Source organism: Ambystoma mexicanum, chromosome 3p (genome assembly GCF_040938575.1).
Source record: "Ambystoma mexicanum isolate Mex_15411 chromosome 3p, UKY_AmexF1_1, whole genome shotgun sequence".
Lineage (NCBI taxonomy): Eukaryota > Metazoa > Chordata > Amphibia > Caudata > Ambystomatidae > Ambystoma > Ambystoma mexicanum.
In genome coordinates this window covers 661,457,959-661,530,047 of record NC_090925.1, presented here as the reverse complement: position 1 = coordinate 661,530,047, position 72,089 = coordinate 661,457,959, and positions in this window count along the sequence as shown.

The window sequence follows — 72,089 nt, the reverse complement described above, 5'->3', positions numbered from 1 at the left end:
CGCAGCAACATCAGCTGTGGCAGGGTCATTGACCGCAACGGTCCTGGTTGGCAGACTCACAGCCGGGGTGCTGTTGGGTGCATCTGCCCCTGCACTTGCCAACACCCGGCTGTTCGGGGCAGCAGATGACATGACTGCCCCAGGGACACGTGTCTTGGTCTGAGCAGCCCGGCCTGCCCCTATGGTTTCCCCCCTGGCCTGTTGGAGATCTACCAAGGGCTCTTCAAGTGCCAACGCAGCCTGCGCTGACAGACCCTGAGCCTGGGTGGCGGTGTCCACAGCTGCACCTGCAGCTACCACTACCCTTCGGCCCGTGTCAGTCGATGGAACGGACTGCCGGATCACACGGGTGCCAGTGCCAGATGCAGAAGCTGCATCCCCCGGAACCACAGGGGGTGGTGGCATGACTGCACCGACACATGGCACAACATTGTGCTCAAGTGGTGCACCCCTGCCTCTTCCCCTCTGTGGCCTCCCTGAACACCCTGGAGTCCATCTACTCCCTGGTCACCACGGCCACGTCCCCGACCATGCCCGCCACGAGGAGGACACCCAGCTGATGCGCCCCTCACCTTTGGTGGCCTCCCAACCATGGCACAGATGTAGTAGTGCCGGCACAGATGGAGTGGTGCCAATGGGAGGTGTACACCACAATTGACCTGGGCAATTGGGGTGAAGGGGGTGGAAAGCAAGATGTTAACAGCCCCCCTGCACCTGCAAGGCTGTATGTGACCCCGGTGATGTAGTGACGGGTCACGCAACGCTCAGGCACCCCAAAACTGCAGTAAAACCGTGCACGCAACCCTGCAGCCTACGTGCGTGAATTCAACCTCCCGCAGTACGCGGTGGTACCCAGTAACATGAATAAGGCGTACGCGTGGGACACGCAGGCTACTATGACATCGAAAATGGGTGCGATACACAGGGGCACCCTCAGTGGGAAAAAGAGCATGTGCGACTCACCGTCAGACTAGCGCGATGCAGAAAAACACGCGTAGCCAATACCCCCGCCAAAAGAAGAGATACGTCCTTGATAGCTGTGAAGTTGTGATGGCGCGTGAAACAACAGGAAGCAGCAACACACGTCGGTCTCCACGAAAGGCACGTACAGCGAACTGCTGGGCCCGTTCACCTTTAACCCGTGCTGAGGGAAATGCATGCGCGTGTCACGTCACTTACGCGCATGGGCCCTTTCCTCGTATTACACGCGGACGTGCAGTTTTTCACGCGCGCTGAAATGCCCATGCGCGCCTGTGCGCGTCACATCACAGGGGCGCTTGCGCTTGAGGGGCCTTCTGTCCAATGAAATTGCATATGCGTGCAGACGCGCTTACGCGCTAAGGGCCTTTCCTCGAATTACACGCTGACGTGCCGAATTTTCACGTGCCAAATCACTCCGTATCAAGCTGGCCACGCGTAAGCACACGGAAGAACAGGCTCCTGCCCAGAAGGCGGAACTACTGCCCCCCAGAGCCCCGAGCACGCTCCCACCTGCCATCTGCTGCTGCCTGACTGCCTGCTGCCCACGTGCCCTGCCATTTGCTGCCTGCACATCAGCCAGGGGTGCTGTTGCTGTGACCACCCCTGCTGGAACTGAAGACTCCCGACTGGGATTCCATCGCTCCACAGCCCAGCCCCAGGACCCAGTTGCCCACCCACTCCTGCCTCTGGGGTTGTCATGTCGGGCACTGCAACATCTGGCACCACTGACAACCCCCGGCCGGAGAGGCAGAGGGGCACCAGCTTCAGTGCCACGGAAGTTGTTGTCCTGGTGGAACAAGTCCTGGGGCAATATGATGCCCTCTTCGGAAGTTCCCGCGCCGACAAGGAAGGATGGACTCGGATCTGGACTGACATCGTGACTGCCATCAACGCGGAGGGGGTGGCAGTCTGCGACTTCCAACAAGTCAAGAAGCGCTGGGAGGACTTCATGTCCAGGATCCTGAACAAGGCCCGGCACCTCTTGAAGGCAGCGGATGCCAAGGGGCGGCGGGGCCACTTGTCGGAAGATGAGGGTCCTGGAACGCATATCCCCAGCGCTCCACGTCCAGGTCCTTGAGAGGCAGACCCGTCTGGAGTCGAGCGGTAAGTGTACATGCATCCTGATTGTGAGCTGTGCATGTGGTGATGTTTCAGTAGTGTGCAGGTTGCACATCTGTTTGTATGGGGTCGAGTATGGGTGGGGGTGTACCGGGCCGTGAGGCTAACACATGCGAGGGCTGTAATGTGGGAGACATGGATGGTGCTTGTGTGTGTAGGCTTGCATGCCAAATGCAGTTGTGTGGGCACACATGTTTGGATGAATGTGTATGTAAGTAGACATGTTCGTGATGTCACGCATGTATGTTGTTTTCAGCTGCATGTATCAGCACTGTGTACATGTGTATTTGTGTGTATTTGACAAGGGTGCAACAGTGATGCAACATGGATGCATGTGACAGCGGGATGTGGAAGCCTGATTGGCAGATGTGACATGGATGCCCATCTGAACACTGCGACACTTGGCAGAGGTGTACACATGCATGCAAGTGTGGTGGTGTGTGTACATGTGTGGTGCACTTCCTGTGTTGCATGTGATGTCTGGCTCAGCTTTGCCTGCTCATGCTGTTGTATGTGTATGGATGGTGCTGGCAGTTGCAATATGGCTGTGGTATGGCTCATGTGTGCGAGTTGAAATGACATGTGTGTTGGGGATTGTGATGGCAATGCCACTCATGTATAACTGTCATGTGTGTATGTGTCCATTGTACAGTGCCCTGATGCCTGTGTTTTATTTCTCCCTGTCTGCAGCGTCAACTGATGAAGAGGGCGGAGAAGGTGCTATGGAGCACAGCGGCGGGGATCCCACCGCCAGCCGGAGACGCAAGGCCCGGCTCCCCTCCAAAGTTGTCATCTCGTCGGGGAGTGAGGAGTCCGGTGCCGCATCCCAGGCCGCAGCTGCCGGGGGGAGGTCCAAGAGGCAGAGGTTGGAGTTGGACTCCTCGGCAGCAGAAGGGGCAGCTGGGACCCCACAGGGCCCAACAGGGGAAGATGGCACGGAGTCATCCAGGTTGGTGGGGGGTTTGGTGGAGGAGGAGGCCGTGCAAGCAACAGAGACGGGGTCTGGAGGTGGAGATGCAGTGCAGGACCAGGGACAGGACCACTGGTGCTAGAGGTGCAGTGCAGGACCAGGGACAGGAGGCAGCACAGGCCGCTGCGGAGGTGCCTGTGTGCAATCCTGTCCCAGATCCTGTCCCTGAATCATCTTGCACCAGCAGGGATGCCTACGTCCAGCCCCGTTTTCAGGCAGGGGATGAGCGAACGACAACTGGCCTTCCTCTGCCTGCGGACGTGGCTATCCGGGTCCGGGTTGAGCCTGTCCTGACTGGTGTGGCGTTGCGTCAACAGGCCATGCGAGGTGACCTGCAGTCTTTTCATGAGGAGACTGCACGTCATCTCGAATGGCTCGTTGACCACGTCAGCCTACTGGGACAGGTCACCCAGTCCGGATTCCTCCGTTTGATGGGGCTTGCTACGACCCCCTCCTCAACTGAACCCCCTACGCGCCAGTCGTCCTCCGTGCCATCTTCCCACCCATCAATCACCTGGGTGCCCTGTGGAGCTGCCTCTGACGGTGCGGCCAGGCTGGTGGAGGAGGCATCCCTGCCACAGTCGGGAGTCGGACATCCAGCAGGGGTGGCCACATCAACGACTGCACCCCAGCCGGCGGAGGATGTGCAGGCAGCAGGAGGCAGTGCACTGGCAGAGGCACATCAGCAGCAGCAACGTGGTGGGAGCCATGAAGGCTCGGGGCCTTCAACATCGGAGGGGCAGGCATTGGCCGGAGGGCAGGAGGACCCAGGACAGAGAGTGTCTTCCGTGTGGCAGCAGTTGGGCCACACCATAGATGCGGAGCGGCAGCGGGCGGAAGAGGCACGGCTCACAGCGGGCAGGGCGGAGAACTCCATGTGGAGGGCCCTCGAGGCAATCCGCAGGGGGTGGGAGGTGGACACGTCGACGGCCCTGCGGACTCTCGGGGCCATGGAGGAGGACCGCCTCTGGGATATTGAGCAGGAGTTTGATGATGCCCTGGCCCGGGACATCCAAAAGTGAGCAGTCAGACTAGTCCGCTGCCCTTGTACATAGTTATGTAGTTAGTGTTAGGTTTCCTTTGTTTTTTTATTTATTTTGGACCTTTTGGACATTGGCCACATTTTTGTATATAGTTTATTTTATTAGTTAGTGTTGTTAGATAGGTTTCATTTCTTTTGTTGGGATAATGGACCCTGGCTTGTTCGTCTGTACATAGTGCACTGTTGGTTTTTATTTTTCTTTCACAATTTACCCATGGAGCAATGGCTTTCAATTATTATTTCCCATTGGATTTTCTTTTGTGGACTGTGACTTTGGACACCATTCCTTTGGATTATGATTTTTGGTTTTGCTTTTTTTCACGGACATGCTTCTTTTCATTTTTGTACATTTCCATTTCTGTTTCCTTATTTTTGAATCTATTTATGTTTCCTTTAATACAAATTTTTGGATCGAACTTCAATGTGTAGTATCATCTTATTGGTTTCATGCATATCATGATATGGGTTTTGAGATTCACTGACACCCATTGGGTGTATGTGAGGGACATGTGTTTGTTTCGAAACTTGCAATTGGTGTTCTGTCATGTAATTGCCATTTCTGAGTGGGTGGATGCAATACTCGGGTGGGTGTTTTGCATTTGGAGGCTGACCATAGGGACCAGGGATCTAGATTGTGATGACATGTTGGCTGGGGAACATGAGTTGGGGCCTGCTGGCAGATGCCCCACAGTGCTGTGGGGTGGGGGTGGTGGGGAACATGAGTTGGAAATGGGTGGGGGCCTGGTGGAGGCTGCCCCTGCACTGCTGGGGGGTGGGGGTGGTGGGAGACATGGGTGGGGGCCTGGTGGAGGCTGTTTCTGCACTGCTGGGGGGTGGGGGTGGTGGGAGACATGGGTGGGGGCCTGGTGGAGGGTGCCCCTGCACTGCTGGGGCGTGGGGGTGGTGGGAGACATAGGTGGGGACCTGGTGGAGGGTGCCCCACAGTCCTGGGGGGTGGGGGTGGTGGGGAACATGAGTTGGACATGGGTGGGGGCCTGGTGGAGGCTGTTCCTGCACTGCTGGGGGGTGGGGGTGGTGGGAGACATGGGTGGGGGCCTGGTGGAGGGTGCCCCTGCACTGCTGGGGGGTGGGGGTGGTGGGAGACATGGGTGGGGGCCTGGTGGAGGGTGCCCCTGCACTGCTGGGGGTGGGGGTGGTGGGGACATGAGTTGGACATGGGTGGGGGCTTGGTGGAGGCTGCCCCTGGACTGCTGGGGGGTGGGGGTGGTAGGAGACATGGGTGGGGACCTCGTGGAGGCTGCTCCTGCACTGGTGGGGGGTGGGGGCGGTGGGAGACATGGGTGGGGGCCTGGTGGAGGGTGCCCCACAGTGCTGGTGGGTGGGGGTGGTGGGGAACATGAGTTGGACATGGGTGGGGGCCTGGTGGAGGCTGCTCCTGCACTGCTGGGGGGTGGGGGGGGGGTGGGGAACATGGGTGGGGGCCTGGTGGAGGCTGCCCCTGCACTGCTGGGGGGGTGGGGGTGGTGGGAGACATGGGTGGGGGCCTGGTGGATGGTGCCCCTGCACTGCTGGGGGGTGACAGTGGTGGGAGACATGGGTGGGGGCCTGGTGGAGAGTGCCCCACAGTGCTGGGGGGTGGGGGTGGTGGGGAACATGAGTTGGACATGGGTCGGGGCCTGGTGGAGGCTGTTCCTGCACTGCTGGGGGGGTGGGGTTGGTGGGAGACATGGGTGGGGGCCTGGTGGAGGGTGCCCCTGCACTGCTGGGGGGTGGGGGTGGTGGGGACATGAGTTGGACATGGGTGGGGGCTTGGTGGAGGCTGCCCCTGCACTGCTGGGGGGTGGGGGTGGTGGGAGACATGGGTGGGGGCCTGGTGGAGGCTGCTCCTGCACTGCTGGGGGGTGGGGGCGGTGGGAGACATGGGTGGGGGCCTGTTGGAGGGTGCCCCACAGTGCTGGTGGGTGGGGGTGGTGGGGAACATGAGTTCGACATGGGTGGGGGCCTGGTGGAGGCTGCTCCTGCACTGCTGGGGGGTGGGGGTGGTGGGGAACATGGGTGGGGGCCTGGTGGAGGCTGCCCCTGCACTGCTGTGGGGTGGGGGTGGTGGGAGACATGGGTGGGGGCCTGGTGGAGGCTGCTCCTGCACTGCTGGGGGGTGGGGGTGGTGGGAGACATGGGTGGGGACCTGGTGGAGGCTGCCCCTGCACTGCTGGGGGGTGGGGTGGTGGGAGACATGGGTGGGGGCCTGGTGGAGGGTGCCCCTGCACTGTTGGGGGGTGGGGGTGGTGGTGAACATGAGTTGGACATGGGTGGGGGCCTGCTGGCAGGTGCCCCACAGTGCTGGGGAGTGGGGGTGGTAGGGACATGAGTTGGACATGGGTGGCGGCCTGGTGGAGGCTGCCCCTGCACTGCTGGGGGGGTGGGGCTGATGGGAGACATGGGTGGGGGCCTGGTGGAGGCTGCTCCTGCACTGCTGGGGGGTGGGGGTGGTAGGAGACATGGATGGGGGCCTGGTGGAGGGTGCCCCTGCACTGCTGGGGGGTGGGGGTGGTGGGGAACATGAGTTGGACATGGGTGGGGGCCTGCTGGCATGTGCCCCACAGTGCTGGGGGGTGGGGGTGGTGGGGAACATGAGTTGGACATGGGTGGGGGCCTGCTGGCAGGTGCCCCACAGTGCTGGGGGGTGGGGGTGGTGGGGACATGAGTTGGACATGGGTGTGGGCATGGTGGAGGCTGCTCCTGCACTGCTGGGGGGTGGGGGTGGTGGGAGACATGGGTGGGGCCTGGTGGAGGCTGCCCCTGAACTGCTGGGGGGTGGGGGTGGTGGGAGACATGGGTGGGGGCCTGGTGGAGGCTGCTCCTGCACTGCTGGGGGGTGAGGGTGGTGGGAGACATGGGTGGGGGCCTGGTGGAGGGTGCCCCTGCACTGCTGGGGGGTGGGGGTGGTGGGGAACATGAGTTGGACATGGGTGGGGGCCTGCTGGCAGGTGCCCCACAGTGCTGGGGGGTGGGGGTGGGGGAGACATGAGTTGGAAATGGGTGGGGGCCTGGTGGAGGCTGCCCCTGCACTGCTGGGGGGTGGGGGTGATGGGAGACATGGGTCGGGGCCTGGTGGAGGCTGCTCCTGCACTGCTGGGGGGTGGGGGTGGTGGGAGACATGGGTGGGGGCCTGGTGGAGGGTGCCCCTGCACTGCTGGGGGGTGGGGGGGTGGGGAACATGAGTTGGACATGGGTGGGGGCCTGCTGGCATGTGCCCCACAGTGCTGGGGGGTGGGGGTGGTGGAGAACATGAGTTGGGCATAGGTGGGGGCCTGCTGGCAGGTGCCCCACAGTGCTGGGGGGTGGGGGTGGTGGGGAACATGAGTTGGACATGGGTGGGGGCCTGCTGGCAGGTGCCCCACAGTGCTGGGGGGTGGTGGTGGTGGGGACCTGAGTTGGACATGGGTGGGGGCCTGGTGGAGGCTGCCCCTACACTGCTGGGGGGTGGGGGTGATGGGAGACATGGGTGGGGGCCTGGTGGAGGCTGCTCCTGCACTGCTGGGGGGTGGGGGTGGTGGGAGACATGGGTGGGGGCCTGGTGGAGGGTGCCCCTGCACTGCTGGGGGGTGGGGGGGTGGGGAACATGAGTTGGACATGGGTGGGGGCCTACTTGCAGGTGCCCCACAGTGCTGGGGGGTGGGGGTGGTCGGGACATGAGTTGGACATGGGTGGGGGCCTGCTGGCAGGTACCTCACAGTGCTGGGGGGTGGGGGTGTTGGGAACATGAGTTGGACATGGGTGGGGGCCTGCTGGCAGGTGCCCCACAGTGCTGGGGGGTGGGGGTGGTGGGGACATGAGTTGGACATGGGTGGGGGCCTGCTGGCAGGTGCCCCACAGTGCTGGGGGGTGGGGGTGGTGGGGACATGAGTTGGACGTGGGTGGGGGCCTGGTGGAGGCTGCCTCTGCACTGCTGGGGGGTGGGGGTGGTGGGAGACATGGGTGGGGGCCTGGTGGAGGCTGCTCCTGCACTGCTGGGGGGTGGGGGTGGTGGGAGACATGGGTGGGGGCCTGGTGGTGGGAGCCCCACAGTGCTGGGGGCTGGGGGTGGTGGGGAACATGAGTTGGACATGGGTGGGGGCCTGGTGGAGGCTGCCCCTGCACTGCTGGGGGGCGGGGGTGGTGGGAGACATGGGTGGTGGCCTGGTGGAGTCTGCCCCTGCACTGTGGGGGGGTGGGGGTGGTGAGAGACATGGGTGGGGGCCTGGTGGAGGCAGCTCCTGCACTGCTGGGGGGTGGGGGTGGTGGGAGACATGGGTGGGGGTCTGGTGGAGGGTGCCCCTGCACTGCTGGGGGGTGGGGGTGGTGGGAGACATAGGTGGGGGCCTGGTGGAGGGTGCCCCTGCACTGCTGGGGGGTGGGGGTGGTCGGGAACATGAGTTGGACATGGGTGGGGGCCTGCTGGCAGGTGCCCCACAGTGCTGGGGGGTGGGGGTGGTGGGGAACATGAGTTGGACATGGGTGGGAGCCTGCTGGCAGGTGCCCCACAGTGCTGGGGGGTGGGGGTGGTGGGGAACATGAGTTGCACATGGGTGGGGGCCTGCTGGCAGGTGCCCCACAGTGCTGGGGGGTGGGGGTGGTGGGGACATGAGTTGGACATGGGTGGGGGCCTGGTGGAGGCTGCCCCTGCACTGCTGGGGGGTGGGGGTGGTGGGAGACATGAGTGGGGGCCTGGTGGAGGCTGCCCCTGCACTGCTGGGGTGTGGGGGTGGTGGGGAACATGAGTTGGACATGGGTCGGGGCCTGCTGGCAGGTGCCCCACAGTGCTGGGGGGTGGGGGTGGTGGGGACATGAGTTGGACATGGGTGGGGGCCTGGTGGAGGCTGCCCCTGCACTGCTGGGGCATGGGGGTGGTGGGAGACATGGGTGGGGGCCTGGTGGAGGGTGCCCCTGCACTGCTGGGGGTGGGGGTGGTGGGAGACATGGGTGGGGGCCTGGTGGAGGCTGCCCCTGCACTGCTGGGGGGTGGGGGTGTTGGGAGACATGGGTGGGGGCCTGGTGGAGGCTGCTCCTGCACTGCTGGGGGTGGGGGTGGTGGGAGACATGGGTGGGGGCCTGGTGGAGGGTGCCCCTGCACTGCTGGGGGGTGGGGCGGTGGGGAACATGAGTTGGACATGGGTGGGGGCCTACTGGCAGGTGCCCCACAGTGCTGGGGGGTGGGGGTGGTCGGGACATGAGTTGGACATGGGTGGGGGCCTGCTGGCAGGTGCCCCACAGTGCTGGGGGGTGGGGGTGGTGGGGAACATGAGTTGGACATGGGTGGGGGCCTGCTGGCAGGTACCTCACAGTGCTGCGGGGTGGGGGTGTTGGGGACATGAGTTGGACATGGGTGGGGGCCTGCTGGCAGGTGCCCCACAGTGCTGGGGGGTGGGGGTGGTGGGAACATGAGTTGGACATGGGTGGGGGCCTGCTGGCAGGTGCCCCACAGTGCTGGGGGGTGGGGGTGGTGGGGACATGAGTTGGACATGGGTGGGGGCCTGGTGGAGGCTGCCCCTGCACTGCTGGGTCGTGGGGGTGGTGAGAGACATGGGTGGGGGCCTGGTGGAGGCTGCTCCTGCACTGCTGGGGGGTGGGGGTGGTGGGAGACATGGGTGGGGGCCTGGTGGTGGGAGCCCCACAGTGCTGGGGGGTGGGGGTGGTGGGGAACATGAGTTGGACATGGGTGGGGGCCTGGTGGAGGCTGCCCCTGCACTGCTCGGGGGCTGGGGTGGTGGGAGACATGGGTGGTGGCCTGGTGGAGTCTCCCCCGGCACTGCTGGGGGGTGGGGGTGGTGGGAGACATGGGTGGGGGCCTGATGGAGGCGGCTCCTGCACTGCTGGGGGGTGGGGGTGGTGGGAGACATGGGTGGGGGTCTGGTGGAGGGTGCACCTGCACTGCTGGGTGGTGGGGGTGGTGGGAGACATGGGTGGGGGCCTGGTGGTGGGAGCCCCACAGTGCTGGGGGGTGGGGGTGGTGGGGAACATGAGTTGGACATGGGTGGGGGCCTGGTGGAGGCTGCCCCTGCACTGCTCGGGGGCTGGGGTGGTGGGAGACATGGGTGGTGGCCTGGTGGAGTCTCCCCCGGCACTGCTGGGGGGTGGGGGTGGTGGGAGACATGGGTGGGGGCCTGATGGAGGCGGCTCCTGCACTGCTGGGGGGTGGGGGCGGTGGGAGACATGGGTGGGGGTCTGGTGGAGGGTGCCCCTGCACTGCTGGGGGGTGGGGGTGGTGGGAGACATAGGTGGGGGCCTGGTGGAGGGTGCCCCTGCACTGCTGGGGGGTGGGGGTGGTGGGGAACATGAGTTGGACATGGGTGGGGGCCTGCTGGCAGGTGCCCCACAGTGCTGGGGGGTGGGGGTGGCGGGGAACATGAGTTGGACATGGGTGGGGGCCTGCTGGCAGGTGCCCCACAGTGCTGGGGGGTGGGGGTGGTGGGGAACATGAGTTGGACATGGGTGGGGGCCTGCTGGCAGGTGCCCCACAGTGCTGGGGGGTGGGGGTGGTGGGGACATGAGTTGGACATGGGTGGGGGCCTGGTGGAGGCTGCCCCTGCACTGCTGGGGGGTGGGGGTGGTGGGAGACATGGGTGGGGGCCTGGTGGAGGCTGCCCCTGCACTGCTGGGGTGTGGGGGTGGTGGGGAGCATGAGTTGGACATGGGTCGGGGCCTGCTGGCAGGTGCCCCACAGTGCTGGGGGGTGGGGGTGGTGGGGACATGAGTTGGACATGGGTGGGGGCCTGGTGGAGGCTGCCCCTGCACTGCTGGGGTGTGGGGGTGGTGGGAGACATGGGTGGGGGCCTGGTGGAAGGTGCCCCTGCACTGCTGGGGGGTGGGGGTGGTGGGAGACATGGGTGGGGGCCTGGTGGAGGCTGCCCCTGCACTGCTGGTTGGTGGGGGTGGTGGGAGACATGGGTGGGGGCCTGGTGGAGGCTGCTCCTGCACTGCTGGGGGGTGGTGGGAGACATGGGTGGGGCCTGGTGGAGGGTGCCCCTGCACTGCTGCGGGGTGGGGGTGGTGGGAGACATGGGTGGGGGCCTGGTGGAGGGAGCCCCTGCACTGCTGGGGGGTGGGGGTGGTGGGGAACATGAGTTGGACATGGGTGGGGGCCTGCTGGCAGGTGCCCCACAGTGCTGGGGGTGGGGGTGGTGGGGACATGAGTTGGACATGGGTGTGGGCCTGGTGGAGGCTGCCCATGCACTGCTGGGGGGTGGGGGTGATGGGAGACATGGGTGGGGGCCTGTTGGACGCTGCTCCTGCACTGCTGTGGGGTGGGGGTGGTGGGAGACATGGGTGGGGGCCTGGTGGTGGGTGCCCCTGCACTGCTGGGGGGTGGAGGTGGTGGGGAACATGAGTTGGACATGGGTGGGGGCCTGCTGGCAGGTGCCCCACAGTGCTGGGGGTGGTGGGGAACATGAGTTGGACATGGGTGGGGGCCTGCTGGCAGGTGCCCCACAGTGCTGGGGGGTGGGGGTGGTGGGGACATGGGTTGGACATGGGTGGGGGCCTGGTGGAGGCTGCCCCTGCACTGCTGGGGGGTGGGGTGATGGGAGACATGGGTGGGGGCCTGGTGGAGGCTGCTCCTGCACTGCTGGGGGGTGGGAGGGTGTGAGACATGGGTCGGGGCCTGGTGGAGGGTGCCCCTGCACTGCTGGGGGTGGGGGTGGTGGGGAACATGAGTTGGACATGGGTGGGGGCCTGCTGGCAGGTACCCCACAGTGCTGGGGGTGGGGGTGGTGGGGACATGAGTTGGACATGGGTGGGGTCCTGCTGGCAGGTGCCCCACAGTGCTGGGGGGTGGGGGTGGTGGGGACATGAGTTGGACATGGGTGGGGGCCTGGTGGAGGCTGCCCCTGCACTGCTGGGGGGTGGGGGTGGTGGGAGACATGGGTGGGGGCCTGGTGGAGGCTGCCCCTGCGCTGCTGGGGGGTGGGGGTGGTGGGAGACATGGGTGGGGGCCTGGTGGAGGGTGCCCCTGCACTGCTGGGGGGTGGGGGTGGTGGGAGACATCGGTGGGGGCCTGGTGGAGGCTGCCCCTGCACTGCTGGGGGGTGGGGGTGGTGGGAGACATGGGTGGGGGCCTGGTGGAGGCTGCTCCTGCACTGCTGGGGGGTGGGGGTGGTGGGAGACATGGGTGGGGGCCTGGTGGAGGGTGCCCCTGCACTGCTGGGGGGTGGGGGTGGTGGGGAACATGAGTTGGACATGGGTGGGGGCCTGCTGGCAGGTGCCCCACAGTGCTGGGGGTGGGGGTGGTGGCGACATGAGTTGGACATGGGTGGGGGCCTGGTGGAGGCTGCCCCTGCACTGCTGGGGGGTGGGGGTGATGGGAGACATGGGTGGGGGCCTGGTGGAGGCTGCTCCTGCACTGCTGGGGGGTGGGGGTGGTGGGAGACATGGGTGGGGGCCTGGTGGAGGGTGCCCCTGCACTGCTGGGGGGTGGGGGGGAACATGAGTTGGACATGGGTGGGGGCCTGCTGGCAGTTGCCCCACAGTGCTGGGGGGTGGGGGTGGTGGGCAACATGAGTTGGACATGGGTGGGGGCATGCTGGCAGGTGCCCCACAGTGCTGGGGGGTGGGGGTGGTGGGGACATGAGTTGGACATGGGTGGGGGCCTGGTGGAGGCTGCCTCTGCACTGCTGGGTGGTGGGGGTAATGGGAGACATGGGTGGGGGCCTGGTGGAGGCTGCTCCTGCACTGCTGGGGGGTAGGGAGGTGGGAGACATGGGTCGGGGCCTGGTGGAGGGTGCCCCTGCACTGCTGGGGGGTGGGGGTGGTGGGGAACATGAGTTGGACATGGGTGGGGGCCTGCTGGCAGGTGCCCCACAGTGCTGGGGGGTGGGGGTGGTGGGGACATGAGTTGGACATGGGTGGGGGCCTGGTGGAGGCTGCTCCTGCACTGCTGGGGGTGGGGGTGGTTGGAGACATGGGTGGGGGCCTGGTGGAGGCTGCCCCTGGTGGCTGGGGGTGCAGGGGGACATGCGTTGGTGGGCTGTAGTGCAAGTTGACATGTGGGTTGGCTGGGGGGCATGGCCATGGTGGATGGGGTGCCTGCAGGACATGTGTAGGGTAGGCCCCTGTGGTGTGAGCCACCTGCAGGGGCCATGGAGGGTGTAGAGGGAACACCTGGGAGAACCCACACGTGCAATTCACGTGTGGTGCTCCCCGCGCACCCCTGTAATACACGTACCCTGATGGAAACGCGTGTGAAACTTCCCGCGCACCCCGAAATACACGTAGCCAGGACATTCGCGTGTGGAACTTGCCGCGCACCCCTGATATACATGTACCCTGCTGACTTTGCGTTTGAAACTTCCCACGCACCCCAAGATACATGTAGCCAGGAGATTTGCGTGTGTAACTTCCCGCGCGCCCCTGATATACATGTACCCTGCTGACTTCGCGTGTGAATCTTCCCACGCACCCCAAGATACACGTAGCCAGGAGATTCGCGTGTGTAATTTCCCGCGCACCCCGAAATACACATAGCCAGGAGATTCGCGTGTGGAACTTCCCGCGCACCCCGAAATACACGTAGCCAGGACATTCACGTGTGGAACTTCCCGCGCACCCCTGGAATACACGTACCCTGCTGATATCACGTGTGAAACTTCCCGCGCACCCCGAAATACAAGTAGCCTGGACATTCACGTGTGGAACTTCCCGCGCACCCCTGGAATACACGTACCCTGCTGATATCGCGTGTGAAACTTCCCGCGCACCCCGAAATACACGTAGCCAGGACATTCGCGTGTGGAACTTCCCACGCACCCCTGATATACACGTACCCTGCTGAATTCACGTGTGAAAATTCCCGCGCACCCCTGATGTACACGTACCCTGATGGAATCGCGTGTGGAACTTCAAGCGCACCCCTATAATACACGTACCCTGCTGAAATCGTGTGTGGAACTTCCTGCGCACCCCTGAAATACACGTACCCTGCTGAAATCGCGTGTGGAACTTCCCGCGCACCCCTGAAATACACGTACCCTGATGGAATCGGGTGTGAAACTTCCTGCGCACCCCTGAAATGCACGTACCCAGCTGAAATGACGTGAGTACTTCCCGCGCACCCCAGTGATACACGTAGCCCGCTTGCCATGCTGGTACAGGGTTAGCGCAGCCCTTTGTGCTGGATTGGGGATTTTGATGGCTTTTCCCTGCGCAAGAGGCGTTCTTGGGGGCGTAACTGGCGCTGCTGCAGGGTCGCTGCGCCACTGTGCGCCACGGCTGGTTTTGGTAGCTGGAATCCATGAATACGCTGTGCTCGGAAATGGGTTTTGGCGCACGCGGCTGGCGCAGGGATTCGCACGCGCACACTGTGCGCCAGCCGCGTGCGCCACTTGTGCGCTGAATTCTATGAATTACCCCCTGATAGCCTTGCATTCATTATTTTACTGCCCAATATTACCAGATTAAAAATACTGCATTTCTGTGGTGCATGCTACACCCATTGCCTATGTGTATGTATTATTAGGTTATTTTTTTTAATTGTTTTTAGTTTGTAAAACAAACGTTTACAATATGAATTCTATCTTTAAACCTTTCTTAGAAAACAGAGAGCATACGAAACAAAATATTTCACACATCTTAATACAATGAAACATAACAAGCAGTAATAGATAGTACCAGTATAAACAATTAAAAGCAATGTCATGAGACATTACTTAAAATTACTCAAAGCAATGCTTGACTTGGTCACACGGGTTCAGGCTTTTGTGCAAAAAATGCAAATTGTGCAAATCATCATGAAATACAACTAATAAAAGCCTTAGATCATCCGTTTTCCATTGTGTGCCCATAATATTAAAAGCAACTACGAGACAGATGCATTTCATTGTTACCTAAGATTTTTCAATAAACATAATGACAAAGCTCTAATCAGTAGAAAAATACCAACTTGTGGATCTAACATACAAAATCTATTCAACATAAATTTATAATATTATGTATATAAACTTACATGACAGAAGAATAAAAATTGTTACAGTGCAAGATAAAATATTCAATTTTGTGGTTAGTTCATCATTGATAATGCACAAAAGTCGAGGTAGAGCAAGAATTGAGGAGTTGTTGTTTCCCCACATACAACTGGCCCACAGCAATCTCGAGCCAAGGTAGTTAGTTTCTCCCAAATTTACTGTACCTAGAATCAACACTCTGGTTGCCTCAAAAAAAGCAGTAGATTACTAGATCTTTCAGTGTTTCACTTGATGATTGTTTGTACAGTAACGACAAGTGTGTGACAGAAGGCCATCTTTATTACCTTTCCAATGTTTACTTTTCTCGTGAGTTGGAAATTGGTTTAATTTCAATCTTAGAAACAAATTGTAAGCATTATCACAAGGAAAGAGCTTTAAGTATGAAAATCGTGAAGTTCTTTTTGAAAGAAAGAGAGCATATTCCTTGTAACTGTTGTATGTACCTATCATTTCAACAGTACTGCGCCTGTCATATTCATACAACTTTTTTTTTACATTTGCGGGACGCATACATAAATCATCAGTGTTGGCATCAATTGTTTGCAATAGAGATTTCATTTAACCATCAAATGTTAGCATTGATGCAGGATGCTCATATTTTAACGTAGTGGAAAGATCTTCATACAACAAGTTGTGAGGAGGCCATTTCATGTTTGAGTAATTGCAGAGTAGTCTCCAAGAATATTCAGATGAAAAGGATGAAATACCTAGTTCATGTCTTAATATTGAGCTTGGCAGGGAGCTGACTAGTTTTAAGGTCTACTTCCAAATTCGGCCTTGTACTTGGTCAAGCATTGTTTCAATGATCAATAAACACGTGTCCAAACCATACATGTATTAATAGGTTGAGTTATTAAAAAGAACACTCCAATGTAACATTTTGTTTAAATTAGTACATTTTTTAATACATTAAGTACTTCATGAGAGAACTCCCGATCACCCCTAATATGTTGCTACCAACATTGTGAACACGACCACTTGTATAGACTTTTCATTAGAATTAATTTGATATGTGATGTCATCAATGATGCCATTAATGACATTTGTGATGTAATATTTGATGTCCTGGATGTTAGTCTTAGCAGTGCGCTGTGATGGTGCAAGTTATGGTTGCTTATCTTACCATAACTGTCAAATTTCTTTTTTTTTCTCGGTTTTACTTGTAACCATAATGTCCCTTTAACAACATGTTTTCACTGAATTGCATAGGTTTTTATTAGTGCAACTAAACTATTACGTTGCTTTAACAACATTTTTTCACTAAATTTCATAGGTTTTTATCAGTGCACCCTAATTTGCTACAATTTCCTAACATCATAAACACCCCCAATATAGCAGCATTTTCGGCCAATCTAGGACGTTTCAAGTGAAAATGTTGCCATTCCCCGCCGTCTTGCAACATTCTTAATATTTCTATCAACTTTCTCCATTTGTGGACACTGTTTTTTTGTTCACCGACGTCCGCAAACATCTGATGTCACAACACGTGACTCCACACACGTGCCGTGTTGATGTGTTCGTGAACTGGTCTGTGCTTCGCTGACACTTTGAAACTGTATTTTCACAGAATTTCATAGTTTTTTATTAGTGAAACCTAACCATAACGTCCCTTTAACAAAATGTTTTCACTGAATTTCATACGTTTTAGCAGTGAACCCTAATTTACTACAACTTCCTAATATCATACTCAACCGCAATATGGCATCATTTTCGACCAATCTAGGAAGTTTCAAGGGAAAACTGTGCCATTCCCCACCTTCTACCAACATTCTTAACACTTCACTCAACTGTCTACAACTTTTTACACTGTTTTTTTGTTCATTGACATTTGCAAACATCTGACGTCATTGCAGACTTTCCAAACAGTGTTGGCTCCGTGCATTGCAGACATTTCTAAACTGCAATGTCAGCCGATCTAGGAAGTTTCAAGCTGAAAGTTTACCCTCAGACAGCTCCTAGACCTATTCTACTAATTTTTCATCTGAAATCCTCCTACTTCGAAGCGTATTAGCACACCTGCTATTTAACTTAAAAAATGGCATCAGCAATGGCCATCCCTTCTCCCCATGAGCCACAAACACCAACACCACCACCACCAGATGGAGAGCCTGGACAAGAGAAAAGGCACAATGATCCAGAGGAGGATCAAGAAGACCAGGAAGATGAGATAGTGGAAATGCCTACCACCAGCACTCAGAGAGAATCATGGGTGTAGCAGATCTTTAAAACCATACGAGGGGTACCAAAGGCCCGGATACCCACATTGAATGCCCTGAGGTGGAATCATACTCAGTTATGGACAACACGTGCAGTACTCTTTTGGTACCATGTCCATGCGCCACCACGCATGATCATACCACCCAGGTGCTCTGAGAAAGGCTGTTCCTTTGTCAGGAAGTAGTAGGCTGTCTTCCTTTACCTCATCTTCCTCTTCCGCTACTGCCACCACAATGGCTTCTCTTTTGGGGCAGAAGATCCCACCAGCTACATTGCAAACCATAAAAAAGGCTGTTGATCCATATTATTCCAAGACAACAGTACTCTGTATATACTACAACACACCACTCTACAGGGGGGAGCAGTATCAAAGTGTTTTCGAGGATCTAATCAAAGAGCATGAGAAACACTGCCCCCTACATTAGATATAAAGCATGCCCAACATTTTCCCCTGTCCACCTGCCCCTCCATATCAGTGGTTGGTAGCTCTTCCCTCATTTCCCTCCCCCAGCCTACTTCCTGGCCTCTCCTACACACAAAAAACAAACAAAAAAATACAAAATGAAAGAAACACCAAAAAAGGTTCATTTTAGACCCACAATCCCCAGTTAAAAAATAGAAAGAAAAAAAATGCATCTTATAGATTCCATCTGCTTTAAATATTTCATTAAAATTGTTACACTCAATAAGATTCTGCAATATTTCAATGAGCATTTTGTACAATGCTAATATAAGTAATGGACAGTTGTATACAGAAAAAAGAAAAAAAGGACAGAAACAATGTTCTGTCTCAAATATGTTTCTCCAGCATACAATATGGACCATAAGGACCATAATCCATGGACCTTAATGACTATCTGTGGTCTCTGCAGTCCCCTTTATAGGCCAGGCATCATTAAAAGACTTGGATGGCGCGGGCACACCATTGCACAGGACAGCCCTTCTACCCCGTTTACATTTATGTCTGTAACAATCCCTCATTGCTTTCTTTCAAACAGTCATACATCCATCCACCAATCACTTCCAAGAACTCTACATGTAACCCTATCAACATATTGAACTTCCACACTTCAACTGCCACTTAACAATGTTCTAGAAATCTTTTGTATCTGCATTTCCCTTACTTATTCAAAATTGTACATAGTGCTACTATAAATACACGTATGCATTGTGCAGTGCGAGAAGTGCATAAATGGAAGGGGAGTAGGAACGGGCAAGTGCTAATGGGAGTCTATGAAGGAAGTGCCAAGGGATGCCAAGGTGTGAGGCCACTGGCTAAGTGCTGGGGTGGAAGAGTCCCAAGGGCTGGGCGCACAGCCACCAGGCGGTAAGCCCCAAGGCCAGTGCTGAAGGGAGGGGGACTGGTGTCGACTAGGTATAGGGCATGGCACCTGTGAAATTCATGATGGACCAGGCCACCAGTCTCAGTGGAACTGGTATGAGTTAGCAGGGAAGGGGCAGAGGAAAAGAGGAAGAAAAAAAGCAGAGTTTTGAGAAACTTTGGGAACTTAACAATGTCTGGCTCAAGTCTGAGAGGGTAAGGGAGGCTGTTCCAAAGAGAGCCACCAGCCGAAGAAAGAAACCTGTCTCCCACTCTCTGATTGGAGAAGTGTTTTGCAAGCAGCATATTGGAGTTAGTGGAGCGGAGGGCTCTAGCAAGGGAGTATATTTGGAGAGAAACTTGGATATATAATAGTGCCACACCCCAGAAAGCTTTGTCTATGATACAGTGGGTATCCTTGCAGCCACCAGGAGCCAGTGTACAGATTTTAGGGCTCCAGAGATATGATCCCTGGGCTTCAGGGCATGGATAAGAGCTAGAGGGGATGTAGGGAACAAAGGGAGGGGTTGAGGAAGAGACTATTATAGTAGTCCAGCCTATACAGGACTAGCGCTCTACAGACATTGAGCTTCTGATGGAAGATGAGGAAAGCTAGAATGCCTATAAGGAGGTGAAGCTAAAAGTGGGCCTTCTTGACAAGACCCAGTATGCAAGGAGTGAAGGCGAAAGAGGAGTCAAAGATGACCCCAGGGTATTTGGCCTCACAGGATGGTGAGGGTAGAGGGCCCAAGGAGGGAGGCAAGAGGGTAGGAGAGAAACAGGGCACAGGCATCACAATACGAAAAATCTCCATCTTATTGGCATTGAGACAGAGATCGTTAGCCACACACAATGCCTGGATGGCGGTCATACAATCATGGATAAAACACTTGGAGCAGAAAATAGTACATGTACGTTTCAAGGAAAGCTCTATGGCATCAGCATAACACTGGAACTGAGGAGTGAAGGAGGAGATCATATGAGCAAGAGGGAAAAGATAGATATTGAAAATCCACCGCAATAGGATAATACCCTGGGGGACACTCCAAGTAGAGAGTGAGGTGGTGGAGGAAAAAATGGCACAGTTTTGCTGGGAAGGGCGGTTAGTTAGGAAACAGGTAAGCCAGTCCATTGCCCGGTCCGTGATGCTGAAGGTATCATGTAGCCATTTGATGGGGATAGAATGGTTGACTGTGTCAAAGGCGAAGAAGACTATCCTCAATTGTATTACGATCATAAATACCATATACACTTCAATTATATCATTCACTATATTACAAATACAATATACTCCCTCTACAGTACCTAAAATAACTATACACAAATACCTATACAGTATGTGGCCAGTGGGCAATAATCTGGCCACAACCACCACAATAGAATTAAACTATATAGCAAGTATGTACAATACACCGTCAAATAACAAGACTCACCGAGACCCCCCCCCCCCCCTCTCCTCCAATCCCAATAATGCCCACGGACAGAAAAATTAACAGCAGACACAGCAGCATCCACACATATTGTGTTACCTATACAAACAGCTCTATAACAACTTTCTTCCACTCCCCTACCCTTTCCAAGCCCGTGTTTATCCACAAAATAACCCCAAACATATTTTCCAGACTTCTTTTCCTTACCACGTTGTCCACGGACATAGGCTGTGATCTGCCCATCCAATATGGCAACCGTTTCAAAAATGATGCACACATGTTCAAGCATCCAATCAGCATACACCTTTCTACAAAGTTTGATGATCATTCATTGAACGGAGACAAAGTTACAAGCTGCCCAAAAACTACTCTTTCTATACGTTAAGCAACATGTCCAATGATATTATTACCATTCATTATATAAACATTTCTCATAAACAAATATCACAATTTCTAGAAGAAAACTGTCCCAAAAGAGAAATTTCTTCTTTTCTTAAGTACATACTTCACTTGAAGAAACGAAACCACAGATTAATTATGCAGGATCCCAACAATCCGAAATACAGTCCCAAACCCCAAATTTAGAGAACAAAATAATGATCTTGGGCCTCATTAGGAGGTCAGCGGTAACACAGCAGTGCAACCGGCAGGTTGCCCCCGACCCCGATACACTGAATCCACTGCCTGCCTTCCCGGTGCCACCAGGACATTACCAGTCCAGGCGGAGGGGAAGTCTGGCGTCAGATTCGGTAACTCCTCTGTCCCGGGGAGACCCATAGAACTCAATGGGAGTGATGAGACGGAAGCACTGGCACCGTTGCTAATGGTGCCGGTGCTTCCGTGACGACTCTGCCTACTGGGGCCGATGCACCAGGGTAGGTGAGACCTACAGGGCACTACAGCCCCTGCAGGCAGACTCGTAGTGTGGCGGTCCAGTAAGCAAATACGCTTTCATAAAACTCCTCCCCCCCCACTCCCCAGATGATGACTTTGTTAAAATTCCAAACTCTCCCATTTATGTTTTCCATTCTAATACCCCATCCCTTTCATAAATAAATGTATGTTTTCTACTACAAATAGCTTGTATATTATTGTGAAATACATTTGTATTGTTTTATTTAAAATCCCAATTAATAGTCTGCACACATCACAACTGTTCAGATGGTCTGTTTATGCAATGATGCATCCGCGGACACCACACACTGTCTGCATATGTCTGGTCTCTCATGATGCACTTTTAATTACTCTGCAGAGACCACGCCCATTTGCGGGCATCCATGCTCATGCCCCTGTGTCTCCCACTCAGTAGGGTCCACATTTGTGGTGTCATCTTTGTTGTTCTGGGTATTAGTCTTACCAGTGCACGGTGGTGGTCTGAGTTATGGTTGCTTAGCTTACCATAACTGGCACATTTCTGAGTTTTTTACTTGTAACCATTATGTCCCGTAAACAATGTGTTTTCATTGAATTTCATAGGTTTTTGTTAGTGCAACTTAACCATAATGTCCCTTTAACAAAGTTTTTTCATTGATTTTCATAGTTTTTATCAGTTGATGCTAATGTCCTACAACTTACTAATATCATACTTACCACAATATTGCAACATTTCTGTCCAATTTACAAAGTTTCACCTTAAAACTCTGCCATTTCCCATTTTCTAGCATTATTTTAACACTTCTATACACTTCTTACAACTATTTACACTGTTTTTGTGTCTGTTGATGTTTGTGAACGTCATCATCGCAGAACTTCCTGACAGTGTCACGTGACCACGCGCTCACTCACAGAATGATGATGTGTTTGCAAACGTGTCCGCGCATTTCAAATGGGTTCATGCTTCATGGACAGTTTGGGACTGCATTTTCTACTGATCTAGACGCTCAATATGTTCCGCTTGCACAGCTCATACACCTATTCTTGCTCATCATCCATTGACAATCTAGTACACAACACATACTTGAAAGAATATTAGCAAAACTTCTATTTATTTAAAAAATGGCATCATCTAAATCTATCCCTCCTTCCCAAGAGCCACCACCAACACCAGCTGGATGACCTACACAACATAAAACTATTTCAAAAGACAATGAATAAGACCAAAGAGATGAGGTAGAGGAAGTGCCTATCTCTAGCACTAAGGGAGAATCACGGGCGTGGAAGTGATTTACCACTGTTGGGAAATGTACCAAAGGCTAAAGCTACCAAAGGGAAAGTCATTGAGTGCAATGTTGTAGTCAGACGCGGCCTGCCTGAACAGTACACCTATGGGGCCACCTACATGTGCTGCCACACCCAACCCAATCTCTGCAATGCTCTCAGAAAGTATGTTCCTTTCTCCTGCAAAAAAGAAAAAAAAGAAAAAAAACAACAAAATGTCCCTTTAGGAACCACCTTTCACAGTTAAAAAATAGAATTAAAAATAAAATTCTTATAGACTCCATCTACTTTACATTTTTCAGTAAAGTATAGACTCAATAAGATTTTCCAACATTTGCATTAGCATTTTGTATTATGCTAATGGGAATAATCCCCCATTTCAGGTACTGGAATGGGGATAATGGCCCGCCAGTCCAAGTTATCAGCCCAAGGTAAGCGAGGGCTAATAACGAGGGCTTCGGACCGTTATCCTCGTTCCAGGCCCTGCAATGAGGGATGAAGGCCATTAGCACCCTGGGTTTCCAAAGCGGTAACCCTGAGTGCTAAATAAAGGATTTTACTCCCTACATTAGGACGCGCGTGGCATTCCACTGCACGAAGGAACATCCTTTTCCAAGATGGCCACCATGGAAAGGGAAGGCGGGGCTCTGTACATAGCCCCTTTTACCTTTCCATGGCGGCCTGCAGAAGGCAAAGAGAGAACCCTATGACCATACTACCACAAGAACATGTTTTTCCCTTTCAAACCTATCCCAATTTAAAAAAACTATACCACTTGTAGACCTGCTCATGGCCACTGGCTATACCTCTGTCACCAAAGGTATATCACTATTTTTTGTACTTACATTATGACGTATATGAAAAACATTTGCAAATCCATGTTTTCGATTCCTTGCAAATGATCCTTACACAAGTTTGCTGGAAGTCCACCCATGTTTTATTTTTTCAAAAGTGTCAAAATTTACATACATACAATAGTCATATAACTTATCCCCCAATTGACAAAATCCAGTTAGATTTTGGACAACCATTCAAGGTTGGGTCTCTTTTCTGAAAACATGTGTCCACATTCATCAAATGGCAACAAAGGCATAAGCCATCTAAAAATGTTGAGACCCACCAAACTTTGCAAAAACATTTATATCTAGATCTAGAATATTTTTGCAAACCTTTGTGCAGATTTGTCAAATGGCACCACATTCATAAGCCTTTACAATATTTTGAGACCCCCCTCTAATTTTGCCCCCTCTTGACAAAATCCCTCCAAACTTTGCAAAAACATATTTATCTAGATCTAAAATCTTTTGCAAACATTTGTGCAGGTTCGACAGATGTCACCACATTTATAAGCCTTCACAATATTTTGGCTCCCCCCTCTAATTTTTTTTCCCTCTAGCCAAAACAGCACCACACTTTTCAAAACCATTTAGAATCATGCCTAGAATGAAATCCAAAAATTGCATGCAGTTTCATTGAGTGGCGCCAAAGTTCTAAGCTATCCAAAAACTGCTTTTCACCAACCCTGTAATGCACAAATAAGCAGAGATGCCCCCGAACATCTAATATGTTTGCGGACATCACAGGACTGCCCCTAACATCCGGACTGTTCTCAGACTTCGTAGATGAAAAACACCCATTTTCTGTCTTCTTATGGCCATATACCATCCTGTCCTCATCACTGCTCACCTCCCCAGAGATTGTTTCATTAGTTTGACAAGTGCTATGTTGTGTTTTTTAACATGTTTTCACTGCGATGTTTGCGGACAATGGGAGCTGTCCGCGAATCCAACATGACACTGTGTTTCCAAAATATATGATGCACCTCACGCTTCTCACCATCGAATCAGCTGGCGCCGCCAATGTACACGAACAATACGCCGCACTCTGGGCCAATCGGAGGCCTGTTCACGGACCAAACGGGAAATTAAGACTGCAAAGCAAACCCTGATATATTATACACTTTTTTACCTACGTTTTGGTCATTACTGGATAGATTTACACCAAAAGTACTAAATCACGCTTTCAGGACCAAGCCACAACAAATTTGGTGAAAATCCGTCCAGCGGTTTGGGCTGTAGGTGTGAGCAAATATCTTTTCCATTACATCTATGGGATAAACACTCATTTTGGGACTCCCCCTATAACTTTGCCCCCTCTGAAGAAACCTCATCAAACTTTGCAGGATCGATCTGACGGGCCATATACTGTTTTTGCAAAGTTTTGTGAGGATTCATTCGGGGGGCAAAGTTATAAGCCACCAATAATGTGCCTTTCCTATGGGTTGATCAACTTAACCATAACTGCAGGGCCGCTACTACAGGCTCTGTAATAAACACCAGCTAAATTTTGATGGGATTAAAAAGGCTTGAAAAAAAAAATTCCAGCTGAAGTGTAACATTCTGTTTGAGCCAAATCATTTATTCCACAACACCACCTAGTAACCATCACTGAAAGTACACCTCCAGTTAATAGCCACATGAGCAGGCATTGTTGGTATGCAAATTAGCTCAAAAAGCAAATTAATTTCTCCAAAAAATTGCCTTTGTCTTACAGGACCGTGCTACTGTATACAGAGCTTAATCAACCAAAGACAGGCATTGCTGAAGACTGCAGACAGCAACATACAAGGTTTCACCATTATTAGGGATCACCAGTGTGGTTTAGTCTGACAGTCTTAAAGTTGGATCATTGGGGCATGTTTTACAAACACCAGCTGAATTATGGTGGGTTTAAAAAGGCTGGAAAAAACCTTTGCACCTCAAATGTGAAAGTGTAATATTCCATTTGATCCAAGTTACATATTCCACAATGTCTAACCATCGCTGGAAGTACACCTCCAGTTCATAGCCACATCAACAAGGTATTGCGGGTATACAGATGAGCTCAAAAGCAAGCAGGTTGCTCCATAAAATTGCCTTTGTCTTACATGGCAGTGCTTCTTTATACATAGCTTAATCAAACCAAGACAGCCATTTCTCAACACTGCAGACAACTACATACCTGGTTTCACCTTATTAGGGATCATCAGTGTAGTATAGTCTGAAAGATTTGTATTTGGAGCATTGGGGCATATTTTATAAACACCAGCTAAATTATGATGTGATTAAAAAGGCTTGAAAAAACCTTCCTTTGGAAATGTGAACTTGTAATATTCCCACCATAATGTTGCTGGTGTTTGTAAAACATGCCCCAATGCTATATATAAAGTAGCACTGCCCTGTAAGACAAATGCAATTTTCTGGAGCACAAGACAGAAAAAAGTATTATCTTAGCAGGATTTAGTGTCAATTCAGACAACACACTGTTAATCGTTTAGTGTGTTAAAAACACTGCAGAGTGGTTGGGAGGATAGCTCACGGGTAACCTGTTTGTCTTGGATGCAAAACAACGAAGAGCCACACCGATTTGAATCTGGTCCTGTGCTTAGCGACTAGTCTTCGGTATTGAATGCATTATAACATATTAATTAAGTACAGGAGTTCATACATGGATGTTTGATTAATAAAATCAAAAACTGTATAGACGAGGATTCTTTTTCAACCTGAGGGAAGACAAAGCCACAATAATGACATCACTGTTGAAGGTGAAGGAGACATTATGGGTTACACTGGAGTCCTCATTGTTGTTTCCTCCATCCTTGCCATTCCACAGGGCTACCAAAGTATCTTTTGTATAAACAGATGATAAATGGCTAACTCAAGTTCCATTGGGACCATATTTTCTATGGCCACATTTCAATTATTGGCATGGCCATGAGCAAACAGCTCCAAAAGCAGCAGCTATCTTGAAATGCATCAGCAATAATTAGTTCTTCACGACCCTCATCTAATAGTTCTTGCTTCAATGAGGCCAACACGGCTTGTTCAAAAAGGTTTCTTAGGCTACATGCCCCAGGATGAGGCTTTCACCAATGTTCGAGATCCATGTGCAAAAGAATTAAGAAGAGACAAAGAATCATTGCTATCCTTCAGGCACTAGTTAACCAAGCCAACATATATATATATAAACCAGGTCAAAATGTTTTCATTTAAAACACAGTCCCATTTAATCATCTGGCAATGGTCCACTAGGGTACCTGCCATGACTGAGAAATGAAATGAAAGAGGGTAATGAAACAGTTGCACGGTCACTATCCAAATTGCCTTCAATTTTTAGGAGTACAACCGACGTGTCCAGGATATACAAATAATTAGGACCATGGAAGTGTCCTGAGGATCCATGAAAGTGGGCTTTGGAGGCTGATTGGAGGGATGCCTCTCAATAATTGATCTAATGCCCCCTGAATAAACTAACTAAAACTCCAAGGTCACATATTTTTCATCAGCTAATCAGCTATTCTGACAGAATCTAATAACCAGTCCTGTTAGCACAAATGGGTTGTTTCTCTGTTTTTTTTAATTCCATACCATTTGACACAACTAATTCAATTGGTAGCGATGAGGGACAGTTCCTTCTCCCACTATCCCTGTTAGATAGGCGGCACACCACCTACCACGTAGGGCAAGGCACTCCTGCTAGGGTCAGGGTGTTCTTCTACTAGGGACAGCGAGGACACTCATAAATCACTAAAGTTTTAGCTCATAGATTGGTGTCACTCCACCTCAATCCACCTTCCTGGCCAAGGTGGCTAGTGACTTTAGGACAGAGGTAGTCATCTTCAATGTCATCTCCAATGTCTTTGACAGGTCAAATACCAACCATGCAGTTTCAGACTATCAGTCTGTCATAATGCAGAGTTCTGCAAATTAAAATTATAGATGGGTCAAGGATATCTTAATCTCATCCGCCAAACACAGCAGACCTTTGCCACACTATCCATCTCCATGACTCATGTGGGTTGCTTCTCTTTACCTTGAACCAGGAGGCAACTGTCGTACTCCGTATGTTCCACCGCAAATCTGGAAGACCACTTGGACTAGATGCCACTGAAGTAATTCAGACTTCCTTCCTGAGAGCACAGCTTGCAGGGTAAAAAAAAAAACTGTCAGGCCAAGGGCTCAGGCAAAAAGGCAGAACGCACAGCGGAGCTAGAGGGAAGAAACAAACAAGGGAAATATTACATACCGTTTGTTGATGGCAAAAAACCAACCCCTCTACACCCTCCGAGACCCACAAGCTTACCTGTGTATTCCTTTTTCCTGCGGAATACCTACTTGTGATAGAACACAAGACCGGATGTGGGCGAAGGTCAGACGGCGACTTTAAGAGAGAGCCAAGGATGGTGTCACTGATGTCCCAAAACCCAATAAGTGATGCAAACAGCAGAGCGTCCCAAAATCCAAGGAGTGATGCAAACAGCAGAGCGTCCCAAAATCCAATAAGTGATGCAAACAGCAGAGCGTCCCAAAAATCCAATAAGTGATGCAAACAGCCGAGCGTCCCAAAAATCCAATAAGTGATGCAAACAGCATGGCGTCCCAAAAATCCAATGAGTGATGCAAAGAGCAGAGTGTTCCAAAATCCAAGGAGTGATGCAAACAGAAGAGCGTCCCAAAAGCCAAAAACAAACCAAGCCAAAATGTCACCAGGTGTAAGCAGTCAGCATCATTCTTCCAAGTGCAGAAAAACAGGTTTCAGGAAGAAAAGACATGGTGTTTACTTTCTGAAACACCTTCTGAATGCAGGGTATTTCCTTCTTCTTTCGAAGAGCGGGCAGCCAGGAGCGGGTAAGGGATACGGGGTTAGGAATCAGAAAGGGAGCCGGGAGCAAGACATGAGAAGCGGAATCCCATAGACAGTCCGGTAGGAGTTCTGTGGTCGAGCAGGAGAAGGCAGATCAGACGAGCCGCGAAACATAATCAGAAACCAGGCAACGGGGTCCAAAGGGTAGGCAGAAGTCAGCAACCAGGTACACAACAAATAGGAAAACTTTTTCCAAGAAGCGCTGCTCGCGTAACACAACGGTTTAGGAGCACCGGCTTTCTGGGGGCGTGACTAGATATAGGAAGTGGATTCGAAGGAGGCATGGAACGCAAGCAAAGGAAAAAGCGTTCCAAGGGTTCCTGCCAAGCGCAAGTCCCATTGGGAGATGTAGTTTTTACCAGCGATAACGCCGGCGTTGATGTAATCGCCAGGACAAGTGCTACGGGCTTCCCCCATGGGTATGAGAATGCCGTAGGAATCCGGGGGGCATGACAGCAACAGACCGTAGTCAACAGACCTGGGTGGGCAAAATGTATCTCAGGTGTGATAGACAGGCGGCCGTGGTACGTTTTTCATAAATACAGAGCAAATTTTACATAGTATTGAAATTTGCATTCATCAATTCACAGTCAAAATGTTCTTTGTTCTTTTGTTATGAAGTTCCTGAATGAATGCATTTCTGTGGTTCTTGAATTTAGGTAAATGGTATTCACTTATGTGGGGTCCTGTTTGTGTTCAGTATCCTGCAAAGTCTTGCAGTCCAAATCTGATCTTTGCCAAGTTTGGTCAGTTGGTCTGGATTCTGATTGTAGGTAACATATATATCATTCCCTGTTGGGACTAATCATTGTGCTTGCTACTCGTGACTGCTACGAGAAACAGGCAGACTTACCTAAATTAAAGAACCAGAGAAATGAGTACCTTGAAAAAGCCCAAGGAAGGGCGAAACGTACGCACATTCCTCCTAGCGGAGTTATGTTGGCACAAGAATTGTTATAAAATATGCAAATGAATACACTGAAACTAATGAATTCAACCAGTACCTTTATTCACTAATTAGTGTCCATTGGAAATTATTGGAGAAAGGAATTTTGTGAAAACCATATACACCAAAGTGCACAGGCTAACATAGAAGCATAGCCCCCAAGTATTTTACAATGCCACTCAACAACTCCAACTGCCAACAACTGTCATCTCTTACTGATTCACTGAGAGATCTGGTCCGTGGCTGCCAGAACCGTTTATTTTTACATATTTATAATATATTTGGAATTGGTACATGAAAGGCAACAGTGCCATCTGCTTGATACATATCCCAATTTACACAATTGATTGGAGTATTCTTTGGCAAATAATATAACTGATTACATGCTTTTATTAAGTTATATGGACAGGGACCCCACAAAACCTGCGGTATGAGGCCTACTACGCCTTTCACCTGAGTCAGTCATGAACCAGACAAGTGGTGAGGAAGTTGGGAGGGCCTCAGTCTATGTCCCCCCCGTATGTGCCATGTTACAAATGGAGGGTACCATGATCTATCCCCTGATGCCTAATATATTGTGTGCATGGCAGACTTCTTTTTCTTTCTTTGCAGGACTCCACATTCCAGAGTGTGTTGCAGCATCCCAAAGTGCAGTGCTCAAGCGGAGGGAATCACTGACTTCAAGAACCAGCAGCGGGAGTCCCGTAATCCATGGCCATGGAGAGTTGTGATTTGGTATATCCATGGAGAGGTTATCCAGTCACTGAACCCATGACAAAGACACTAAGACAAAAACTGCTGATGAGAAGAGGAAGGTGCTAAGCAGGGATTTTGAAACTTCCTGCCCTGTGTTACCAGTCAAAGGGGATAAGGCCGATTACCTTGGCCCCCAAAGACCAGGTGAACCAATGAACCAATGGGAAGGAGACGGCATGAATGTCACAGGATGTGAGGTTAAACAAGCCCTGCAATACACAGCATGAGTATGGATTAATCATGTGGCATCGGTTGGAGTGGAGGAAGACCAAAAGAGCAGGAAGTCGAAAGATAGTGGACCAGAATGCTGAGAATACAAACCCAAGGTGCAAGCAACTGAGGAAAAATGCAGCAAAATCAATACATATTTTAAGGAGACAATAGTCAAAATCTGACAAATGATCAAATCAGCCTCCCACAGCATTAACCCCCCATACACTCCTTGACACACACTGCCCCTCTGGAACAAAATCTATCCCCCAGACTTCCTAAAAGCAATCGCTTCCGTTAAACCTAATTCTTGTTCTGACGATATCATCCCGGCCTCCATCATTAAACAATTGATGGGCCCAGCACTCAATGAAATCCTGAGTATCATTAATGTCTCCCTCACAGAAGGGCCATTCCCAGGCACCCGTAAAACTGGTCTGAAATGACTTCTTTTGAATTAACCGACCGTAGCTCATTCTGAACATCCTGTTTATTAGCAAAATCTTGGAAAAGGTAATTGCTATGCAACTACTTACCAGAATCGAAAAACTACGCCTACTAAACGACTATCAGTTGGGGTTTCATCCCAAGAGTAAAATTGAGACGGCCACCATTCAGCTGGTGGATGCTGTCCATGTCTTGGGTAAGGGAGACATGTGCCTCATCATTCACCTTGACATCTTGGCTGCATTTGACACAATCGACCCCTGCATCCTCCTCGTCCTCGTTGCTGACAGGATTGGATTGTATGTCACTGTCCTGAATGGGTTTACCTCCTACCTCTCGGGCAGACATTAAGCCATCCAGATTACACATTCTGTTCTAACCTACTCCCAGTCTCCTGCAGAGTTCCCAATGGATCCATCCTCTCACCAATGCTTTTTCACCTTTACATGGAGCCCCTGGGTATACTGCTCAAAGACCCCGATATTGCTATCCACCATTATGTGGACAATACTCTGTTATACATGAGTGCAAAAATCCAAAAGGACATCAGTCGTCTCTTTGATTACCTAGCAATTATCCAGTCCTGAGTTTTGACTGTCAACCTCAAACTTAACTCAACCAAGACCAAATTTATCATCATCGGTCCGCGCCGCTAAACAGCAACTTGTCCAACAATGACTCTATAGTATTCACCTAAACGGATGTGGTCCGCAATTCATGGATTTAGCCTATTTTTTAGGCTTCCCCATTGACAGCAGCCTGTCTTTTCAGAAACTCTTAGCCACAAAGGCCTAAACAGTATGTCTCCAAATCTACACCCTTCGCAAAATCAAATCCTTCCTCCCGGCACTGTACTTTTCGACTTTAGTGCAGGCCCTTGTGGTCTAACACATTGAAGATGGGTCTGCCCTCCAGAAGGTTCCCTACCGCTCACTTGCCTTCTGGAAATGCAGTCCAGCACACAACAGCACATCTGAAAATGGTTGCATAGAAATTTGACCAACTCACCGCTGTCCTACGCGAATGCATTGCCTTCCTATCCAGGCCAGGATACTGTTCAAGACTGCATGTATCATACAAAAAGCAGTCACGAGTAGCACAACAGTTTACCTGCCAGCTAAACATCACATATCTGGAGACATACGCTCTACGCGCAGCAAAAAAAACAAATTTCTTGAATAAAAACTAGTCAGCAAAGAGTGGACCTAAAAACAATCTTTCCCCCACCCTCTGGAACATGATCCTGTTATTGTCTGATAAATGCACCAACCATTCTCCTATTTTGCAAATCTCTCAAACATGGCTCTTACAACAGCACCAGGCCATTGACAAATCCCAATGGATGCATAGGCCACAACCCACAGTACTGTGCTACTGTTAAAACATACCAGCCCAAACGCTGGCGCCCCACACAATAAAATGAATATAAAATAAAATACTGTGGAGGGGATTGTTGCAGTTGAAGTGTGTTGTGGATGATTATTGCTAATTTTGAGTGTTTATTAGAGAGCGAGTTGGAGAATGAGTGAGTCAGAAAAAGAAGGTCGCATGAGAGTGTGCAAGAGGTGAATGAGAGTGAGAGGAGAGGATGAGTTTAGAGATAAGAATAGAGGGGAGAGGAGACTCAAGTGGAGTACAGAGGAGAGTAGATTGAAGAGGAGAGAAGAGACAGGGAAGAGGAGTGTGATGAATAGAGTGGAGAGCAGAGGAGAGAGAAGTATGTTGAACAGCAGTTAAGAGTTTGTATCACCATCTCAGGGCATATTAAAAAAGGGGGGGCGGAGGAGCAGGAGGAAGCGGAATGGGAATGCAGAGGTGTAAAAAAGACTGAGTGAATGGAACAGAGCAGATGAAAAGTCAGCAATTCCTGTTGCATCATATCTCAGGGAATTATTACAATAATTTCCCCTAATAAAACCCCAGAGGGAGTGAGATCGAGAAGGCTGAAGTCTTTATGCAATCATGTTAGACAGCATCATAGATTGTATTTGTTACCAATTTTCAGTTTACAACCTGGGGATTAAGGAAGACTTGTCTCCGGAGGTTGGAACGTCATGGGAGACGAGAGAGAGGAAAGGGCCGTACAGTGACATATTTCCATTACTATTCTTCACGATTGTGATTCATTTGATGTTTGCTAAATAAAGACCCTTGAAACATCCTCTCGAGCATTAGAATTTGTATGGCCATCTTTGATAATGGCAAGGATGTCCCACAGGTACAGATAATGCACCCAAACCACTGATTCAGAACAAAACCTAATATCCCAGATTGTTTTTGACTGCAGAGTTATACCTCAGTAACATATAATAAAAAAAATGTCATCATTAGCAAAACGACCCCTTATTGTAGGTTTCATTATCCAGAATGGTTTCTCAGGCATACATGCACAGACAATGCCTATTTTAGGGATGGGTACTGGTGGCAAAGTAACCTCTGAACAGACTACAATTTATCCATCACATCTATCCAAAGCTGTTCCATCGTGTTGCTATCTCAGATTGTTTATGTAACATAGGTTTGCTTTATGCTCACATCCTAATTGTGAGATGCTCATTATTTGCAATTTCTCTCTTTTCTAGGGAGCTCCAGTACAGATCTTCATGTCAGCTGATGATTTTGAAGAAGGAATTACTTATCTCACTGAATATCCTCCAGTTCTACCTTTTCAAACAAGAGATGACTTTCATTTTCTCAAACACCACATGTGATCCTCTAGGGAGCTCTCATGATTCATGCTATCTCTAGTGGCCTTTTTCCAATAAAGTAGCTGCAGCATTACAAATATTTGGCTCCACCTCTTGTGTGCCCATGATCCCATTCTTGGATGCAATTGGTGTGCTGGTGGGATTCTGACATTTACCTCAATGATAGATTACAAGACGATAGAGAGTGCTTTACAGAATGGGAATTAATATAGTCTCTGCATATTTAGTACAAAAAACAATCAAGCATTGAAAAGGTAAATTAACCAATACAACTTGTGATGTAAACCTACTGTACACAGTCAATAGTTGCTCTTATACTCATTAGCAGACCTATGTACCCCACTTTCTAATATTGTCATTGGAACCCATTTGTATTTAGATTAAGAGCTTAACCCTTGATCCAAGGACTTAACATTACAATAGACCAAGTTATTCTCCCTGCTTATGCTGACAATGTACTAGTATTTGTATCAAGTCCGTAACTTTCCTTGAGATGAATCCTAAATGTCATTGAGGTTTATGGTGAAATCTGAGGATATTCCATGAAGAAACCAAAACAGAGTTATTTTCTCTTAACCCCTTATGTACATAAAATATTCTGGGAACCTCATTGATCCTTTAGATCAGGCTTAGCTCAAGAGACTGAGAATCACATGTGTTAATTCCCTACAAGAAACAATATCAATAAACTCAAGTCCACTATTAGACAGCTTCAAAGAAACAATGGTCCTCGTTTCGAGTGTGGCAGTATTATGGCAATGAATCCACCAGAATGAATATTATCACGACTTGGTGATGTAAGTCCCCAATTTGGAGTCCGTGGGACTTGATTGGGATTTCGGCAAAATTATCCCCAGCAGCCATTCTGCCGATTTTGCCAATTTTTGGCAGTAAGATGGCAGATTTTTCTCCAGATTTTTGCTGGAGGAAAAATGGTCCATCTCACTGCCAAACCTGTAGTAAGGAACTATGGTAATATGGGGGTCATGGAATTACTGCAACGTTAAAGCTGTTTTTTACTGCAATGCTGTACTTGTAATGCGATCCAATGTGTGTTTCCCATTGTTCTTCCACTGGTGGAGATGGGTCATTGCCACGAAAATGGAAATATCTCCAAACATTCTATATTGACTAATGGGGTAATTTTAAACAATCAATGAAAAGCACAGAAAGGTATGATTATGCATACAATTGTGTGTAAGCAGTAATTTTCATCAATGACTGAGCCGAGGAGTTCAGGGGAAACTTCCATATCCATTGAGGTCCTCTTTCGTGCCCTGATGTGCCTCCCTTCAACCAATTGATGGAATAACTTTCAAATAAATGAGACAGAAACAGTTGTGCTGAAGTGAGAAATCTGATTGCCCCATTGACACACATGCTCAGTTGTCTGCAGCTCACATGTTGCTAGGCAATCACATTCAAATTCCAGAGATGTGTTACCTCGTCTGCTGTGCTTCTTCCTAAATCCTGCTGCCACTCATACCAGAAAGAAGATTGGAATTCTACATAGAAAGCTGTGTTTTTTAATTGATTGTAATCATGTGTGTTTTCAATGTTTGCAAAGTATTGTGTGTATTTGTTTGAATGAGTTTGCACACATGTAGGATATTGAGTATGTGTGCATGTATGTGTATGTGTGAAACTGAATTTCTGTATATGTGTTCATGCATGCCTCTGTGTGCATGCAAGGGCATTTTCACATGTTAGTTTTGCATCAGATGGGACCACAGGCAGCACATCATGAGCGTAATTTAAAGTGGGAAGGTTACCGTGTATTGTGAGAACAGCATCATGAGAGAGTGTTTTATTTTCAGTGGGAATGCTGGGATGTGTTGTGGAAACCCCAGCTTTAAAATGTGTCATTGAAGCAATGCTGGTATATAATGTGTACACATGATCATAAAAAACCTTTACAGTACAAATACTGACATAGCTTGAATAACCATAAAATGTTCATTTTTGTCATGCATTGCTCACATATCATTGTGTGAAAACATTGTTATGGGCAAAATGACAAACTGAGTGCATGCTGAACGAATGGTATCAGCTATCCTTATTTATTTAGGAAAATAGAGAATGTGAAGATTCAATAGCATAGCATAGTTGTCTGTTAAAGCATGATATTTTAGGAGATCAAGTGCACTCAGCAAGGAACACATGCTTACATTATTGTGCAGAGGACATCTTTGTAAATGGTAATATGGACAATTAGTTAAATAATATTTATTTTAATAACAATAACGCATGCAACCTAGAATCTGAACAAATCACGATCTTGAAATGTTCACGTCATGAAAGAAAACATGCTTCATCATGCTGGGTCAGTCATAACAAGCAGATTGTAAATTAGTGCAAATTACTGTGGGGTGTATAGATACTACACTGAATGCTCTTAAATAAAAACTTTCCATTTCTCAAACACCATGTGTGATCCTCTAGGGAGCTCTCATAATTCCTGCTATCTCCTGTGTCCTTTTTACAATAAAGTAGCTACAGCATTACACATATTAGGCTCCACCTCTTGTGTGCCCATGATCCCAATCTGGATGGAAATGGTGTGATGGTGGGCTTAGACATTTACCTCAATGATAGATTACAAGAAGTTAGAGAGTGCTTTACAGAATGGGAATTAATATAGGTCTGCATATTTAGTACAACAAATAATCAAGCATTGAAAGGGTAAATTAACCAATACAACTTGTGATGTAAACCTACTGTACACAGTCAATAGCTGCTCTTCTACTCATTAGCAGACCTATGTACCCCACTTTCTAATATTGTCATTGGAACTCATTTGTATTTAGATAAAGAGCTTAACACTTGATCCAAGGACTTAACATTAGAATAGACCAAGTTATTCTCCCTGCTTATGCTGACAATGTACTAGTATTCGTATCAAGTCCTTAACTTTCCTTGAGATGCATCCTAAATGTCATTGAGGTTTATGGTGAAATTTTAGGATATTCCATGAAGAAAACCAAAACAAAGTTATTTTCTATTAACCCCTTATGTACAACAAATATTCTGGGAACCTCATCGATCCTTTAGATTAGGCTAATCTCAACAGACTGAGAATCGCATGTGTTAATTCCCTACACTAAACAATATCAATAAACTCAAGTCCACTATTAGACAGCTTCAAAGAAACAATGGGCCTCGTCACAAGTTTGGCAGTATTCTGGTACTGAATCCACTGGAATTAATATTGCCACGACTTGGTGATGTAAGTCCCCAATTTGGAGTCCGTGGGACTTGATTGGGATTTCGGCAAAATTATCCCCAGCAGCAATTCTGCCGATTTTGCCAATTTTTGGCAGTAAGATGGCAGATTTTTCTCCAGATTTTTGCTGGAGGAAAAATGGTCCATCTCACTGCCAAACCTGTAGTAAGGAACTATGGTAATATGGGGGTCATGGAATTACTGCAACGTTAAAGCTGTTTTTTACTGCAATGCTGTACTTGTAATGCGATCCAATGTGTAAGTGTTTCCCATTGATCTTCCACTGGTGGAGATGGGTCATAGCCACGAAAATGGCAATACCTCCAAAAATTCTATATTGACTAATGGGGTCATATTAAACAATCAATAAAAAGCATAGAAAGGTATGATTATGCATACAGTTGTGTGTAAGCAGTCATTTTCATCAATGACAGAGCCGAGGAGTTCAGGGAGGTATCCGTATCCATTGAGGTCCTCTTCCGTGCCCTGATGTGCCTCCCTTCAACCAATTGATGGAATCACTTTCAAATAAATGAGACAAAAACATTTGTGCAGGAGTGAGAAAGCTGATTGCCCCATTAACACACATGCTCGGTTGTCTGCAGCTCACATGTTGCTAGTTAACCACATTCAAATTCCAGAGATGTGTTACCTCTTCTGCTGTGCTTCTTCCTAAATCCTGCTGCCACTCATACCAGAAAGAAGACTGGAACTCTACATAGAATGTAGCGTTTTTTAATTGATTGTAATCATGTGTTTGTTAAATGTTTGCAAAGTAGTGTGTTTATTTCTTTGAATGAGTGTGCACACATGCAGGTTATTGAGTTTGTGTGCATGCATGTGTATGTGTGAAACTGACTCTGTGTATTTGTTCCTGCATGCCTGTGTATGTGTGCATGCAAGGACGTTTTCACATGTTAGTTTTGCATCAGATGGGACCACAGGCAGCACATCATGAATGTAATTTACAGTGGGAATGCAATCGTGTATTATGCGAACAGCATCATGAGAGAGTTTTTTTTTTAGTTGGAATGCTGGGTTGTGTTGTGGACACCCAAGCTTCAAAATGTGTCATTGAAGCAATGCTGGTATATAATGTGTATACATGATCATAACAAACCTTTAGAGTACATACACTGACATAGCTTGAATAAGCATAAAATGCTCTTAAATAAAAAAAATTGAAATTCAGATTTAATGTAATGGAGCATAGGTCTCGTCAATTGATCAAAGTCAGTTTATAAGTTATTTTATTTCCAAGATGGAGTACACGTTCCTATGTAAACATTTTGCAAAAGTGATGATGTTTTCATGAGAAATTATCAGAACATCAAAAGCAGCTGAGCAAAACTAGTAATTCAATTAATGAAAACCCCTAGTGAGGATTGTATAGCAAATAAACACAAATGTTTCAGATGAGCCTGAAGGTGAGGACTTATGGCATGACAGGACAGAAGAAAGAACTCCGGAAGCACCCAGAGTCCAGTAGTTCAATGAACAAGCAAGATGGGTCAGAGTTTGGAGGACCCAGTTTATTCCAAGAGAAGTGAATATCTGGGTTAGAGAAAGTCAAGCAGCTAATTTAATGCACGGACCAAGAGCCTCATTACAACGGCAGCTTTGATCAAAAGGAGGGCAGAAGCCTTTCCAGCAACGTCGTGGGTCGCCTCGCCGCTCGGCTTCTATGGAAGTGTCCTCAGGATCCAAGAAAGTGGGCTTTGGTAGCTGATTAGAGGGATGCCTCCCAATAATTGATCTAATGCCCCCTGAATAAACAAACAAAAACTCCCAAGGACAAATATTTTTCATCAGCTAACAAGCTATTCTGACCGAATCCAATAACCAGTCCTGTTAGCACAAATAGTCGATGGGTTGTTTCTCTGTTTTTTTTATTCAATACATTTGACACAACTAATTCAATTTGTAGCTTTGAGGGACAGTTCCCTTTCCCACTATCCCTGTTAGATAGGTTGGCACACCACCTACCACCTAGGGTAAGGCACTCCTCTTAGGATCAAGGTGTTCTTCTACTAGGGACAGCCAGGACACTAGTAGATCACTGCAGTTTTAGGTCACAGATTGGTGTCACTCCACCTAAATCCACCTTCCTGGTCAAGGTGGCTAGTGACTTTATGACAGAGGTAGTCATCTACAATGTCATCTACAATGTCTGTCACAGGTCAAATACCATCCATGCATTTTCAGACGATCAGTCTGTCATAACGCAGAGTTCTGCAATTAAAATCATAGATGGGTCAAGGATATCTTCATCTCATCTGCCAAATACAGCAGACCTTTGCCACAATGTCCATCACCATGACTCATGTGGGTTGCTTCTCTTTACCTTGAACCAGTAGGCAACAGACCATAGGCAACAGACCTGGGTGGGCAAAATGTATCTCAGATGTGATGGACAGGCGGCCGTGGGACGTTTTTCATAAATACAGTGCAATTTATACATAATATTGAAATTTACATTCATCAGTTCACAGTCAAAATGTTCTTCGTTCTTTTGTTATGAAGTTCCTGAATGAACACATTTCTGTGGTTCTTTAATTTAGGTAAATGGTTTTCACTTATGTGGGGTCCTGGTTGGGTTGAGTATCCTGCAAAGTCTTGCAGTCCAAATCTGCTCTTTGCCATGTTTGGTCAGTTGGTCTGGATTCTGATTGTAGGTAACATATATATCATTCCCTGTTGGGACTAATCATTGTGCTTGCTACTCGTGACTGCTACGAGAAACAGGCGGACTTAACTAAATTAAAGAACCACAGAAATTAGTTCCTTGAAAAAACCCAAGGAAGGGCGAAACATACGCACATGCCTCCTAGCTGAGTTATGTTGGCACAAGAATTGTTATAAAATCTGCGAATGAATACACTGAAATTAATTAATTAAACCAATATGTTTATTCACTAATTAGTTTCCATTAGAAATTATTGGAGAAAGGAATTTTGTGAAAACTATATACACCAAAGTGCACAGGCTAACATAGAAGCAGAGCCCCCAAGTATTTTACAGTGCCACTCAACAACTCCAACTGCCAACAAATGTCCATCTCTTACTGATTCACTGAGAGATCTGGTCCTTGGCTGCCAGAACCATTTATTTTTACAGAATTATAATATATTTGGAATTGATACATGAAAGGCAACAGTGCCATCTGCTTTATACAAATCCCAACTTACACAATTGATTGGAGCATTCTTTTGGCATACAATATAACTGATTACACGATTTGATTAAGTTATAAGGATAGAGATCCTACAAAACCTGCAGTAGGAGGCCTACCGTGCCTTTCACCAGAGCCAGTCATGAACCAGACAAGTGGTGAGGAAGTTGGGAGGGCCTCAGTCGATGTACTCCCTGTATGTGCATGTTACAAATGAAGGGTCCCATGATCTATCCCCTGATGCCTAAAATATTGTGTGCATGGCAGACCTCTTTTTGTTTCTTTGCAGGACTCAAGATTCCAGAGTGTGTTGCAGCATCCCAAAGTTGCAGTGCTCCAGCATGGGAATCACTGACTGCATGATAGGCACAGAACTAGCTGCAGCAGCCCCGTAATTCATGTCCATGGAGAGTGGTGATTTGGTGCATCCATGCAGAGTTTATCGAGTCACTGAACCCATGTCAAAGACACTAAGACAAACACTGATGATGAGAAGAGGATGGGGCTAAGCAGGGATTTTGAAACTTCCTGCCCTGTGTTACCAGTCAAAGGGGGAAAGGCAGATTACCTTGGCCCCCAAAGACCAGGTGAACCTATGAGCCAATGGGAAGGAGACAGCATGAATGTCACAGGACGTGAGGTTAAACAAACCTTGCAATACACAGCATGAGTATGGATTAATCATGTGACATTGGTTGGAGTGGAGGAAGACCTGGTTGGAGTGGAGGAAGACCAAAAGAGCAGGCTGAGAATGCTGAGAACACATACCCAAGGTGCAAGCAACTGAGGAAAAATGTAGCAAAATCAAGCAAAATCAATACATATTTTAAGGAGACAATAGTAAAAATCTGACAAATCATCAAATCAACCTCCTTGACACACACTTCCCCTCTGGAACAAAATCTCTCCCCCAGACTTCCTAAAAGCAATCACCTCCAGTAAACCTACTTCCAGTTCTTACGATATCATCCCGACCTCTATCATTAAACAATTTATGGGCCCAGCACTCAATGCACTCCTGAGTATCATAATGTCTCCCTCACAGAAGGGCCATTCCCAGGCACCCGTAAAACTGGTCTCAAATGATTTCTTTTGAATTAACCAACCTCAGCTCATTCTGAACATCCGGTTTATTAGCAAAATCTTGGAAAAGGTCATTGCTATGAAACTACTTGCCAGAATAGAAAAACTATACCTACTAAACGACTACCAGTTGGGGTTTCATCCCAAGAGTAGAATTGAGACGGCCACCATTCAGCTGGTGGATGCTGTCCATGTCGTGGATAAGGGAGACGTGCCTCCTCATCCACCTTGACCTCTTGGCTGCATTTGACACAATCAATCACTGCATCTTCCTCGTCCTTGTTGCTGACAGGATTGGATTGTCTGCCACTGTCCTGAATTGGTTTACCTCCTGCCTCTCGGGCAGACATCAGGCCCTCCAGATTACACATTCCGTTCTAACCTACTCCGAGTCTCCTGCAGAGTCCCCAATGGATCCATCCTCTCACCAATGCGTTTTCACCTTTACATGTAGTCTCTGGGTATACTGCTCAAAGACCGTGATATAGCTATACACAATTAAGTGGACAATACTCTGTTATATATGAGTGCAAACATCCAAAAAGACATCAGTCGTCTCCTTGATTACCTAGCAATTATCCAGTCCTGAGTTTTGACTGTCAAGCTCAAACTTAACCCATCCAAGACCAAATTGGTCATCATCGGTCCCCGCCGCTAAACAGCAACTTGTCCAACAATGACTCTATAGTATGCACCTAAATGGATATGGTCCGCTTTTCATGGATTTAGCCTATTTTTTAGGCTTCCCCATTGACAGCAGCCTGTCTTTTCAGAAACTCTTAGCCACAAAGGCCTAAACAGTAAGTCTTCAAATATCCACCCTTTGCAAAATTAAATCCTTCATCCCACCAAAGGACTTTCAACTATAGTGCAGGACCTTGTGGTCTCACACATTGAAGATGGGTCTGCCCTCCAGAAGGTTCCCTACCGCTCACTTGCCTTCTTGAAATGCAGTCTAGCACACTACAGCACATCTGAAAACAGTTGCATGGAAATTTGACCAACTCACCCACATCCTATCCAAACTGCTTTGGCTTCCTATTGAAGGTGAGCGTCCCCAAATAGCACGACCCTCCCCACAATGAGAGGCAATAATGGACTCTCCCACGAATGGGAATAAGGCTAAGACCAAGTGCGGGTGAGCTCAACAGGAGTTTATCTAAGTCAAATAGGGCATGCAAAGAACTCTGCAAACTCCGAGACCGCTCTGTCTGACGATAGCAAAGACAGGCGTTTATATTTACAAAAAGTGTCATAGTCACCTACACACTATAGGGGGCACATGTACAGGGGTATTGGGTGGCATCGACTAACTATATGTGCAGCTGTGATGCGTCGCTCCGTGGTTGGTGGACACCGCCGGGTGCCAACGTGGGGTGGGCAGGTCAGCTGGGCTCTTCCGGGAGGTGCTGTCTGATCAGGCGTGGTCAGTGTCATTGATGGACGTCTTTCTTGGCTTTCTGCCCTAAGGGCCATGCACACCCCATTCATTCAATGCTGCAATGTCAATTGCACTGTAAATCCTACAGTAGGTTATTCTACAGGTTAATACAATACAGGAGAAATGTGCATTAGGTGGAATACTATGGTGATACATCAATACAGGGTTGCTGTTATCCTGATGACTAGGTATCATAGGCCACAGGGTCAGGTCTCAGGGCACGGGGTAAGCTGTCCGAGCTTTGGGTCTCGTTAGAAGTAATGACAGATGCTTTTACACAATGTTGGTGCGATATTAGGTGTCTTCTTTTACAAGCGTCATTAATCTGGGGAGAACTGGTGGGTCGTGGGACCTATGAGGGGGCACCTCTGGCCTCTGGTTATGGCCGGATTTTGCTGCTGGGCTGTAAATAATTCAGGTGGCTGTTCGTGGCCATGTGAGCTGTGGGGGAATCAGGAATACTTGAAGCGGCTCCAGCCGAATTGGGGGAGGTGAGGCGGTGTAGCTCGGGCCTTTGCTTTCTCTGGCAGGCTTCAATGGGAAGGGAGGGGAGGTGGCCTTGGATATGCCCGCGATGATAGCCTTCTCACAAGCTGCAAATTGTATTGAATTGCATTGAAAAGGAAGGGATTCGTATAATGTATAATATATAATGTTTAAAGGGTTAGACGTCTATAATGTTTGCATTAGTACATAGTCATTTCAGAACACGTTAACTATATCAACAGTTCTATTAGTCACTACAGGGTACGTATTTGCAAGATTAGCAGCTTTAACATCACATTGTAAACATGATACGTGAGGTAGCATTAGGGTTGGTGGAGCACGCAGGAGCAACAGACCAATACGGTTGACAGCAGTAATACATGTTTAAACCTGTACATTTACATTTGATGGCATTCTATGTATCTCATTAAACAATTTACATGAGCTCACAATACTGTCGCGCTTGTGTTCCTTTGCACTCTAGCACCATCAGGGTAGTCATGGCATAAGGATTTGATATCACTCTGTTTACATTACCCCTAGCGAAGAACATAGTAGGAGCCCAGGGGCACTGAGTGGGTGCACATAACTGAGGGGGTTTGAGCATCGTGAGCATGTTGTCACACAATAACACATTCTTTAATTGTACAGTGTTTGTAGATTTTTAACACAGGGGTCGTGCAGAAGGGATATTATCATTGTATTGTAATGCAATACATATATATATATATATATATATATATATATATGTATGTATTGACAGTTTCTTGGTGTGGGATTAAAGCTTTTGTTTCATCGAGGACGGTTTACAGTTATTGTCCAAGCCAGCCCCGCTGCCCGGGTCACGCTGAGGATAGTGATGCACTGCGGAAGGTGAAAGATACAGTGTTTGCTCTAACACTAGCTCATGTCTGACTGTTCGTGGGAACGAGCTTTCAGCGGATCCGCTAGGGAGCGGAGGCAATAGGGGCAGGCGATGACTCTCTGAAGGTGGGGGCCGTGCTGCAGTGCACGAGGAATCATGTCTTAAAATGGCGTTCTGGTTTTCAAAATGGTTTCTTGGGTCTAACCTAATACAGTATGTTGGGTCCATGTGTCGGCCAGTGGTCCAACCACCACCTGGGCCCTGGCGGCAGGGGGTCCCCTGACGAGCCATAGACATCACATGGAGGGGATTGTGGGGGAGGGGGGTATCTTTGACCTGTCCTCCCATACACTATCCAGACCAGGACACTGTTCAAGACTGCATGAATCATACACAAAGCAGTCATGAGTAGCTATACATCACATATCTGGAGACACATGCTCCACGCACAGCAAAACAACCACATTGCCAGAATAAAAACTAGTCAGTGAAGAGTGGACCCCCAAACAATCTTTCTATAGTCTTGCCCCACCCTCTGGAACATGATCCTGTTATTGTCTTAGAAATGCACCAACCATTCTCCTATTTTGCAAATCTCTTAAACATGGCTATTTCAACAGCACCAGGCCTTTGACAAATCTCAATGGATGCACAGAACACAACCCACAGTACATATGCTACTGTTAAAACATACCAGCACAAACTCAGGCGCCCCACACAATAAAATGAATTTAAAATAGAAAACTGTGGAGGAGATTGTTGCAGTTGGATTGTTGATTGTATTAGAGAGTGGCACCTATGTGGTATAATTTGTGGATGATTATTGCTAATTTTGAGTGTTTATTAGAGAGTGAGTTGGAGGATGAGTGAGTCAGAAAAAGAAGTTTGTATGAGAGTGTGGAAGAGGTGAATGAGAGTGAGAGGAGAGGAGGAGTGTAGGGATAAGAATAGAGAGGAGAGGAGACTCAAGTGGAGAAGAGAGGAGAGTAGATTGGAGAGGAGGGAGGAGAATGGGAGAGGAAAGGGGTTGATAGAGTGGAGAGTAGATGAGAGAGAAGAATGCTGAACAGCAGTTAAGAGTTTTATCACCATCTGAGGGACAGATGGGCATATTAAAAAAGGGGGAGGGAAGGAGCAGGAGGAAGTGGAATGGGAATGCAAAGGTGTAAAAAGACTGAGTGAATGGAACAGAGCAGATGAAAAGTCAGCAATTCCTGTTGCATTATATCTCAGGGTATTATTACAATAGTTTCCCCTAATAAAACCCCAGAGGGAGTGAGATCGAGAAGGCTGAGGTCTCTAAGCAATCATGTTAGACAGCATCATAGATTGTATTTGTCACCAATTTTGAGTTTACAACCTGGGGATTAAGGAAGACTCGTCTTGGGAGGTTGGAACGTCATGGGAGACGAGAGAGAGGAAAGGGCCGTGTTAGGCAGAATTATATGCAGTACCCTTTGGGAACACCACACACAATTAAGAATACAAGTGACAGTACAAATTCAACTTTGGTACAAGCCTGTACTGCACAGTTAAAATGGTAGCTGTGGCTGAGCAGCCAGACTTATCTCAAGAGTAAGTGAGTAGTATCAAATAGTTACACAAAGGATAGCAATTACTATGATTCAGGCAAACACTGAAAATACATTTATTTCACTCTTCAGTTATATAACATCTCACTATTATAAGCATTTTAAAAATCACACTCTTAATACACGACACCACTTCTCTTAAATTCCAGACAAGTTAAGCTCACAAAATTAAGTGGGAGCAAAATGGCACTCCAGCAATTTAAAGGGAGGGAAAGACAAAGTTAGCAGAACATTAACCACACCAACAGGTAAGCACTCAGGGCAATTGAACAAGAGGACCTTCAATGATAAAATCAGGTTAAAAAGGCTTAGGGCCAAAGTCAATGGGACAAAGGTCTTTTGCTCAAGATCACACAGTTCAGGGTAGTTTGCGGTAAAGTTTGTGCCACGGATTCCGGACGAGGTTGGTTGGTAGTAAAGTTAGTTCACAGAGAAGAGAAGGACAAGCCCTCAGATTGGAGAAAGATTTCAAACACTTTCACCGCGACTGAACAAAACGAACAACCGGATATGCAGAGTACCTTAAAACGGAGAGGGAGCTGTAGCTGAGGCAGACGTTCCTGGTAGTTCCTGCAGGCTCACGGTTCCTGAAGCAACTGTCAGACTGATCAGAAGTAGGAAGACTGGAGGGTCCTGCACTACCCAGCGAAGAAACCAGCAGCAGAGAAATGCAGCAAATAAAAGGTGCGCTCCTTAAAACCCAAGCAGGGTCCGACCTTCCTGGCTATCCCGCCCACTGTAGCTCTGTACAGTGCATTCGACCGGAGGAGGGGTCCTGGCTTGCAGTTTGGGTGAACTGGTTAATCCCACCAGTTCAAGGGAAGATTCAGACCTGCAGCAGGGCATCACCGGGTGGTTCAGTCATGGTAGGGGTCCTCTTCCGTCAGTTCCTCGTTGGTTCTTGCATTCCAGTGGCGACTCTGCCTTTCCAGTCCCAGAGACCTGCTTTTTATGTAGTGTTCCCCCATTCATACAGCCGGCTGTCAATCACACAGCAGGGTGGCTGTCCTGGCAAGGAGAGTCACCGAGCCAATCACACAGCAGTGCGACTTGGGTTACCAAGGGATCCCATGACAGGGGTCCTAGAACCCTCCCTCACATCCTGCCTACCCAGACTTTCAGGCGCCTAAAGGAGGGCTTCTGTGTGGAAGCCCGAAAAAGGCGATGAACAAAGGGACCAAACCTGGTTTGGCGTGCAGAGTAAAACACGAGAAAGACAATTACAAAAAGAAATTTGGAATAAACCCAGCAGGAACTGTAATAAAAAATCTAAGGTCAAGCAGGTTTAAGTTTGAGGCTAATATAATAGCTTAAAACAGTACCATGGTTATTTAAGATAACTGTGGTATAGAACAGCCAAGTATTAGTGTAAAGGGAGTGAAACAGTGTTCCAAGAGATACAGATAAAAAGGGATAAGAATTAACCCTTTCCAATACTCCATGTAAGATGTGGTGTACTGGATCTGTGGTAAAAGTGACTAAATAAAGTTAATGTCAACTTTACCTTTTCTAGGGGACAGTAGTCAGCCCCAGAAAATGGAGTCATGGGAAGTCTTAAAGACAACCCTGTGATACTGCACTGAAGGTGCTGTGTAACATACATGAAGAAAATGGTACTACGGAGTAGGTTAGGCTCCAGTTATCAAGATCACACAAAAAGTAGAAATACACTTAGCAAAACACATGTAAGAGTGGGAAAAAGGCTCACACTCTTATCAGGTGAAGAAAAATAAATCCTAGAAATCCAGCAAAGCTGCTGAGGGACTCAGTAGGTAAGGGAAATTAGCCATTTATGAGAATTCTCCGTATCAGGTCGTACAGTGACATATTCCATTACAATTCTTCACAATTGTGATTAATTTGAAGTTTGCTAAATAAAGACTCTTGACCATCCTCTCGAGCATTGAAATTTGTATGGTCATCTTTTATAATGGTATCACAAAACACAGGACAGTAAAGGCTTCCTTGGAGCTAGTTGCTCTATATACTGTTATTGTGTAACCGTAGAACTCACCCTGATGAGAAGAACACCCTTTCCCTTTCGTGATGTCAACCAACCCTAGATAGCGCTGTGGCATCGCCTACCTGAAATGGATAGGCGAGGAGAAACTCGCCCTATTTCTACAATGAATTTTGAAAGATTAGAGCAAGTGTGTGACTGCGGACATAATTAAAAAATTGCAGTTGGTATAGGTTATTGCCAAACTACGTCTTTTGTTTAGATAGGCGGTTCACGTGGGACTGTGGGTCATAGGGACAATTTATTTGTGTCTGGCTAAGTCAAAAGTAGTCTCTAATTAAAACAATTAGGTTTCTTTGTGTCTATTGTTGTACATACTCAAGTTATTTTGTGATTGAGTGTAAACACAATAGATGATTGTAGACAGAGATTGGTCAGCATATAAGTGACTGAGTTTTCTGTATCTAACACAGGAAACACTGTGAGATGTTTCAGATTTATGATTCGCCCTTATGCAGGAGGCATCAGGAATTCAGGAAGACCGGTTTCAATGACATTTCCTCTCATGCGTCATCTTCTTCAGGACCAATTTCTTCAATCTACGAGACTGAATCTGTTCACCCACCAGATGTTGTACAGCATACTCTGTGGGGCAAAGATAGAAAAGTCAAAACTGACTTCTCATGTATCAGGCTGGGTTCATGCACTCATTATTTTTCTCTCTAATTCATCTGTGACCAACAAATGGAAGTCCCACTAGTGGGATTTTTTTTATTTTTTTTATTTGTTTAGAGTGAATTAGCCATACATTTATCATACATAATTAATAAAACGATATAATGGCTTTTAACACTATACAATACAGAAAAATTAATAAAACAAAAAAAATATAAAGAAAAATAAACCTCAGTACAGACCTACAAAAAGTTAAAAACAGGGAAAACCAGTTAAAACACATTGCATCAATGTGAACCAACATTTCCTCAGAACAACAATCATATATTCACCAATACTAGAATCTTGCTTGGCTTACAAATCTCCCCCCCCCAAACCTAATTCTTTAAGAACTGCAACTACCTCAAATGTCAAAAAAACCTCCTCCTCGGAGGAGGCACTTTGAGAGTAAATGGTAAAGGGACTGATATTCCTTATCCTCACATTTGTTACACAAGTCAGTCGGGTAGTCCTCACTATTTCTTATTGATAGAATTTCCCACGTGGGAAGAAGATTCAATCTAAATCTCAAAAAAATGGATCTGATGGCTGAATCCGAGGACCAATTTAAGTAATGTGGCATATATGCTCTTTTTTTTGCAGTTTGATTATGAGAAGCCGAGAGTTTTGCCAACCTCATTTTCTCAATTGTCCTAATCCAGTAAGCTTGCTGCATGCGTACTTTGACTTTCATGGGATTCTCGACAAGAAGTTCCACAGAACAATCTGACTCAGCCAGTATTTGTTGACATTTTGTCTCCAAGTTAGTAAGAAAGATATTACCTCCTCTCTGCTTGACCAGTGCAACATCTTCATATAGTGAGCATTTGGGCGGGTCTAAGATTAACCTCAATTTAGCTCAACAGACTGAGAATCACATGTGTTAATTCCTTACAAGAAACAATATCAATAAACTCAAGTCCACTATTAGACAGCTTCAAGGAAACAATGTGCCTCAATCGAGTTTGGCAGTATTCTGGCACTGAATTCACTTGAATTAATGTTACCACGACTTGGTTCCATGGATTTACTGGAGGATTAGAAGTGATAGTAGGCAATGTAAGTCCCCAATTTGGAGTCTGGGGGACTTCCTTGGGATTTTGGCAAAATTATCCCCAGCAGTAATTCTGCCGATTTTGCCAATTTTTGTCAGTAAGGTGGCAGATTTTTCTCCAGATTTTTGCTGGAGAAAACATGTTACATCTCACTGGTAAACCTGTAGTAAGGCACTATAGTAATATGGGGGCCATGGAATTACGTTAAAGCTGTTTTTTACTGCAATGCTGTACTTGTAATGCAGTCCAATGTGTAAATGTTTCCCATTGTTCCTCCAATGGTGGAGATGAGTCATAGCCACAAAAATGGCAATATCTCCAAAAATTCTTTATTGACTAATGGGGTAATTACGCACCAGGGGCGTGCACCAGGAGGAAGCACCGGTGAAGCACCGCTTTGCACAGGACCCCTGCTTGTTGGACTACTCGATTTTCTGTTGCAAAACTTTTTTGCTGCTGCTTTAACACTGAAGCTCCACCCCTTTTTGTTGATACCATAAAAGGAGGACACTGCGTGCACCAGGAGGAAGCACCAATGAAGCACCGCTTTGCACCGGACCCCTGCTCATTGTACTTCTCGATTTTCTGCTGCACAACATTTTTGCTGGTATTTGGACTATGCTATAATTTGGGACTACATGGACACTATGCTTTTTATCTTAGTGTCAGACCTTATCTAAATACACTTTATATATCTCTTTGCAGCTGCTTTAACACTGAAGCTCTGCCCCTTTTTGTTGATACCATAAAAGGAGGACACTGCACGCACCAGCGTGTGCGCACAAGGAGGAAGCACCGCTGAAGCAAAGCTGGGTTACCACACTTTCAAAATGTCATTACTGACCCCTTTGCTCCTTACAGTAAAGAGGCTGTAATTTAAACTCACTCTCCTGCTCATAAAGACAGGCAAATTTACACCATATTTGCCAAACCATCGAAAGGGGTTTCTCTTCTGCCTAACCAAAGGAACACTGGGTCGGACAATGCCAGAAGCAATACAGTAGAGGTACCAAAGCAAAAACCTAAAATCTATGAAAAAACATGACCTCTGGCTCTACCAAACCATTTATCAAAGCTTTGAAAACTCCAACAAAAAGTTCCACTGCAGCATCTGCGGCAGTTGTGAAAAAATATGTGGAATTGAACCAATTAAAGAAGTTCAAATTGGGGGTGCAAAACAAACCCATTGCGGAACCGTTTACCCTGTTGGACAATCTTGTCGAGGCGATGCAGAATCAGTCTGAATCTTCTACCATCCCAAACACGGCTGGAAAGAGGGGACCTCCGATCCTCTTAAAGCACCAAATTCCACACCACCCCTTCGGTAACGCTTGATAGGCGGGAAGAAATCAGATGGGAAGTGGATGCCTACATGGCTAGATTTACCCATCTCCAGTTTATTGGTGCCCCCCAAATCATGTCCCCTGATATGATCACTCCTGAGAAGGAACTGATTGCGACTAGCCCTGAAGTGAGTGAGAAATGTCCAAATGAGGACATCGGTCTGCAAAAAACGGCTTCTAAGCAGAGCCTCTTTGCACCTGCGCCGAATAGTGTTCGACACAGTTGCAATCTGGCTGCTGGCTCAGGCTTAAGTGCTCCGCTGAAATCCAGTTCAGACTTCTATGAAAGACAGGGGGGCTGAGATTGCTCAACTATTACAAGCCCTTCTTCCTAAACTTCAAATAAAAATTTCATCGCCCTCTGTGATTGTTCCACAATCTTGTAAACAACCTCAAAAAAGCAACCAGAGGATTTCAAACACAACACTCATGCTAACACTTTAATCCTTGGCTGCCGTCATGCCCCTTATCCGCAATACCTGCTTAACAGACATATGGGCCTCATTACACGGATGGCGGTGAACCATGGTGCTATTAGCGCCATGGTTCATGCCGGTAAAATACCGGCACCGCCTTGGTGGAAAGGGGAATTACCGCCCTATTCCAAGGTTGGCGGGCGGTAATTCCCCCTTCCACCATTGCCCTTCCCCATTCCCATTTTTGCCCCATAGGGCTCTATGGGAATGGGGAAGGCGCTAATTACGGTACCGCATATTGCGGTACCGTAATTAGCTCCCTGGTCCCTTTGCGGGTTGGTTTTTAACACCTGAAAAAAGCAGGCGTTAAATTCCCCAACCCTCAAAGGGACCTCGTAGTAAGGCGGTAAGAATTTACCGGTACCGGTAAAATACCGGTACCGGTAAACCCTTACCGCCATCCGTGTAATGAGGCCCATAGTGTGCTCTAAATGTTCTCTGATGTTAAACAATTGGAAGATATAGGAACGGCTGACATTGAGCAGGTAGAATTTATGAATGAAAATGTTTTAACCACTATTTGCTTGGATTTACACACGCGGTTGGTTCGTAACATCATTTGGTCTGCCAAAAACCATCTATTTGTTGTTGGGGCCCGCTTTTGGTAATGAGCCTCATTAAATCCACAGTCTCTGCGCAAGTTCCATTTAATTCTGTCGCTCTTGAGCAACCTATGCAATCTAAATGTGTTTGCAATTGTGAATCCCCCACCCCTGCACTTGCGCGATCTGAATGACACCTGGCCTAGTAGGATCGTTGTCTGTCTCCCCTTGTTCCTCCCCTCCCTGCCTCGTCGCGCCTTGAAACACCTGTGTATAGGCCATATCATATCATATCATATCAGACAAAAAGCTAACTAGCACATCAGCACGCGGACAAACTGTTAACATTTGTTTCATGGAATACGCGTGGGCACTCCCACTTGATCAATAACCAGAATTCTTTATTAAATCAGTTTGAAATTATTATGTTGCAAAAAATGTGGCTTCATACATCTCCAAGTTGGAATGATCACATCATGCATTTTACGGCTGCACTTTATGGTGGTAAAGGGCGTCCTATGACTGGACTCATTACTTGCATTAAAACCAGCGCTGATGTTAAAATGATTACTTCATACGCGCCAAACCCATTTATGCAATTGACTATAATTTCAGTTCGTTCCATTCTGTATGTGTTGGTTAACATCTATTGGAATTGTCAAGGGATTGAAGATGCAACATTTTTTAATGATCTCTCGTGTTTGCTAGACTGTGTTGTCATGCTACCAGACATTGTTCACACTGTTTTAGCCGGGGATCTTAATTTGCATCTCTTTTCACCGGGAAAGCTCAAGAAATTGTTAAACAAACCCACTGGAACCACTTAATGTCCTCATGTGGCTGGGTTATGCTCAATGGATCATGTGTGGGAACCAGTCCCCCCAACTTTACCTGGCAAAGTGCACAGTCCAGAGCCATTATTGATTACATGTATGTTGATCCAGGACTGTTGTCACATGTAGCAGGTTTCCAGATAATGCCGGGTGTAGACAGTGACCATCAAATGTTAACTAGCTCATGGCACTAAATGCATCCTCCACGTATCCAGGGATTGTGAGGGCAAATGCTCAAGTGAACCGGATAAGGTGGTCTGAAGAAAGCCTAACCCAATTTTCAAACTCTCTCACATCTGCTTTTGCCCACTCATAACACAGTGGTGAGGGCTCCAACGTGTGTTACTACGATCGCATGTAGAGACATTCAGTAAAGTTGCAGAACACAAAAAAGCCCTCAGTGATGAGAAAGCACACATTTGATGTTCAAGTTAAAAATAAAAAAACAGAATATCGTGCATTGAGACGCAAAGTCGCTCTGCTTCCAGAAGCCCTTAAAATAGCTGCCTTGAATAAAGTGAAGACAGGTTTCAAAAACTGGTTGCGGATACACAGCGCAACACTTTGGCAAAAGGATGGCAAACATATGTTTAATCTTAAGCGTAATCAGAACACAGCACAAATATGGGCTACTCTTAATGAAGCCACAACCACACCGCAAATGCTGATACAGACTCACAATGTATCTGAACATTCCTGGATTGAGCATTTTACTAAAATGTACGCCACTCCCGTATCAGTGGTTCCAGTACAGGCAAGGGGGTCTTTGCCTGTGTTTCATCTTGATATAAAAAGAGCCGATATACTTTATTACATTTCTACAATAAGTCAATACAGAGATTCTGTTTCAAATTTTTCAGAACATTAATGTTACGCAAAGTATTCCATCATCGTGGAAACACTCAATCATCATTCCACTTTAAAAAAAAGGTGATTGTAATAAACCTCAAAGTTATCACCCAATTGCTATGTTGGATGCCCCTGGGAAATTCTACAGTCGTATTATATTGCAAGAGCTGAACGACTAGACTTGGCGTAATACTAAAAGATATCCTTTCCAGGCTGGCTTTGTCTCGGGTTTGGGCACTTCTCCTAACATGCTCCTCCTAAGAGTAAATATGCTGAACTCAAACAAAACATGTACATAGCCTTTATTGATTTTAACAGTGCGTTCGACTCAGTCGATCGACAGCTGCTGTTTAAAAAACTTGAATACTATGGTTGCCATGTTTCCATTCTTACTCTAATCAAATTATTGCATTCTAACACCTCGTTGCAAGTTAGACTCTCTCTGGATGGAGCATTGTCTACTTCTATTCCAACAAATCGATGCCTTAAACAGGGGTGCATCTTAGCCTCAACAAACTTTAACCTATTCCTACTAGATATAGGCACTATGTTTGAAGAGACTATTTCAGATGCCCCTAAATTAGGCCCGCAGAAAATCATCTGGCTCTTATTTGCTGATGACCTTGTGTTACTCTCCTGCTCTCCGTGTGGGGTTCAAAATTTGTTGAACAAACTTCAAGAGTTTGTTAATGAGAACAATCTCATAATCAATTTAGATAAAAACACAAATAGTAACTTGTCATCCCGCTGCAAAGAAAAAGACATCCATTCAGAAATGGACTCTTCAAAATCAGGAGGTAGCCCGAGTCACACAATATAAATATTTGGGTCTTCCATTTACAGAACTGCAAAACCACCACATCTATACAGAAACTCTGGATGCAAAAATTCGATCATTAACTTTCCAAGCCAGAATTTTGCTGTACGAATACGCCAAATTTACACTAACACATATAATGACTTTTCATCAACAAAAAGTAGTTCCAATTATTATTTATGGTGCAGAAACAAGACTACCAAAACCAAGATCATTTTGGGACTACTACAAAACTTTCTTTTGGAAAGCTGTATTAAGCCTCCCTAAATGCACTCCGTTACCATTACTTCGGTATGAAATAGGAACCATCTCTATGTACAGCCAAGTGATGTGGACATTTTGCACTTTGTACATAAAATGCCTAATAGGCGCCACTTCGGCCGAACGTTTTGGGCATTCTTGCAAAACATTTGCTTACATCTCGTCTTAATTTGCCCAAAAAATGGACTGATTCTGTGTTAGAAGCATTAACCAACGATGATATTTCTCTTGAACTCCTTTTATTGAATCCCACAAAAGTGAAATTGATAATTCACCAAGTTAACTGGATACACACACGTAACCAATGCTCAGAATATGTGGATGGTGGAACAATAATGCTTTCCCATAAAATATTATGCTTCATGGAACCCTATTAGGTAAATGCCTGTTTAACTTTGTAAGATCTTAGATGTTACGGATTCGGTTAAATATATGTTTAACTAGGCAGATTTTAGGCAGGAGACGCCTAATTCCTAAAGATGACACATACTGCCGATACTGTAAGGATCAACTCCAAACTGAATTGTTGTGCCATTTGGTAGTTGACTGTCCTGCTTTGTCTTTAATTCAGAACAAATTGTTTAATAGGTGCTTGCAATTTCTATCACTACGTTCTAGTGTGGAAATATGGACATACCTAATAACCAATACAAAGACTTCCATACAGATTGCCCTGGTACAATTTGTCAATGTTGTAATTACATTTGAGCTAATTTGAGTTGCACTCTGGGTGCACTCTGAATCGCAAAGCAGATGTGAAATATGATTGTGGGGAGATGAAGGGGATATTCCCTCGCATTTAATTTGAGGTTGAATCAAACAACATGTCATGATGCCTACCCCCGGGGACCCAGACCAAGTCCAGCAACCCCGGAAGCAGGCATCAAGTCACCCCAAGCAAGCCCAACAACCCCTGCTAGGGGCTATTTGGGTGCAGTCCTGGCACCTATGGCACCAGGCTCATAGATTAAAACTTACCTGATGCAGACCATGCTGCAAACTTACCTGATGCAGACCATGCTGCAAGAGCTCCAAGCCAAAAGGGGCTTGAAAAGGACTATTTTACCTAGGGACTATTTTTTTACTCGGTGGGGGCTGGGGAGGAATTCTTACCTGGGACTACTTTGGAGGCTATTCATACCATGCCCGAAGAGCAGCACACACTTTGCGTTATTTTGCATCCAGCAGCGTAACGCTCACCGTGCCTGCAAGTCTGCATCCAGACTTCTGCCACGCCCGCCTCGAGTTTGGAGCTCCTAGAAAAAGGGAGAAAGAAGGAGAAAAGGTTAGAACAAGAGCAATACCTTTATCCTTACCTGAATTCCCGATTCATCGCGCCTTCGAGCTGGAAGAAAGAAGTTATTTTATGTGCGTCGCCTCGTCTGCTGCAGCGCAGCGCTGAACTCACCGGCCTTCGCAGCATCTTCACATTTCACTGCATCCTCCTGCATGTTCCCGCCGCACTCTGGCACCTAAGGAGAAGATAAGAACAGCAAGGTGAGCAAAGGGAATACACAGAGGAATACCCCCCATAGACTTACCTGATTTTACCACCGAGGGTACTATTCTTCTTCACGGGTCGGCGCAGCTTCCACTGCATCCTATCCGAACCCCGGCCCCTAAGGGGAAAAAAGGACAGCAAGGTGAAACAAGGGACTAACAAGGGGAACCCTCCTCACCACAAAAGACTTACCTGATTTTACCGCTGGAGGCATTATTCCCCGAGACTTCATACTTTCTCTCAGCGCCTGAATAAGGGATAGAGCAACAGGTTACATATGGACATTACTTTATCGAACTGTGTTGGATAATACAAATCCTTACCAGAACATTACCGGTTGCCTCTTCAGTAAGGTCAAGCTGCAACCTGCAAGGAATCGGACAAAAGTGAAAGTCAGGAATTTGAACTCTTACGAACTACATACTTGCAGCGTCTTGCTGGGAATATCGGAGTCAATGTTGTCCTGGAACTCACCAATTCCTTCGAGCCAGTGAAGCAACTGGTTATCTACGCACCACTGCGCTCAATGCAGGATGGAGAGCTCATCTTTTCAAATCATCAGGTGAGACTATAAGAGGGGACATCCAAGGTGATCAGTGGGGAGAACAACGGGGTGGGGGGATTTACGCTCAACTCCACGGGTGGTTAATTCCCTTTCTCCACTTGCAGAAGAATATTCCTACGGGCCAAGCAAACGAAGCGAGGTGGGCCAGTCCAGTCCGTCATCTCGGCCCTACGCGTCACATTGGTGGAGATCGCAGCAGTCCAGTCCAGATCGACACCTCTGTGTGAGCCAGGTGAGCGTAACAGAACGCGAAGCCTACCTACAAATTCCCACCCGGGCATTATGGATACCTCAGAGACTGACCAATTGGGACAATTATTAGGGGAACTGAGGGCTGAAGTGCATTCCGCCCGTCAAGAAACCAATGCCCTTAGGAGGGAACTGATTTTGTCAAAGGAGCAAACTGATGACCTTGCTAGGCAACTATTGCAAAGCCAGGGTGGACAAGCACCCCTACCTGGTTCCTGGGGAAATCCAGCTCCTGTGTTATCGAGTAACCCTGTGCAAATAAACCTACCTGGAAATATTCCATTAGCTCCACCCGAACGCTTCACTGGAGATCCCAAAATGTTTGCCGTGTTTATGAACCAATGCTGCTTGCACTTTTTATGCAGACCTGGAGCCTTCCCAAACGATCAAGCCAAGGTAGCCTTTGTATTGTCATATCTCAGCGGCAGTGCAGCTGATTGGTCAATTCCACTAGTTACTCAGGATGACCCAATTCTTCGGGATTTTCAGGGCTTTCAAACGAGCATGGAAAGACTATTTGCCCGGCACTCCCATGGACAGGCCCTGGATAACGAACATTTGTCCCTACGACAGGGTAACCAGGACCGTCTATCTTACATTGCAACCTTTAATAGCTTGATAGTGGAAACTGGATGGCCTGAGGTAAAACGAATCACGTTATTTCATCGAGGACTTCGAGGAGAACTCAAGGATGTCTTGGCTCAAGTCGTGAACCCACCTCAACACTGTGCTGAATATATAGATTTAGTGGTCCAGTTAGATCATAGACTTCAGAACAGAAAGGCTGATCGAGCCAAGTTTGTGAATAGGGTGTTGGTCAAAACCCATGCTAACCCCAAAGGAGCACAAGCTTCAGAACCTATGCAAATCAGAGGGGTTAAAGGACCCTTAACCCAGAAGGAAAGAGAAAGGAGACGGCAAATGCAATTGTGTCTATATTGTGGAACATCTGGGCATTTTCTATGGGATTGCCCTGTAAAACCGCCCAAGAAGGTGGTAGGAGCTGCTGATAAAAGCCATATGGAGTCAGACTTGGGAGGTCACCACGCCCGACAAGCATAGAGGTCCGCTTGCCGAGCTTGAAGAAGGATACTCAGACCTCGCATTTCATCATACCAATGGTCCTCGTAGATCCAGGGCAGCCATCGCTGCACGCAGTAAGGGCATACATTGATAGCGGGGCCATAGGAAACTATGTGGACTACGAATTGGCTTCCAGGATGAATCTGCCTCTCTGCCGAAAAAAACCCACCTCACATGTCATCACCACAGTTGATGGAACTGAAATTGCCTCTGGGCCTGTAACTCATTCCACCGCAGAGATGACGTTATTGGGTCCGGATGGGCATCGAGAGGCTATTGTGTTTGATCTAATCAAGGCCCCACAGTTCCAAATAATACTGGGGATACCTTGGTTGGAAACACATAATCCTTGTATTGATTGGCGAGAGAAGAGAATAACCTTCCCGGACTGTGCGCAAACCTGTTACCCAAAGAAAAATCTGAGCACAGGCCTTGCCACAATAACCACAGCAATCATGCAACTACCTCCTGAATACCAAGAATTTCAGGATGTCTTCCAAAAAGAACAGGCAAACACCTTACCTCCTCACAGATCGTACAATTGCCAAATCGATCTCATGCCCGGTGCACAACCCTCTTGTAGCAGGATCTATGCTCTTACGGAAACTGAGAACCTTCACCTACGACAATACTTAGACCAGTACCTTGTCAATGGCTTTATTCGCCCATCTAAGTCCCCTGCATCTTCAGCTTTGTTCTTCGTGCCCAAAGGGAAGGTGATCTCAGAACATGCATAGACTACCACGCATTGAACCAGATAACTGTTAAGAACCGATACCCATTGCCTCTGATCCCTGAACTACTAGACCAAGTGAAGGACGCTTGCATATACACTAAATTAGATCTCCTGGGGGCATACCATCTGGTACGTGTAAAAGAGGGCGACAAATGGAAGACTGGTTTCCGCACTAAGTATGGGTTATTCGAATACCAGGTGATGCCTTTTGGGTTGTGCAATGCACCTGCAGCCTTCCAATACTTCATGAACGATGTCCTTTGTGAACTGAACTCATTGACGTTTGTGTTGTCGTATATATCGATGATATTCTAGTATACTCCTCTTCAGAATCTGATCATGTGAAGCACGTCCGAGCAGTCCTTGAGAAATTGCGCAAGCACAAACTATATGCAAAACTAGAAAAATGCGTTTTTCATGCCACAGAAGTTCAATTCCTTGGGTTTATCCTGACCCCAAAGGGAGTCCGAATGGACTCACGAAAGGTGAACGCAATCTTTAAGTGGCCATCACCAAGTTCAGTTAAAGGAGTACAAAGTATGCTCAGCTTTGCCAATTTCTACCGCAGATTCATCCCAGATTTTTCACATGTTGTACATCCCATCACAGCACTCTTGCGATAAAATAAACGCTTTAGGTGGACTGAAGAAGCTGAAAATGCCTTCCAAGAGCTGAAAGCGAAATTCACGTCTGCACCTGTATTAAAGCACCCGTGCCCTGAACTTCCATACATAGTGGAAACTGATGCATCCAGTCTAGCCATGGGAGCTGTCCTGTCTCAAAAGGACCCTGAAACTGGCCAGCTTCACCCAGTAGCGTTTTGGTCCAGAAAGTTCTCGGCACCTGAGTTAAACTATGCGGTTACCGATAAGGAGTTATTAGCCATTAAATCCGCCTTCAAGGCTTGGCGGCACTATCTTCTTGGTGCCAGGCATACCATTATTGTGATCACCAATCACCGGAACTTACAGTATTTAAAGACAGCCAAGGCCCAATCGTCACATCAACTCCGATGGGCATTATTCTTTGCCGAGTTTGATTTCGTGATAACCCATCGACCAGGTTGTAAGAATGGTAAAGCAGATGCCTTATCCCGAATAGGGATGGGAGAGGCAGAAGTGAACCCTGAACCAGTACCTATAATTACCGAACAAAGGATTCTTGGCATTACTACTCTACAGACCCTAGAGGACATTCAGGTAAAGATCCAGCAACTCTTTGATTCTACAGCCTTGCAGGACTGGGTAAAGAAAGGCCCGGACTACTCTGTCACCAATGATCTGCCTTATTACCAAGGACGGCTATTTCTGCCACACAAGGAACTACAAGAACTAGTCATTTCCCGTTATCATGATACCCTAATGGAGGGGCACCCAGGTATTGCAAAAACTGAAGCTAAAATTAAAAGACAATTCTGGTGGCCCACCTGGTGAAAGGATATTAAATCATTTGTGATGTCTTGTGGCATTTGCGCCCAAAACAAAAGTCAAAAGAAAAAAACAGCTGGACTCTTACAACCTTTAGACATTCCGGCTACACCATGGCACACCTTATCGTTAGACTTTATCACTGATCTACCCCCATGCAATGGATTTAACACCATTCTAGTTATTGTGGATCTTTTTTCAAAGATGGCACACTTTATTCCTTTAAAGGGATTACCTTATGCTTCAATCCTGGCCAAGGAGTTCCTCGAAAACATTGTTCGCATACACAGGTTTCCGTCCATATTGGTCTCTGACCGGGGCAGTCAATTAATTTCACATTTTTGGAAAAAATTCTGTCAATTGGCACAAATCGATGTGAGGTTATTGACCAGTCACCACCCCCAGACTGATGGTCAAACGGAGAGGACCAACCAGACTCTCGAACAATACCTGCGTTGTATGTTACATCAGACGGAGAGTAATTGGAAAGACATTGGGGGTCATTCCGAGGTTCGAGGTAAGGGATTACCGGCGCCTGTAAGGGCACCTATGCTGGTAATCCCTTACCTCCGTATTCCGAGTTCCCTTTGCGGGTCCCACTTTACCTCCTGCTTTTAGCAGGAGTAAATTACGGGACCCGCAAAGTGACCTTGGAGTAAATTACGGCACCGTAATTTACGGTGCCGTAATTTACTCCTTCCCCATTCCCATTGATCCCTATGGGGCTGAAATGGGAATGGGTAAGGGCAAAAGGTGAATGGGGAATTACCGGTCCCTCCAACCCTGGAATGGACCGGAAATTACTCCATTCACCATGGAGGAGTCGGAGCGGTATTGGAGGCAACCATGGAGTAATTTACTCCATGGTTACCTCCAACCTCGGAATGACCCCCATTTTTTGGATCGCCGAATATGCATACAATAATTCAGTACACTCTGGAACTGGACAAAGCCCCTTTTATACCTCATATGGGCACCATCCTCGAACCTCAGACCTTGACTCACCCCAACACTTAGAAATGCCCAAAGTGGACCATCTGCACGCTATGATTACACAAGCCTTTAAGGAAGCAACTACACATTTAAAACAGGCGAATGAAAAATACAATAAAAATTCTGATCGGCATAGAAGTGATTCTCCACAATACCAAATAGGGGACCAAGTATGGTTAGCCACAAAACATATACCTCTAAAGGGGACACAGACTTTTAACCTCAGATATTTGGGACTTTACTCTGTTAAGGCCATTATCAACCCGGTGGCTGTCAAGTTGTACTTACCTGCTAATATGCAAATTCATCCCGTCTTTCATGTGTCACTTTTGAAGCCAGTACAACCAGGAACAAGACTAACCAAGCCACCAGACCCCATCCTTGTAGACGGAGAACCCACATTTGAAGTTAAGAACATCCTGGACTCCAAGCTGATAAACTCAAAACTTTTTTATTTAATGGACTGGAAAGGTTACGGACCACAGGAAAGGTCATGGGAACCTAGTGACCATGTTCATGAACCCCGATTGGTGAAAAAATTCCACTGAAATTTCCCAGACAAACCAAAACCACAGGGAAGAACGACTTTAGGAGGGGCCTTGGGAGGGAGTGCTGTCATAATGCCTACCCCCGGCGACCCACACCAAGTCCAGCAACCCCGGAAGCAGGCATCAAGTTACCCCAAGAAAGCCCAACAACCCCTGCTAGGGGATATTTGGGTGCAGTCCTGGCACCTATGGCGCCAGGCTCATATGGAGAGTCAGTCCTGGCGCCATAGGCACCAGGCTCATAGATTAAAACTTACCTGATGCAGACCATGCTGCAAACTTACCTGATGCAGACCATGCTGCAAGAGCTCCAATCCAAAAGTGGCTTGGAATAGACTATTTTACCTAGGGACTATTTTTTCACTCGGGTGGGGCTGGGGAGGAATACTTACCTGGGACTACGTTGGAGGCTATTTAAACCACGCCCGAAGAGCAGCATACGCTTCGCGTTATTCTGCATCCAGCAGCGTAACGCTCACCGTGCCTGCAAGTCTGCATCCAGTCTTCTTCCACGCCCGCCTCGAGTTAGGAGCTCCTAGAAAAAGGGAGAAAGAAGGAGAAAAGGTTCAGGCAAGAGCAATACCTTGATCCTTACCTGAATTCCCGATTCAGCCTTCAAGCTGGAAGAAAGAAGTTATTTTATGCGCGTCTACTCGTCTGCTGCAGCGCCACGCTGAACTCACCGGCCTTTGCAGCATCTTCACATTTCACTGCATCCTCCTGCATGTTCCCGCCGCACTCCGGCACCTAAGGAGAAGACAAGAACAGCAAGGTGAGCCATGGGAATACACAGAGGAATACCCCCCATAGATTTTACCACCGGGGATACTATTCTTCTTCACGGGTCGGCGCAGCTTCCACTGCATCCTAGCCGAACCCCGGCCCCTAAGGGGAAACAAAAGGACAGCAAGGTGAAACAAGGGACTAACAAGGGGAACCCTCTTCACCACAAAAGACTTACCTGATTTTACCGCCAGAGGCATTATTCCCCGAGACTTCATACTTTCTCTCAGCGCCTGAATAAGGGAGAAAGCAACAGGTTACATATGGACATTACTTTATCGAACTGTGTTGGATAATACAAATCCTTACCAGAACTTTACAGGTTGCCACGAGGAAATCTTCAGTAAGGTCAAGCTGCAACCTGCAAGGAATCGGACAAGAGTGAAAGTCAGGCATTTGAACTCTTACAAACTATATACTTACAGCGTCTTGCCGGGAATATCAGAGTCAATATTGTCCTGGAACTCACCAATTCCTTCGAGCCAGTGAAGCAACTGGTTAGCTATGTGCGCCTGCGCTCAATGCAGGATGGAGAGCTCATCTTTTCAAATCATCAGGTGACACTATAAGAGGGGACATCCAAGGTGATCAGTGGGGAGAACAACGGCATGGGGGGATTTACGCTCAACTTCACGGGTGGTTAATTCCCTTTCTACACTTGCAGAAGAATATTCCTACGGGCCAAGCAAATGAAGCTAGGTGGGCCAGTCCAGTCCGTCATCTCGGCCTTACGCGTCACATTGGTGGAGATCGCAGCAGTCCAGTCCAGATCGACGCCTCTGTGGGAGCCAGGTGAGCGTAACACAACAGATGTGCAATATGACTGTTGCAAGATCAGGGGGACATTTTGTCTTACGTTGGAAACCTTGATGGTATTTGGGCTTTCTGGTTATGTTTCTTGGGTTGATTAATTTAAAATTTCCTGACTAATGTTGTATTGTGTAAAAATGACATTTTATTTAACGTTTGCATAGTAATTTTGGTCTTTGTAAATTATGTAAATTTTGAAAGGTTGATTTACCAGCCAACCAAAATAACAAAAATAAAAAACTAGTATTTGTATCAAGTCCTTAATTTTCCTTGAGATGCATCCTAAATGTCATTGGGGTTGATGCTGAAATCTTAGGATATTCCATGAAGAAAACCAAAACAGAGTTATTTTCTCTTATGTACTTGGAAATGGTGTGCTGGTGGCATTCAGACATTTACCTCAATGGTAGATTAGAATAAGTTAGAGAGTGCTTTACAGAATGGGAATTAATGTAGTCTCTGCATATTTAGTATAACAACTAATCAAGCATTTAATGGGTAAATTAACCAATACAACTTGTGATATAAACCTACTGTACACAGTCAATAGCTGCTCTTATACTCAGTAGCAGACCTATGTACCCCACTTTCTAATATTGTCATTGGAACTCATTTGTATTTAGATAAAGAGCTTAACACTTGATCCAAGGACTTAACATTACAATAGACCATGTCATTCTCGCTGCTTATGCTGACAATGTACTAGTATTCGTATCAAGTCCTTAACTTTCCTTGAGATGCATCCTAAATGTCATTGAGGTTTATGGTGAAATCTTAGGATATTCCATGAAGAAAACCAAAACAGAGTTATTTTTTCTTAACCCCTTATGTACATAAAATATTCTGGGAACCTCATTGATCCTTTGGATTAGGCTTAGCTCAACAGACTGAGAATCACATGTGTTAATTCCCTACAAGAAACAATATCAATAAACTCAAGTCCACTATTAGACAGCTTCAAAGAAACAATGGGCCTCGATCGAGTTTGGCAGTATTCTGGAACTGAATCCACCAGAATTAATGTTACCACGACTTGGTTACACGGATTTACTGGAGGATTAGAGGTGGTAGTAGGCAATGTAAGTCCCCAATTCGGAGTCTGGGGGACTTCATTGGGATTTTGGCAAAATTATCCCCAGCAGTAATTCTGGTGATTTTGCCAATTTTTGTCAGTAAGGTGGCAGATTTTTCTCCAGATTTTTGCTGGAGAAATGTTTTTCCATCTCACTGCTAAACCTGTAGTAAGGCACTATGGTAATATGGGGGCCATGGAATTACTGCCACGTTAAAGCTGTTTTTTTACTGCAATGCTGTACTTGTAATGCGGTCCAATGTGTAAGTGTTTCCCATTATTCTTCCAATGGTGGAGATGAGTCATAGCCACGAAAATGGCAATATCTCCAAAAATTCTATATTGACTAATGGGGTAATTTTAAACAATCAATAAAAAGCACAGAAAGGTATGATTATGCATACAGTTGTGTGTAAGCAGTCGTTTTCATCAATGACAGAGCCGAGGAGTTCAGGGGGGCATCCATATCCATTGAGGTCCTCTTCCGTGCCCTGATGTGCCTCCCTTCAACCAATTGATGGAATCACTTTCAAATAAATGAGCCAAAAACATATGTGCTGGTTTGAGAAAGCTGGTTGCCCCATTAACACACATGCTCAGTTGTCTACAGGTCACATGTTGCTAGGCAACCACATTCAAATTCCAGAGATGGGTTACCTCTTCTGCTGTGCTTCTTCCTAAATCCTGCTGCCACTCATACCAGAAAGAAGACTGGAATTCTACATAGAAAGCTGCAATACAATTGATTGTAATCATGTGTGTTTTCAATGTTTGCAAAGTATTGTGTGTATTTGTTTGAATGAGTGTGCACACATGTAGGTTATTGAGTAGGTGTGCATGTGTGTATGTATGTGTATGTGTGAAACTGACTCTCTGTGTATGTGTTCATTCATGCCTGTGTTTGCGTGCATGCAAAGGCGTTTTCACATGTTAGATTTGCATCAGATGGGACCACAGGCAGCACATCATGAACGTAATTTACAGTGGGAATGCTATCGTGTATTGTGAGAACAGCCTCATGAGAGAGTTTTTTGTTTCAGTGGGAATGCTGGGATGTGTTGTGGACACCCCATCTTTAAAATGTGTCATTGAAGCAATGCTGGTATATAATGTGCGCAGCTGATCATAAAAAACCTTTACAGAACAAATACTGACATACCTTGAATAACCATGAAATGTTCATTTATGTCTTGCATTGCTCACATATTGTTGTGTGAAAACATTGTTGTGTGCACAATGACAAACTGAGTGCATGCTGAACGAATGGTATCAGCTATCCTCATTTATTTAGGAAAATAGAGAATGTGAAGATTCAATAACATAGCATAGTTGTTTGTTAAAGCATGATATTTTAGGAGATTAAGTGCACTGAACAAGGAACGCATGCTTACATTATTGTGCAGAGGACATATTTGTAAGTGGTAATTTGGACAATTAGTTAAATAATATTTATTTTAGTAATAATAATCCATGCAACCTAGAATCTGAAAAATTCACTATCTTGAAATGTTGACGTCATGAAAGAAAACATGCTTCATCATGCTGCGTCAGTCATACCAAGCAGATTGTAAATGAATGCAAATTTAATGTGGGGTGTATAGATCCTACTCTGAATGCTCTTAAATAAACATTTTTCAAATGCAGTCTTAATGCAATGAAACATAGATCTCCTCAATTGATCAAAGTTAGTTTATAAGATATTTTTATTTCCAAGATGGAGTACACTTTCCTATGTAAACATTTTGCAAAAGTGATGATGTTTTAATGAGAAATGATCAGAACAGCAAGAGCAGCTGAGCAAAACTAGTAATTCAATGAATGAAACCTCCTAGTGAGGATTGTAAAGCAAATAAACACAAATGTTTCAGATGAGCCTGAAGGTGAGGATTTATGGCATGACAGGACAGAAGAAAGAACTCCAGAAGCACCCAGAGGCCAGTTCAATGAAGAAGCAAGATGGGGCAGAGTTTGGAGGTACCACTTGATTCCAAGAGAAGTTAATGTCTGGGTTAGAGAAAGTCAAGCAGCTAATTTAATGCACGGACCACGAGCCTCATTACAACTACAGCCGAGATCATCAGGAGGGCAGGAGCCCTGCCTGCAACGTTGTCGCTCGTCTCGCTGCTCGGCTTCTTGGAGAAGTACCTCATTGACCAGCATCCTGCGGACCGTGGCAGAGTAGGAGCACAAGAGGGTGCATCCCACTCCAGCACCATGATAGAAATACCCCCACTCCATTTGTGCACCCCGAAAATCATTATTGGCCTCCTCTCTGCCCCCATTTTCAATGTAAGGCACCAGAGGAGCTGCGGAAAATGGCTGCGGTCATCAATGTTTACATGGTTGCCTAGCAACCCATTGCGACGAGCCTCACTGACTTTGGCCCACCGCACCTACTTCCTGTAGAGTGTATTGCCAGAAGGTGCAAGCCGGCCCCCTAACAAGGCACCCTACTAAGGCACAGGCCATTCTGTGCCCTCATTCTGTACTGCATCCGTGATCATCAGGAGGGCAGTAGCCCTGCATGCAACGTTGATGCTCGGCTCACCACTCGGCTTCTTGGAGAAGTACCTCATTCACCAGCATCCGACTGACCGTGGCAGGGTAAGACCATAAGAGGGTGCATCCCGCTCCAGCACCACAAAAGAAATACCCCTGCTCCATTTTTTCACCCGGGAAAGCATTATTAGCCTTCTATCTGCCCCCATGTTTCATGTAAGGCACACGAGGAGCTACAGAAAATGGCCACTGCCATCGATGTTTACATGGTTGCCTAGCAACCCTTTAGGACGATCCTCACCGGCATTGGCCCATCGCAGATACTTCCTGTAAAGTGCATTGCCGGAATGTGCAAGCCGGCCCCCTAACAAGTCACGCCTAGCTACTCTGCCCGCCTGACCTTTCAATTTCACCCCCGCGAACAGCACCTCCACTCTGCCCCATCCCCCTTCTTCATTGCTGCTTCCTGCATTGGACTTAGCTCTCCCACACTACTGAACTTCGCAGCTCCCGGACTGTACCTCAAGGAACGACTTATGTATGTAAGTTAGAGCATTCACATCATTAATGCTCCCCTAACCTACTATTAAAGGCTACTTGCTTACGTATTCATTATATGTAAAAATTAAAGCATCTCCTAATATATGCTGGCTTTTCTGAAAAAGCATAGCACTAGTATTCCACAACCGTAACTGTGTTTCATCCAGGCACTCCAATTAGTTGCGTCAGGGTAACACTCGTCCCATAAGTAATGTGTGTCTCTGATAACAGTATCATCCACTACTTTAACCTGTGTAATAAGTGTAATGTGCTAGTGTGTTAAACAGCCTATCCACCGTATTTGTTTTTGTACCCACTGCATCTGATTGCTTATAACGGATTTGTGCAAATGTAAGATCATTAGATCCAAAGTAACCCCAATTATGTTAACAGAAAATCACAGTCCTAGTATGACCAACTGAAAACGAACTGAAAACAAACTAAAGTGTTACTACACCAGGCAACTGCATTAGAGACTTGAAATTTCTACCCTTACAGAGGACACACCGGTACACTTGCCAATCTGCTATATTCTCTAACATGGCACCAAAACTGCCCTGCTCTCGTTTGATCCCACCCACACCTTTCCTCCCTGCTCTTCTTAGAGACACATTGCTCCTACCTACTAAGATTGCCACATCAGCCCCTATCTCCTCAGTGATCCTTATCCCTATCTCACCCAAGTTACCACTAGGGTCGCACGGCCCCTACACAACCTATAGCCCTCCACATGAGAAACCAACGGCTAGGAACCTGCTTGGTCCACATTGAATCCACCCACAAAAAACAACCTAGAGAGGCAACCCCACTATTCGCCTTCACCTGCCAGCACCCCCAGACCAAGGACCCCATGCACAATCACCAGGGATACCAACGTCCAAACTAAAACTAAAATAAGTAACAACCCTACCAGTCAAATCCAATGTGCACCTATCAATGCATGTTCCATGTCATCCCACACCATGGAGATTCATGACTTGATCACTGACCTGGATCTTGATGCCCAAGCCATCAAAGAAACCTGGTTTCACAAAGCTTCTGGACCAGTCATCTGCCAAAACTTACCGCCGGGTTACACCATTTCACATCAAGACAGAACCTCTAATGAGGCAGGAGGTGTCGCCCTCATTGTCAAGGAAGCTCTCAATTCTAGACAAATAAAATCTGCGACTGCAGATAACTTTGATGCCCTTTCAGTTAAAATATCCTTTTCACCAAACAACACTATAATTGTGAATGTAGTCTATCACCCCCCCAGTCCCTCTTCTTGACTTCCAAGCTAATATCTTACACCTCCTAGGTGACAATCTAAAAACGAACACAAGAGCTATTATCTAGGGGACTTTAATCTAGGATTCAATGATCCTAAAGATAAGAAAGGTGAAGCCTTTGCCAAAGCTCTCCTAGACCTGGGCTTTATCGAAAAAGTGGACAATCCGACCCACATTAAAGGTCACATATTGGATTGGATAGCTGATCACAACTGTGCAGCTGACATCCGCTCCAACACTCCACGCCCCTGGACTGATCACCATCTCCTGCACTTCCATCTACCAACCAGAATAACAGTTAAACATAGCCCCCCTGTGCCAGCTGCTGTGGTCAGGTAAAAAAAAACGACTCACCAAAGACAGAATTCGTCCCTTCTTCGAAGTCTCTGCTCTAAAACAACCATTCTATCACAACCCTACAGAATTGGTAGAGCTTTGCCCCATTAGAAAAAAAAAGAGCTAAGCGTATCAAACATGCTAACTCATGGTTCTCCCAAGAGCTCCTTGGCATAAGAGCCCTCAAACGGGCAGCAATCCAGTCTGGCAATCCAGTTTCTCTGTCTCTACATGAGACACTTACCTGACAGTTGCCAAAAATTACAAAAAGGCCATCTCTGTAGCCAAAGCATATGCATACAACCTCAGAATTGACAATGCCAAATCTCAGTCCAAGGAACTGTTTGCCCTCTTTAATGAACTTGTTGTACCCCCCACCTCTACACAACAAACCGTGAAAGATGAAACATGGTGTGACAATATTCAACACGCCATGTTAGACAAAATTAACACACTCCATAAAAAAAAGTCTCACTTCAACAACCTGCCGAAGGTTGTGACCCCCCACACAACTCCTACTGGCACTGGACCAGCTATGGGTGATTCATCTGCTGCTAAAACAACAAAGTCCTTTGCCTTTAAGGATGTAACCATGTCAGAAGTCCTATTGATTATGAAGCATATCAAATCATTGCTTTGCAAGGGTGACATCTGCCCAGCTAGCTTAATCAGACTGTGTAGAATCACTAGCTCCTTTCGTCAAAGCCTTTATTAATGCTTTGGGCATCGTACCGCCTTCCCTCAAGGAAGCCTGGGTTCCGCCACTGCTAAAAAACCTACCCTTGACCCAGATCCCCTAACAATTACAGACCAATTACCACTGTTCTGTTTTTGTTGAAAATCCTGGACAAGGCTGCATATCTGCAGATCCAGTCCTGCACATTACCCCTATTCAATGATTTAGAAGTGTATGGCATAGAATTCACCAACTATGCCGATGATACACAAATTCCTCTCCCTTTATCCGGCATCTATGAGCAAGACTGCAACACTCTCCAGGAGACATTTGCACTCATTCATGCTTGGATGGCAGCTAACACCTTTGTCTCAATGGGAACAAAACAGAAATCCTACTGGTAGGCACCAAAGAAACTCTGAATAAACTAAACAGCAAATACAGCACTACCACTATTGAGAATACTGTAATCACAGTCTCTGCTGCAGTAAAAATCCTGGGTGTATACCTGGATTCCACCTTGGCAATGAAAAGACAAGTCAGTGCCGTCTCATCATCAGCAGCACTCACAACGAAAATCATTAATGCAGCAAAACCTTACCTATTGGCCAAAAACTGCCTCGACATTTCTAGAGCCACCATTGGTGCAAAGTTGGATACTGTAATGTCCTACTCCTAGATACCTAATCCAAAAACCTTAACAAATTGGAAATCACGCAAAACAATGCTCTCAGAGCGGCTCTCAGCATTCCTAGGAGAGATCATATCTCTCAGGCCAGAGGCGACACCCATTGGAACCCAGTCAAAGAGCACATACTGTTTGAGGCCCTTACCATCACACACAGATGCCTATCCAAGTCTGCTCACTCTTATCTCGCAGAACAAATTCATCAGGGGCCATCTCAGAGACCAAAATGTGCCCAATACTGACACCAACTTTCAGTCCCTGCCTTCAAAATAGCCAAAGCCAGCGGTGCGACTTTTGAGGTGTTGGCACCAACATCCTGGAACTCACTACCACTCAAACTCAGAAAGGAAACCTCTTTCACTGTGTTCAGAAAGGTGCTGAAAACTAAGCTCTTCAACAAGTTTGCACTTGAAGTTGTTCCCCTGTAACCATGGAACATTCATTCTGCATTATTATTGCAAACCTCTGTAACACTTTCTGTTCAGTCTGATTTTATGTATTCTGTATCTAAGAGAATATCCTGTAACAGCGACACGATGCCTCAGGGCCACTGTGTGCTTTATACATTTAAATAAATAATAAATAGAATAAACTGTGGCAGTCTGGAAATAAGGGTTCTGTTTGCACCGTACCTGCACCCTTTCTGGACTACCACAGTAGAAATCTACGCCCCGGGACCAGTGCGCTCGGCAGGTCTGACCTGCCATTCGCAAAAGACCCGGGAAACAGGGTTGTTGCGGAAGCACCAGCATCATTAGCAATGATGCTGGTGCTCCAAGTCCCCACTCCCAACAGCACCGGGAAGTCAGGCACCAGAAAAGTGTTACGAGTTTGGCGGCAAACCACTGGTAGCACCGGCGGGTTGCCGCCAACTCGTAATGAGGCCCCATGACTGTAGATCTGTCTACAGGCCTAAAATTGTCACTACATCAATTTTCAAAATTCTGAATTTAATGTGTACTTTAACAATTTGGAAGCAAAATTAAATTAGAGATCTGAACTGATTTTGTAATAAGTACACAGCTTTCAAATGCCTTCACCTTGACACAATAAGCTGTGCCTGGGCGTAGAAGCCTGATAATTTGCCAATATTTAAAAATTCTCAATATTTTGGGTGCAGAAAAAGTAATTCTCATGGATTTCTGCTGCATGTATTTTACTTTTTCATGGTTACGTCATTAGAAGACACCATGTTGATGTTTGTTATTAGGTAAAGCCTTTCAACCAATTCTGTGCTGATGAAACACTGATAACGAGTTACCTCACAGAGCATAGCATTAACCTGTTCTGCCCCTTATATTTCGTTGGCCAGGAAAAGTGGATTTATCAAAGCACAGAGTATAAACAAGAGGAATCCTTGTAGAAGGTTTTTACAAATATGTATCTGTCATTTTGTATGTATGGATTTAGATTGCTCCTCGTTTTTTCTTAGTGGACTGGCCTTAGAACCTATGACTCTGTGACAGGGTCTGTAACCCATTTCAATGAATTGGTTATTCAGCTGTTGGTATATATAACCTCTGAGGCTCTGGACACTGTAAAACTGAAATTAAACAATCGACCCATGCTACACTATGTACCAACAGGGTTTGTTTTGAATTTGCTCCAGATAGCTCTATGCAAAAACTTTTTCCAATTTCTAAACAAACTCTATGTGCAAAAGCATGGAACTGCAATGGGGGCAGCCTTTGCTCCAAATCTCGCCAATATTTATATGCCACATTTGGAGGATCTCTTTATTTACAACAATAACCCCTTTTGCAATCAAGTCCAACACTGGAACATATATATGAAAGATATTTTCTTTATTTGGCAGGGTATGATATGATATGCCAATTATAACGCACCATTACACAAGTGTTTCAAGGTGCTACGAGGCAAGGAGGGGGAACAGGGGGAAGACAGAGACACAATCTTACTAGGCCAGGTCTCATTCCGATCGTGCAAGAGCAACATTAGATGAGTTCATTTCTTGGTTAATTCAATGTAACAGCAATTTGGTATTTACATGCCATTGTGACAATGTGTCACTGGATCTGCTTATTTGCCATCAAAATGCATGACTATATACCACCCTATATTGCAAGGAAATAGATCAGAATGCCTTATTACTGTATTCCAGCCAGCAACCAAGAACATTTATTTATCTATTTCTTTATTTATTGTTTGCTTGTTAAGTGCTTATACAGGAAATACATTCTGTTTCAAAGCGCCAACAGGGCAGCTTGGAGGGAACATGGAATAATAACAATACAATTAAATACTAAAATTCCAGAAGGGGTAGGGACGGTTGAACCTATTATGCCTTGTGAGTATTCAGAAAATGCAAGTTCAGGAAGGAAGAGGGCAGTGAGTTAGGTCCTGTGGCGTCCATGCTCGAGGTGAGCCGGAGATGAAGTACAAGGGATGGTAAGTGCTATGTGGCCAGGATCCGCGCCGGGTCGAAAGTGTGAATTTCCAGTGCAGAGGGTGTGCCGAGGCAAGCACTGAGGAAGTCATATGCTGGGGATATTGGGTGTGAATGGTCAGAGGCCCAGAGGATGCCCAAAGGTCCAAGACACCAATCATAGCTACTGAGGGATTAGCAGAGGAAGGAAGAAGGGAAGGAGGAGGACAAGAGGAGAGTCTTGAGGTGCTTTTGGAAATTCAGAAGGTCCTG